The sequence below is a fragment of the Lolium perenne genome, chromosome 5, assembly GCF_019359855.2.
Source record: "Lolium perenne isolate Kyuss_39 chromosome 5, Kyuss_2.0, whole genome shotgun sequence".
In the NCBI taxonomy this organism is placed as follows: Eukaryota; Viridiplantae; Streptophyta; class Magnoliopsida; order Poales; family Poaceae; genus Lolium; species Lolium perenne.
Window position 1 is genome coordinate 158,321,293 of NC_067248.2, and position 72,089 is coordinate 158,393,381.

A 72,089-nucleotide genomic window follows, 5' to 3' on the forward strand; every position below is an offset into this window, starting at 1 on the left:
TCATAATTAACTTGATTAGTGTAATTTTGTCTATCTTTTTCCATCTTTTCAAGGGTACTAGCAAAGTTGGTATAAGAGCCAAGCATATTATATTTAGCAAAGACTTTTCTAGCTTCTCTTGCTACGCCACCAAATTCTTTAAGAAGGGTTTCTAACACAAAATCTTTCTTTTCTCCTTCTTCCATATCACTGAGTGTGAGAAACATATGTTGAATCACAGGATTGAGATTAACAAATCTAGCTTCTAACGCGTGTACTAAAGAAGCAACAGCAATTTCATAAGTAGGAGCAAGTTCTACAAAATGTCTATCTTCAAAATCTTCAACCGTACTAATATGAGTGAAAAAATCTTCTATATTATCTTTCCCAAGGATAGACCCTCGGCCTACCGGTACATCTTTAAGAATAAACTTAGGAGGAAACATGATGAAATAAAATAAAGTAAATGCAAGTAACTAATTTTTTTGGTGTTTTTAATATAGAGAACGCGATAGTAAATAAAGTATAGCTAGCAACTAATTTTTTTGTGTTTTGTTTTAGTGCAGCAAACAAAGTAGTAAAAATAAAAAGTAAAGCAAGACAAAAACAAAGTAAAGAGATTGGAAGTGGAGACTCCCCTTGCAGCGTGTCTTGATCTCCCCGGCAACGGCGCCAGAAAAAGCTTTGTTGCTTGTGACGGTAAAGCACACGTCCGTTGGGAACCCCAAGAGGAAGGTATGATGCGTACAGCGGCAAGTTTTCCCCCCAGTAAGAAACCAAGGTTATCGAACCAGTAGGAGTCAAGAAGCACGTTGAAGGTTGATGTCGGCGGAGTGTAGTGCGGCGCAACACCAGGGATTCCGGCGCCAACGTGGAACCTGCACAACACAACCAAGATACTTTACCCCAACTTAACAGTGAGGTTATCAATCTCATCGGCTTGCTGTAACAAAGGATTAGATGTATAGTGTGGATGATGATGTTTGCAGAAAACAGTAGAACGAGTATTGCAGTAGATTGTATTCAATGTAAAAGAATGGACCGGGGTCCACAGTTCACTAGTGGTGTCTCTCCCATAAGAAATAGCATGTTGGGTGAACAAATTACAGTTGGGCAATTGACAAATAAAGAGGGCATGACCATGCACATACATGTTATGATGAGTAGTGTGAGATTTAATTGGGCATTACGACAAAGTACATAGACCGCTATCCAGCATGCATCTATGCCTAAAAAGTCCACCTTCAGGTTATCATCCGAACCCCTTTCAGTATTAAGTTGCAAACAACAGACAATTGCATTAAGTATGGTGCGTAATGTAATCAACAAATACATCCTTAGACATAGCATTGATGTTTTATCCCTAGTGGCAACAGCACATCCACAACCTTAGAAATTTCACATGTCCTGCATTTAATGGAGGCATGAACCCACTATCGAGCATAAATACTCCCTCTTGGAGTTACAAGTAACGACTTGGCCAGAGCCTCTACTAATAACGGAGAGCATGCAAGATCATAAACAACACATAGATGATAGATTGATAATCAACATAACATAGCATTCATTATTCATCGGATCCCAATAAATGCAACATGTAGCATTACAAATAGATGATCTTGATCATGTTAGGCAGCTCACAAGATCCAACAATGATAGCACAATTAGAAGAAGACGACCATCTAGCTACTGCTATGGACCCATAGTCCAGGGGTGAACTACTCGCACATCACTCCGGAGGCGACCATGGCGGTGAAGAGTCCTCTAGGAGATGATTCCCCTCTCCGGCAGGGTGCCGGAGGCGATCTCCTGAATCCCCCGAGATGGGATTGGCGGCGGCGGCGTCTCTGGAAGGTTTTCCGTATCGTGGCTCTCGGTCCTGTAACTATTATCGACGAATGCTTCTTATAGGCGAAGAGGTCTGTCAGGGGGCGACGCGAGGGACCCACACAGTAGGGCCGCGCGGCCAGGTCCTGGGCCGCACCGCCCTAGCGTGGCATCGCCTCGTCGCCCCACTTCGTTTCTCTTTCGAACTTCTGGAAGCTTCGTGGAAAAATAAGATCCTGGGCATTGATTTCGTCCAATTCCGAGAATATTTCCTTACTAGGATTTCTGAAACCAAAAACAGCAGAAAACAGCAACTGGCTCTTCAGCATCTTGTTAATAGGTTAGTGCCGGAAAATGCATAAATATGACATAAAGTATGTATAAAATATGTGAGTATCATCAATAAAGTAGCATGAAACATAAGAAATTATAGATACGTTTGAGACGTATCAGTATGCGTAGCATAATAAATGATTTTACAACCAAAATCAGATGAATGTCTTTGTTGGTTATCCCAGAGAATAAATTGGGAATTATTTTCACTATGAAGTCAAAGACTAAAGTGTTTGTCGATGTTTCTTGCTTATTTCCAAGAAATTATTTCTCGCGAAATATTTGAGTGGAAGGACAATAGAACTCGATAAGGTTGATGAACCTGAGCATAATGAGCAGAGTAGCGCAACGTCGAAAATAGTTTCAGAAGCGGCCACGACACTCATGTCTCCCATGTCTACAAAGTGTTATAACCATGGAGATCGAAGTACCTATTCAACCTAGTAGGCATGGTTTACTTTATGATTAAATAAATGATTTGTGGACAAAGGATTGATTTTGAACAATGATAAACCAACTGCATACAAAGAAGCTATGATGAGCACTGACTCCGTTAAAATGATTAAGAGCCATGAAATCCAAGATAGTATCTATAATAAAGCTTGGATCTTGGTAAACCTTCTGAAGGAATAAATACTTTTTGAGAGTAAATAGATCTATAAAATTAGTAGACTTGGATACAATATCCTTGAAGAAGCTCGACTTGTCGAAAGATTGTTTACGGCTAAGTTAAAGGAGTTGACTGCAATAAGATTAGATCTTCCGTAGCGATCCTTATAGTCTATACAGATTATTCTAGTAATCACTACATATTTATTTTACGATATATGTTAGTAGGGTGGCAGAAACACATTCTTTTGCAGAAGTGTGTATTAAAGGTGTATACAAGATACAACCGAGAGTTTTGCTAGCCGTAGTATACTAGATAGGTATACAAACTTCACTGGATGAAGTGAGTATCACGGAGTTAGAATCTTCACCGGATGAAATAATCAAAGAGTTTTGATTTCATCGGAAATGATTAAGATGCTTGCATTTGCAAGAAATTAAGTGGGAGAGCTGAGATATATCTTCTATCTCTAAATAGTTGGTCCCATTTTCCTGGCTTCTCATGCAGCCATGTCACCCCTATTTCCCTCCTATGTTTTGCTGATATTCCTTCCTGTACGGGCCACTTCCTCATATGTGGGCTGGCCGAGATATGGGCGTTCCTTGAGAAAAAAAGAGGTTTGCCGTTTCTATTCCGCTCGATGCGATTTCTATTACTCTGCTGTTGTGACCTACCACCTCCTCACCACAAATGCTCCTGCCACGATTTGATAATGATGTCGCTGTAAAGGCGCAAGAAACTGCTCGGTTCAATGAACCTCCGGCGGCAGCTCTAGGTTAAAAACCTATATGTGACATCAGTTTCCTAATCAGTTCCCCAATCTGCAAGGTAGCGATCTGACTCAAAAACTGCTACACGTTCCGCCCCGCCAATGATTTGATTGGATTATGTGTGCTGCCGCTCAAGCCCTCCCGATTTCGCTGGATTTCGATCGGCGTACTGTTCTCACAAGGTAGGAGCAAGCACTGCTTCTCACTCTCCTTCTCCAGATCTTTTCTAGATATCGTACAGTGGTGGAAGCGGAACGCATGATTGAGAGGTCAACACCAAAGGCCTAGCCCCATGAAGATCAACGATGAATAGCAGGATCTGAACAAAGCAGGTTTCATGATCCCATTAACCTTCTTCACGTTTTTGTTCTTGCCTTTATACTTTCCGATTTTTAGTGCATATAAAACAGATATGGCTACATTTTGCGAAACAGAAACAAAAATCGGAAAGAACAATCTTATGTAGTTGTTTTCTATTACTGCTTTTGTATGTGCTATCTTTTTACTCTTGCCAATTCACTTTCCCTGGACGTGCCTCTAAATAAGTAGTACAAGGGTCCTAACTATTGGTGATGAAACAACTTTTTCAAACAATTTGCAGCAACTTATAATAACAATACAGATGAGTAGCACTGTACTAGGATTTGTACCATTTTTTCTTGATTCCGTTTTCTATTGGTTGTGCAATCCTCTTCTGACCAACTAATTTTGGCAATGGTGTCCCATGGTTACTACTGACCGAGTAAGTGCCCATGGACAACCAGCTCGCCTCCATGTGCTCGCAAAGACATCATCCATTGCTATCCAATTCCTCTACAGTGAGATCTATGTCGTCCAAGTAGAGTCAACCCTACCTTTTATCATGGAGTCTTTGTTTGGTCTAGGTGGTTTGCATTGGGTCCCTAAATGTTTGTTGCATTTTGAATATAGACTGGACAAGGTGCAGGCGTGCTGAGGCTTTAACGAAGAGCAGCAAAGCTGCAGTTGTGAGGAAATAATTCAAGGAAAAGATTGTATAACTTTTTTCGAAATGGAGGACAGTGCCCCGGCCTCTGCATCGATAGATGCATACGGCGTTTATTTAATTATTTTAAGTATTGTCTTACAATAGATTACATCATGGGTCGCCCAAAGTCGATACATGAATCAACCATCTAAAAACAAAAGACAACATGAAGCAACTCTGCACTAACATGTTAATCTACGATCAAAACGCCAACTGAACTGGCTGTATAAATCCCGTGCAACCCTCTCTAGGCGGCTGCACCCAATATCCATATCCTTGCGTTTCTCCATTGGTTGTAGGTAGGACCACATACGGATCCAATGAGTAGCCATTGGAACAACCTGCATAAAAGAAGAAGATTTTGCCTTGTTAAAAATATAATCGTTTCTCGTGTTCCAGATCGCCCATAATAAAGCGCACACACCAACTCTTATATGCGCTTTATTCACCTTTGCTACCCCGGATAACCAATTCCCAAACATATTTGTGATATTAGTAGGCGGGGTAATATTAAAGGCCATATAAACAATTTGCCACACAATTTTAGCTAATGGGCAGGATATGAAAAGATGTTGTATTGACTCATCTTCGTCACAAAAACAACATTTTTTACTCCCTTGCCAATTCCTTCTCGCTAGATTATCCTTAGTAAGCAACACTCTTTTAAGAAGGAACCACATAAAAATTCTAATTTTAAGTGGTACCTTAATCTTCCAAATATATTTATGAAGGAATTTAGTATGGTCATCCATATAGTCTAGATACATGGATTTGACCGAAAAAATGCCCGATTTAGTTAACTTCCAAACAAAAGTGTCGGGCTGTGTGGTTAAGTGAATATTAATAAGCCTGTTGCAAAGGTGAGTCCAACTAACCTCCCTATTGCCCGTGATCGTTTGCCTAAAACCTATGTTCAAAGGCAATTGACCCATAATAGTAGCCACTGAAGCTTGTTTAGCGTGCACTATGTTATAAAGGGAGGGATACTGTTGGGAAAGAGGCGTGTCTCCTAACCACGTGTCTTCCCAAAAACGGGTCTGTTCACCACTACCCACTTTGAAAGAGCCCCTACTAAAAAAATCCTCCTTATTTTTAACGAGACCTTTCCAAAAGGGAGAATCATTTGCCCTAGCCTTTACTTGGGATAATGACTTGGAGTGAAGATACTTATTAGTAACTAGTTCATGCCAAACACCACGTTCAGTTAACAACTTATAAAGCCATTTACTTAATAGGCATTTGTTTTTTAAGTCAAGCACTTCTATGCCCAAACCTCCCTGATCCTTGGGTCGGCAAATAATATTCCACTTAGTAAGTCTATACTTCTTTTTGTGGCCATCACTCTGCCAGAAAAATCTTGATCTAAAAAAGTCCAGTCTTTTTCTCACCCAAGATTGTATAACTAAAGCTTGCTTTATGTTTATACAGATTTCTCTTTTCATTTCCCTCTTGCTCTGTTTCGTGGTATCTCTTTGTGTAGTTGCCTTGGGTGGTGGGCTGGTGGCCTCAAGTCCTGCCACTTTAAGGATCGGTGCATCTTTTATTCATCTTCTTTATATGGAACATATTACAAAACTAGAGGCAGACCCCAAACTTTGATGGATACTATGTCTGAAATCTTAGATCCAATGATCTTCTTCATATGTGAATTCACCTCTGTGATATATCTGGCGAAACACGCATGTATTCAGGCTCGCCTAGATCTGTTATGCCTGGTAATTGTTTTTGTCAACTCAGTCCTATTATTGCGAGGCTAAATCATGTTTGTGGAAAAAAAATCAATATACATGTATAATGTGATAAACTCATTATGGTACATTTTTCTGTGAGTCAGTTTCTTAGTAGTTGATCCAATTCTTTAGCTTATGGTGAGGAGCTACTATCGTGATAACTTAAGTAAAACTTTGGTTGACTTGAAGTTGCGCAGATTGTATTTAATAAACCCAATATCTAAGTTTAAATGCAGCACATACATCCTTTAGTTATTTTGTGAATGTACGTGTGTCTAGCTGGAGTATAGAGCTTGGAGAGAAAAAAAACCCGCGATTGTAGTTTTTTTTTTCCGCTGACAGCTATTCTTACAGTTCCGCTTAGACGCTCATACTGATATTCGATCAATGGAGGTCCTTGGTGGACTTTTGGCCGCAAACTATGATGGATTCAGCAAACACGTTTTATACTTCTATTGCAATAATTTATGCTACTACTTAGAATTGTCATAGAGAAAATGTTGAACACTAAGTGTTAATGAATTACATTTTCAATGCACTCACGTGTCCCGCAGCAACCGCGCGGGGTTTTATCTAGTTTATAATACTTTATGTAGATGACATATCATTGATTAGAAATGATGTAATTATGAACTTGATGTGATTAAAACATTTCATAAAAAATTAACTTCAATGAAAGGATATGGACTAAAAACATATTTAGCGTCAAGATCTATGAAGATAGATTGAAGATCATAATAAGTGTAAGTCAAAGTACATAGAATAAATATTGAAGTAGTTCAATATGAAAACGTCAAGAATGTGTTCTTTTCATGTGAAGTTTTATCAAGACTTGAGTATTTGACACTAAATGAGTAAAAACACATGAGTGATTTTAGATCATGAATAATATGTACACAATCAGATGTCCTGTGCTTTAAGGTGTTACAAGCATATATCAGAATGATTCATATGATGATCATTGGACAACAGTAAAAAAATATCCCTGAGTGCTTTGTCAGAGCCAAGGATATATATATATATAATTTTATATGAGGTAATGACAAACAAATTTGTTGTAAGGTGTTGCACCGATATTAGTTTGGTCACATATAAAAATGAATTTCAATCTAAATTAGGCTGAGTGTTCATTAGAAGATAGCACAATGGGCTAGAAGAATTTTTTGCTAGATTTAGATGAGTTCCAGACGAATTCTACAAACGAAGGTAGAGTATATTATTGTTTCGACATACCGAGGGTTTTTGTGTGAAGGAGTTCTTTTAGAACTTGGTGTAGTTTCGGTAGTGTCAGAATTATGAAGCTATATTGTGTGTGACAATATTGGCAACATATTTCAGACCGCAGAATGAAGGTTCCACCAGAATATCAAACATATACATATACGATTAATGCCGACTCATTTGAAAAAAATGAGTGATGTGTGGAGACGCAAATGAATTGCAAAGTACATACATTTCTGAGCATGTCAGATTCGTTGACTGAAACCGTTCCCATGAGCAAACATGATAAGCACCAGAATGCCACAGAGTTAGATCTTTACAAATGTAAACTAGATTATTGACTCTAGTGCAAGTGGGAGACTGTTGGAGAGATATTCCCAAGACGCAATAATTAAAGTGTTTATTGTTATATCTTAGTGTTCATGATAAATGTTTACATCCCATGGTATAATTGTATTAACCGTAAACATTAATACTTGTGTGTTTTGTAAACATAAAAGAGTCCCTAGTAAGCCTCTTGTTAAACAAGTTTGTTGATTAGTAGATGATCATGAACATTGCATGTTATTAATAACAAGATCATATCATTAGGTGAATGATGTGATGGACATACACCCATAGTAAGCATAGCATATGATCAAGTCATTTAGTTCGTTTTGCTACAAGCTTTAAGATACATAGTAACCTAATCCTTCGACCATGAGATCATGTTAATTACCTACACCGGATGGATGCTTTGATGACATCAAACACTAGTTCGTAAATGGGTGGTTATAAAGGTGGAATTAAGTGTTCAGAAAGTATAGGTTGAAGCATGTGGATCAATAGTGGGATTTGTCCATCCAAATGACGGATAGATATACTCTGTGGCCTCTCGGTGGAATGTCATCCAAATAGCTTGCAAGCATGTGACTGGTTCACAAGGGATGTCATTTCACGGTACAAGTAAAGAGTACTTATCGGTAACGAGGTTGAACTAGGTATAGAGATACCGGGATCAAACTTCGGATAAGTAAAATATCGCGCGACAAAGGGAATCGGTATCGTATGTTAATGGTTCTTTCGATCACGAAGTCATCGTTGAATATGTGGGAGCCATTATGGATCTCTAGGTCCCACTATTGGTTATTTCTCGGAGAAGTGTCTTGATCATGTCTGCATAGTTCGCCAACCGTAGGGTGACACACTTAAGGTTCGATGTCATTTTAAGTAGATATGGAATATGAAATGGAGTTTGAATATTGTTCAGAGTTTTGGATGGGATCCAGGACATCACGAGGAGTGCCGGAATGGTCCGGAGAATATGATTCATATATGGGAAGTCATATTCCAAGTTTGGGAATGGTCCGGTGAAATTTATGGAAGGTTCCAGAAGGTTCTAGAATCATCCAGAACAATTCACTATGGTAGGTGTATTCCCGGAGGGACTCCACCAGCCCTAACCGACCCACCAAGTGGGAAGACTCCACCATCTTGGCCGGCCACATGAGAAGGAAAGGGAGAAATCCCTCTTCCTCTAGGTTTCCCAATTTGGTAAGTTTTGGAGTTGGACTCCAATGTGGTTTTTGGGTGAACCCTAGGTTTTTCACCTATTTAAATGGGAGAGGAGGGGAGGGGCTGGTCACTACTTGGCCGCACCACCAAGGGCACCAAGGGTCGGCGCCCTAGCCCCCTCCCTCTAAACACTAGCGACTCCCTCCTCCTCATATCTCCCGCACGGCTACGACGAAGCCCTACCGGAGTTCTCTGCCACCACTGATACGTCTCAAACGTATCTATAATTTTTTATGCTCCATGCTTGTTTTACACCAATTTATATATGTTTTGCTCATACTTTGTTGCACTTTTATACATTTTTCGGCAGTAACCTATTTACAAGATGCCACAGTGTCTGTTCCCTGTTTTCTGCTATTTTGTTTTTCAGAAAAGTTGTACGGGAAATATTCTCGGAATTGGATGAAACAAAAGCCGAAGTCAATATTTTTCCGTAACGAAGACAAAGTCCAGAGGAGAGTCGAAGAAATGGCGCAGGGCGGCTAGACCACACCTTGGTGCATCCTGGCCTAGGCCCGTGCCAAGGGGTGGTGTGGTCCCCGACGGAGAAGGTGGGCGACCGCGCGGGGACGAGGTCGTCGTCGCTGCTGTGCGCGACGGGGAGCCACGGTGCGCAGCTTGACTGGCCGGACGAGGAGCCCTCGCCGGCGTTGCCGTACTTGGCGAGCTTCCCTGGGGGCGTGAGCCCCCAGTTCGTCCACCGGCGGGCGCTGCGCTTGTGCGCGCCCTCTGACCGGTTCCATTTGCGCCGCTCCGTGTCGGTGCGGAAGACGGGCGGACGCGGCGGCGAGTCGCCGCCGCCCAATCCGGCGCCACGGCCTGCGGAGCCGCCTCGGGACGCCATCGCCCTCCGTCGGCCGGTGGATTGCTGCCTGGGGCTCGTTGGATTGCTCGCCGGAGATGGTGCTTAGCGGCGGCGGAGGGAGAGGAACGGCGGAGGGGAGTAGGGTTTGCGACCTGAACTCCCCTCCGCGAACCCTTTTAATAGGGGCCGTTCGGAGATTTGTTCGGGCCCTTGAACTTATTTTACGGGCCAGCCCATCTTTTCGGTCACTGATCTGCGACACATTCGGCCCGAACCCGTAAATCCGCCGGAAAAGTTCGGTTCCGGCGGGGTTTACGGGTTCTGTTGGAGACGCTCTAACAAGATACCACAATGCCAATTCCCTGTTTTTTGCTATTTTGTATTTCAGAAAAGTTGTACATGAAATATTCTCGGAATTGGACGAAACAAAAGCCGAAGTCAATATTTTTCCGTAACGAAGATACAGTCCAGAGGGGGGGTCGAAGAAGTAGCGCAGGGAAGGAAGACCACACCTTGGCGCGGCCTGGGCTGGGCCCGCGCCAAGGGGTGGTGTGGGCCCCCTGGCCTCCACCAACCTCGCCCTTCCGCCTAGGTATTCACGATCTCAGGAAAAACCTAAACACCCAAGCCTCCATCCACAAAAAGTTCCGTCGAGATCGCCATCGCAGACCCTAACTCGGGAGGGTTTTGAAGCTCTTCTCGGCACCTTGCCGGAGGGGGAAATCATCGTCGGTGGCATCTATATCGCCGTGCCCACCTCCGAAGTGATGCGTGAGTAGTTCATCCTTGGACTATGGGTCCATAATAGTAGCTAGATGGTTGTGTTCTCCAATTTGTGCCTCAAGTTTAGATCTTGTGAGCTGCCCTACATGATCAAGATCATCCTTATGTAATGCTACCTGTTGTGTTTGCTGGCTTCCGATGAATATATAATACTATGTTGAGATCGATTATATATTCTTGTCATATGTTATTTGTGATCTTGCATGCTCTCCGTTGCTAGTAGATACTCTGGCCAAATAGATGCTTATGACTCCAAGAGGGGGTATTTATGCTCGATAGTAGGTTCATGCCTCTAGTTTTCTGGAAGAGTGACAATAACTTCTAAGATTGTAGATGTGTTGTTGCTACTAGGGAGAAAACAACAATGTTTTATCCAAGGGTAATTCTATTGTTTACTTTACAGACATTGCTTAATGCGATAATCTGTTGCTTGCAACTTAATACTAGAAGGGGTTCGGACGATAACCAAAAGGTGGATTATTAGTCATAGACGCAGTTGGATTACGGTCTATGTATTATGTTGCAATGCCCAAAACGAATCTGACAGTAATCATCTTGTCATGTATGGTCTTTATTCTGTCAATTGCCTAGCTGTAATTTGTTCACCCAACATGTTATTTATCTTTATGGAGAGACACCTCTAATGAACTGTGGACCCCGGTCCTTTCCTTTACAGTGATAAATTTAACCACTGCAATCTTGTTCTATTTACTTACTGCAAGCATTGTTCTCTTTAATTACTGCAAACATCTCTTTTCACTCGATACATTTATTCCTTTGTGTTCAGCAAAACCGGTGAAATTGACAACCTCAATGTAAGTTGGGGCAAAGTACTTTGGTTGTGTTGTGTGCAGGTTTCAAGTTGTTGCTGATGCCGGTAGTGCGTCCTGCCAATAGTCAGCTAGCAACACCTTCAGAAGTCACGCCTTTCTCCTACTGGTCGATTAAACCTTGGTTTCTTACTGAGGGAAAACTTGCTGCTGTGCTCATCATACCTTCCTCTTGGGGTTCCCAACGGTGTGCAATCTGCGCTCATCAACCACCGTCACCATGCCAGGATTCCGAGGAGGATCTACTACTTCCACTGTCCGCTGGAATAAGGAGAAGGACGTCTTTATCGACACCGTACGTGTGACCGAGTGCGGAGGTGCTGCCCGATTGTGGCACCGTCAAGATCTTCTACGCTCTTTTGAAAGCGGCAAGTGATCGACTACATCATCCACGAGATTTTCTCGTTAACGCTTAGCGATCTTCGAGGGTATAACGATCTCATCTCGTTGGTAACACCTACTAGATTAGATCTTGGCTTGTTATTCGTTCTTGCGGTAGGAATTTTTTTTGTTTTCTATGCTACGAATCCCCACACAAACATCATGCCAAATTACTTAAGGCTATACTCTGTTGATTCTTAATTCAAGATTGCTTGAAGTTTTCCCTTTCTTAGGAGTATAAGAGAGATGTGTTGCATCATCTCTATGTTAGGACGTGATGCCCATATGAATGCTTATCAAACACATGTTGAAGTTCCACCAATATTATGTCTTTAATAAATTATTTGTGTCCACTATAACTTAAAAAGAGAGTACACATGTGAACCCATGAACGAAACACCGTTCCAACACAATTATCACTTTTTTATTTTCTGCTATTAATTAATCCGAAAAATACAAAAAAATATTTTCTTCACTTGTAAACACACAAAACCCAAAACAACTATCTCTTTATTGTTTTTTATCTTGCTTGCTTAGTTTACTTACTTTAATTTATTTTTGTTATATTTATATTTCCTCTTACTAATAGGAAACCTTGTGATTGACAAATACACGGTGGAGTTGGGGGCATAATACAAAAACTTCGTTTTGCAGGTTGCTAGAAGAGGAGAAGGAGAAATAATTTCTTTGCCAATTCCCCGAGAGTTCGATATAAACCCTCGAGTCACTCTTGTGGGGGAAAAGACGCTTCCTACAACACTCTACACTTGGAGTCCCAGTGAGTTAGTAGACATAGAATTGTTGCCATCAATCGCTCATACACAATTCGTCATATCTACCTTGACACGTTGTCACCTCCGCGACAAAAGGAGAAGAAACTCACAAGCAAGTTACTCTGCCCTCATCTCAGAGAAAAGGAACCTCTTCTTGTTCATAGCTAGGTCAAGGACATCGTCTATCTTCGTCTTCGGACGGTGCTGCAGAGATCACGCAGTGCGAACATACAAGTCTAGTTTTGTAAGAGAATGAATAGTGAGAAAGACCAACGAGTTTGTGTAGACACGATTATTGGGAGGTGGTTATTTGTTGGGTGGATTTTATACGTGGCATTATAAAACCTTCCATTTCAACCTAGTGCACGTAAACATGTACCTCACACTCGTGGAATCTATCTAGCATGTCCACGGATGTTTAATGACACTGTTAAGCAATTCAAAATTGCAGCTCTCATAAGGCTTAATCAATTGGAATCGATAGAGTGCATGTGCGATCATGTTTATAGTGTTCTGATGCATGATCAATTATGAACCACTACGACATGGTAGGGCTGACACGCGGTTATATACACCAAATGGCTAACCATGGGGGAAATCTTTATAAAAAAATGCCAGAAAAAGTATTTTTGACGCTCTTTGGCAACCTCGGCAATTAGCTATCCTTCGTGGATATTTTTCACTTCACTTATGGAATGTGTCATCGTGGTAGGTATAGTAGGCTAGTAACCGAACACTAATTTGGTACCATGAATGTATGACCTAGCACACCAAACATTAATGCATCAATAATCTTTGTCGGCTAGAAGTTAAGAGGTAGATACGAAGAAGGAGCTTCCACAACCTAATAGACCAGATAAGGTAGGGTGGGTAGAAGATCTCGAATACTCAAATTTACATTTGGTTCTTTTTTACATAAGGCTATTAAGTTCTTATATATTAGATCTTTAGTTCTTTATTGGTTTCATTGAAATAGATCCTTCTAAGCAACATGTGCTAACCTCTAATCCACGGAGGTTTACCACTAGTTGCGTCTGATATGGTGCTATGCATGAATTGGTCGAATGATATATTGAGGAGCATGAAGGTGAATTGGAATGAGAAATACATATCTTTAGGAAAGGTAGCAACTCATATTAAACCGCCCAAACTTCTTCTCTTTAAAGCAACTCATATTAAACCAGCGCCTCCAAATTGCTCCCCAAATTTTGTTAGTCTAAATTGATTATTTATTATAATAATTTCAAGAAAATAATTTAGTATCTTACACAACAAATCAAATAGTTCATTATAATAGTTAAAACGAATAAAATTAGGCGATTAAATAGTGCAAGAGACACATCAAGCTATGTTTTCTTTCCTCGCCCACAAATGCTCCACCATATCATCGCGAAGTTGGAGATGAACTTGTTTGTCACAAATTTCTTGATGCATGGCGATGAAAGCCCCAAACTCGGCCGACACCTCATGATCAACTTAAGCAAGAGGCCCCTGATTCTCGAAGGTCATGTCTTTAGCATCCGGATTAGCATGCTCACTACTCTCTATGATCATCTTGTGCATGACCACGCATGCATTCATCACCTCACACATATAAGAATTGGACCATGTTAGAGAAGGGTACTTGATAATAGCAAAACGAGCTTGCAACACACCAAATACCTGCTCGTCATCCTTCCTGACACTGTGAATACCATGTCATTTTCTCAGTAAAGGGGGTGGACATTTTCTTTACAAATGTTGCCCAGGGAGGATAAATGACATAGGCCAGGTAAGATCCTTTATTGTATGTGTGGCCATTGATCTCATAGTTGATTGCAGAGGCATGGCCTTCAGTAATTCTACCAAAGACCAGTGAGCGCTGGAGCACATTGATGTCATTTTGGATTTAGCGATGCCAAAAAAAGCAGGCCAAATCCATCGATCATAGTCAGCCACAACTTCAAGCACGACATTGCACTCTCTAGTTTGACCCTTGTACATATCCTGCCAACCAGAAAGACAATTCTTTTAACTCCAATGCATCCAGCCGATCCTTCCAATCATTCCTGAAAATCCCCTCACTGCATTTTGAGCCAATATCCGAGCGGTGCCCTCTTTATTGGGTGCCCCGAGATAGTGCGGCTCAAACACTTCCAGCACCACCCGACAATCTAAATATAGCACATGTGCTATTCTATTTTGCATCGGCACCCCACTTCAGCACTGTCTACTCGAGACCTCATAAACCAACAATAAAGTAAATCTGCTACAAAGTTCATAAAGTAATAAAGTGTAAAGCCTGAACTTACATCGATAGAATGTGGTTTGTACATAATGAAATTACACATGACAAGGCATTACCGTTGATAGAAGGCTCCAAACGGTTCTTAATGAGCTACCTGGACTCACTCTTGCCGATCAAGCAACATCCCATAGCGGATTTGGAGAATGGGAAGATGATGATTTCATAGGCAAGGTTTCAGCCTGACAAAGATATTAGCATGGGAGAAAAGAAGGGTGAGCAGAAGTGGACGTCTCCCGCTAGGGGTTTACGGAAACTCAATGTTGATGGATCCTGTGCAAATGACAACTCGGTTGGAGGAGGTATAGTAATTAGAGACCGCAATTGAAATGTGATCCTTACTGCCACTACATAGATGGAACAGAGCCAGAGATATCAGCAATGGAACTGGGTATAGCAGAAGCCATGACGGTTGCCACTGGCAGGTTTGTGACTGAGTCAGGCTGTGCGGAAGCAATTACGTACACTGATCAATGATGGTACCCTGAACTTGACTAAGTATACTTCAAGAGTTCAAGTAAATTAGGGCGATGATCCGGGAAAAGGGAAATTCAAGTCGCTAAAATTGATCGTACCTGTAACTATGTTAGTCATCTGTTAGTGAATTTAGGTAGAATTCATGGCTCCGATACTTCCCCAGGAAGTAGCAGGTGATTTAGACACTGATTGTCATTCTATCTAAAGTTAATAAAATTTGATTTCCCTCGCAAAAAAAGTCTGAACTTACGTGTTTTGACTGCCAAATCGCACCTCCATGGACCTACTTCCCAGATCATCAACAAATATATTTTTTAAAATTCACATGTGTACGAAGACCCTACAATATTCATAGATATGGGCCAATTTCAAGGATCTCGCGGGGTAAACAAGAGAGCCTACAGATGGCTGGTCGCTGGTCGCAGTAGCTTCAGGTCAGTACCAGCGACAAGATGACTTGGATGATTTGTATGCAACTTAAGAACTTCATTCAGGCCCTCTGGCCATGTGACAGGGGAGAAAAAATATACCATCAAAAGCAAAGCATCTGGAAGCACCATGGATCTGAAAACAATGCATGAAGAACTCAGAATAACGTCATTCTTACGCAATTAGGCAGCAGAGTTCACAAAGCTCGCAACGGCATCCATGCGGAATCCGCCACTCTAGGAGCACCAAGTTCGGCTGAAACGCTTCCACTCTGAGTGTATCTTGCCGCGCCGCCCTGCAACATTCTCAGGAGTCCGCCGCGTCAAGCTGTGGCACAACAACATCGCCACAGACGGGAGGGATCGCCTACTCGGCATCTCGGCGGTGCCTCGGTGGCTTATATGGAATCGACCGAGTCGGTGTTTGTATCGATCTAGGTGACTAGCTCCTCTCAGAGCGTGGTTCTGCTCTGATGGAATCGTGTCCCTCGCAGCCTCTCGCGGTCGAGGACCAGGTATGTTAAGCTGGCAACAATGCGACCAGGTTACGCTGGGTCGGTGTTTTTTTATAGGGCTAGGCGGCGGCTGCTGGGGCTGCTGCGGCGGCTGCGAGTATACTCGTAGACGGCAAAGCCTGAATCACCCCCGACAAAACTAGGGAGACAGACCGAGCATCTTTGAGGGAGATGGAGATCTACTACAAGGATCAGCAGTCTGAGTCCTCTATCGTGCTAAAGGAGATCCTTTCCCTGCGCAGGGAGCGCAGGGAGCTGCTCTCCTCCCTCACCCCCGGGGTCTCCTCATGGAAGCGGCTAGGGCAACCAGAGACCTTACTCGCAGCAAATAATTTCACGACGGGGCCCGTCCAGGAGATCGAGAGGGAGTCGGCCTCGACAGACGAACAACTCGATTGGTACCTTGATTCTATCTTGCAGGATATGGATGACCTGGTCCACAGGATGCTGTCTATGGCCTATGTTGTGGCCAAACCCGATGGTGCCGCCATCTCCTCGTACATGGCCGATGAGCTGCTTAACTCGACATCCGGATTAAAGGACGCCTGCGAGAAGTTTTGCATAGATACCATGTGTGTTCCTAATAAACCGGAGGAGAGGGTGCATGAGTTCGCATTATTGGATTTCTGCCACAAGTTCCTTTCATCCCCCTTGGGTTTCGAGAACAAGTTGACCTTGGTAATTACCAAGAAGATGGAGGAGGACTACAGGGATGAGGTAGAGAGGGAGACGAAACGGGTATGGGAGGCTAGGAAGCGGGCCATAGCACAATTTAAGCAATGGGAGAAGAGGCAAAAGGAGATGAAGAAGTATGATGATGATGATGATGATGATGAGGAGGAGGAGGAGGAGGAGGAGGAGGAGGAGGAGGGAAATAAGTGGAAGAAGTTTTTGTTCAATGATGGTGGCCCGGAATACCAGGACCAGGACCAGGAGCAGGACCAGGACCACGAGAACCTTGACCTTGACCCAGACACAAGGGAGTATCTCGTGGAGGGGATGAAGGTCGAGAGGAAATTCTTCATGGATGATCGGGATGGTTGGAATAGCATATGGGGCAGCAAGAGCGTAAGGTGCGGTGACTTCAAAGACAAAAGTAAGAAAACATGCTACTTGAATTGTTTCATCTCTCTGCTTGTCTTGAAATTCTTGCATGTCACCAGCAATAGAACTTAAATTTGTATTTTTAATTAGTGCGGGATGTTTTTGTTCCTCTCGAGCTGGTTGTTGTGCTCTGTTGTTTGGGGGCTCATTAATTTAGATGATTTTTCTTTGATATGGCCCCTATTGATGAGAGTTCGAGTAAGCCTTGTTTGCTATTGTCATTTTGGTCCAAATCTAAGTGAAAAGTATGATGTTGATCTTTTCAGTTTAGAGAAACCACAGTTATATTATGCAACACACTTGTTTTACAGCTTCCGAAATGATGTGGATATTTTTTTTATCACTAGGATTTGAGTGTTTGCTAGGCTATTTTCATGAGTTAGAACCATTATTTTTTTTTTCTTATAGGTGCAATGTATAGAGTTTTCTTTAAGAACCAATTTCTATTGTAAATTTGGAGTAATACTTTCCCCTTATGAGGCCTAATGTATGTTGGGGGGTCACGGTATTCCCTCCAATGCTACAATATGATGTGATTTGAAGTGATGTATTTTTTTGTTCTTAACTTGGCAGCAAACTTGTGTTCTACAAAAAAATTAGTCCTCATGTTCATGAATTGAAATTTTCATTTTTCTTGAATTTAAGATTTTAGAGTAAAAAATGCAAAAGGGCAGTCAAAATGCATATGGCCAACCCTTTTTAGAACTTGCTTTTCTGTCTTGATCAAGTGCATATGAGTTTCAGTTTTTAGAACTTCCCTACGGTTCAGATGATGAGTACCAGCCGCTCCTGTCATTGTGTTTTTTGGTTCAATAAGTCCACTTTCAGTTCATGTGTTAACTTCAAGATCTTACAGTGTTTCTGTCTGAACTTCTTACAGTTGAAATGTTCACTATTTCTGTTGTGTAGGCAGTTGTAATTTTGGTTGAATTATAAGTCCAAAGCGATCATTTTATCTCTGAACTTTTCTTTTAGTTTAGACAAACATCAGATATAGGATTATAGCATTTTGGACTTGTTTTGTAGCTTGGTACTATTCATTAGACTGTTTGTACATGAATTACTGTGCTTCTTAAGCTATTTTTGCTGTCTAGTTGTACATGATTTACAGTGTTGAGTAAATGTGTTTTCTGTGGTATTATTCTGAACGCATCACAAGTAACAATGTTTTCAGGGCTTGTATATATCGTTTTGCTTCATGATTTAGGGTAGAGTTTATTTCAATATATATGTTCGCAAGCATGACTTGACTTTTAGCTTCTTTATTTACGGTGATCATTTCTATAATTTATTACTGTTTTTTCTACTTGTACTTCTGCTTTATAGGGTAGTGTTGTTTCTGCTGCTCTTTTTTTTTGCTTGTATTTGTTTCATGATCATTTATGAAGTTTAAAATTTCTTTGCTTCTACTTGTAAGCACTTTTATCATTCACTTCTATATTTAAACACTTTTTACAGTTCCAATGTTCATGATTTACACAGTGGAGTATTCATATTTTTGCTTGAAATATTAGTGCGATAAGTCTGGTTGCTAACTGAACTTAGAGTATTCATGTGGAATATGCTTTGTTGGGTCTCCGTTAAGTTCGTAGAAAAAGGGTTCAGATGTGTCAAAAGCGAAACCCTACTGGAATATCTTGCAGGGCTGTTAGTCTTGACATACAAGCAAAAATAAGGGACAGCATGTAAAATTCGAATGAAGATCGATTGGTCTTTTCGGTCCCTTTGTTTATTGATCTCTTTTCTTGTGTACAGATTGTAGCAGATCACTAGTTTCCTTTCTCCTTGTATAAGAAAGGGAGTGTATTTTGCAGGATTTGGTTGTTCATATTTATGTTTCTGATGGCATCTTGGCTTTATTTTTTGCTGCAGCCACCTTGAGCCCTATGCACTTTACGCATACCATCCAATCCTCTTGTGGTGTGATCGGGAGCACCTTGGAGATCTATTACATAAAAATTCTTGAACTAAAAGGAGAACTGAAATGGCCACTCAAACTGTATGGAATGGTCTCTGCTCGAGACACTGTGGATCGCAACCGCAACCTTGTCTTTTTTCAGTCAAGCCTTGACCACCAAGAACTCGATGAAAATGTATGGCACTGTATTCAATTTTCTCTTGGTTTCTTTTTTCTTCTTCATGCTTTTGTAGCCTATGGCAATTAAGTAAAGCATTTTTTATGAAAACATTACAGCTAGGTATTAACCGTTATGATGCTTGCAGGGTTCTTTATGTTTGACTGGTCCGTCTCGTGCAATTGTAGCTCTGGACTATGTTGATTTTGAGGTTGAACTCAAAATAAAAGAGGGAGAGAAGTCTCAGGGTAAAGAATTGATCACTCTTAGCAAGCGTTATGACGGTACAGGTACCTCTCTCATGTTCGAGAACAGCTTGTGTAAAGCGGTGTTAAAACTTCATCAGCTTTCTAGAGCAGTCCAGGCCACTATCGTGGGTGTTTGCGTTGTTGAAGGGGAATGGCCTTTTGAATATGGATGCCGAGTTGCTTGCTCCTTGGAAGCTGCCGCAGATCAAGTTGGTGGATCCTTGGATGTTACTGCAGATGAAGTTGTGTTGCTTGATTGTTGTGGTGGACCTGGTGGTGGTAGTAAAAATAAAGAAGTGCGTGTCGGTGTCGGTTCACATGGTTACCTTCATCTGTCAAGGAATGTTGTCTCAGTTCCATCAGGAGGAGGATTGAAAGTTAGCATATACTCCTACTCCAAATCAGGCCCTGTCGATCGTGAATGGAATATTGTCTTCCCTGCCCAGAAATGCCAAACAATTGAGAAGGAATGGTCAGTTCGCACCTGTAAGATAAAGGTCGTTGTTGCTTGGTCCCTCCTTGTCAAGCAGAAGCTGGACCTCTTGGTGGATTGCCCAGCGGTAGAGACTTGAAGATTTCTGTATCATCTATCCAGCTATTTGTGTACCGAACTCTTGGTGTTCTGTTAAAATATATTTGTGTACTGACTATTTAACCCTTGAATTGTTAAAATGTTGAAATATGTGTATATCGATCTTCATGGCTCGCCTCAGGTTGTCTTTTTTCTTTTTTGAACAGGGAAGGCCCCGAAGGGCCGAGAAGCTCTATTAATCGGTGGGCACAATTACATAAAAGACCCTGGCTTGAACAAAGCAAGCACAGTAGTCCTGTAAAATTACAAGAAGGACCCCAGAAAGATAAATTAAAAGCAATCAAGTCCTTCTCCACCGCGTCGTTGACAGGATCTCGAGCCACGGTCGCTGGTGGCGACGCCAGGGACTACACCACTTGGTTCGCCGTCAGGATGGGTCACCGTGCCGAGATTGTAGATCCTCCACAATGGCATAAAAGCCTGGAGGAAGTAGAATCTCCCGGAGCAAATTCTTTCGAGGTGCGGAGAGGCCCCCTTGGCCAAGGATAATGGCGGCTGGATTCGCCGATGCTTGGGATCTGCCGCAGATTGAGCTTCTTGGCATCCCACTACCGTTGAAGCTCCACTTCCTGCATCACCTCCCTACTGGTTCTCCCCTCGCCACCACGACCGTCCAGAGGAAGAAGAAAGAAGGGATGCAACAAATTGGAAGCAGGAACGACCAACTCTCTTGCAGCACCGCCTCCCCTCGCCACCATGGACGGCCAGAGAGAAAGTTGCGACCCGAGGCGCCCTCGCCGGTACAGAAGATGCTGCACATGCCCAAATCCCCCCGCCACCATGGCCGGCCAGAGAGGACAGCGCAGCAAAATCGAACTGTACTTTCAAGAGAACACTCGCAGCGATCTTATTTGACGGTGCAGTGGCCTGCACCACCAATTCCAACTCCGGCCAGAGGAGCTCGAACAAGGCGAGGAAAAACCCTAGCTTCCAGATCTCGCTAGACCAACCTGGACCTACACCTACTCTAAACCAACTACCGGCATCTTGCCGAAACCTAACCCTAGTATTTACAGAGTGAACTTCGGCGCCTCCCCTCCGCCTCCCTCAACCGGCATCGTCGACGAGTTCGGCTTCGGTTTGGCCCGGCGAGGAGAAAACCTCACTCAGATACTGTAGCAAGGAGAGAGAAGAAGAGGGGGGATGAGGTTAGAACATTTTTTCTACTAAGGTTGTCATTCCATCTTTTGTCTTCCTTTTCACTTCTTTATATTTCACATTTAGTTGATCAAAGTAATGGTAGAAGATTTTTATGGTAGGGACAAACAAATGACAGCCGTCCAAGACAATAGATTAGACAATTCAGATATATCAATACTTGTTGACTCAAGTAGTAGTATATTTTCATCAAAGGATAAATTGGGTACATGAAAAAAAAAATCCGGCACGAATGGTGGAACAGATGTCGCTTCCATATCTGGATTGTAATCTCTTAATCTTTCTCTTAATAACTTTCTTATTTTAACCTTTCCATGTAGTATTTCATGATACATTGCTAACAAAACTAACATGACCAATATGTATGATATAACTTGTACGGAAAAGAAAAAAACCGTGACTTGCAAATAGCTTTCTTATCTCTAGAGATAAGAAAGCTAGCCTGATCTCCTCCTCCCGGTGTCCTCTCCGATCGCCACGACCAGATCCGGCTGTCCCCGAGCCTCCTCTTTCCAACGGTCCTTGAGACAGTTGAAACGGTTGAGTTGATGGCGGTCTTCAAACTCGATGCCGAGCGAAACGGGTGTGGTTTCAACCGGTAGTGCATCCTGTGCAGCCACAACGCACGTGCGGCTCAAAAAAAAATTAACTAAAAATAAAAATCTGATCCAATAAAAATAGACATATGATCATCCTCTACACATCTTATAAAATAATCTCCTCTAAAATTGCGATCTAGCATGCTCATTAAGGTGATGAAGTTGATAATATGACCTAAGTCTAGATTGATAATGACAAAAGTTAGAACATGCATTCGCGAATAAAAAGTTTGGAATCGGAGGAGAAATGTACCATACTTTCGATGGAGTGCAAGGAATCGAATCAAGAACGAACGAATTTGAAGATCCAATGGAGTAAGTTTTGAGTTTGAAGGAGGAAGAGAGAGAGAATATGAAATTTTGGGTTGGGCCCTGCCTGTTTCAGTCGTCCGACCGCGATACGGGCGCACGGTACGGGCGCAGGTGCAGCCGCCTTGAAATAAGTCGGTCGACGCGGTATATCCCCTCGTACCGATGCTCGGTAAACTTACAGAATGTTTTCGAAGAATTGATGTTTTCATCGTCGAAGCGGTACGGGCGCACGGTACGGTCGGGTCTGACCGTACCGATGATCGCCAAACTTACGGTCTGTTTCGACGAAATCTTCAACTTTTCTCTTTCGTGGTCGTGGATGCGGTACGGGCGCGTTCACATACCGATGGCCGCCAAAGTTATTGTAGCCTGCGAACCTCAAACAGTTCTGTGCAATTTTCACGTGCCTTTATGCATCAACACTACCTCGAAAACGGCTAAGGAAAAAACAACATTTATATTAAGAATGGCAACTGTTAGCATGAAAAATGAAAAAATGCGTTGTTGTTTAATTTCTTCTCCTCTTTTCCAAGGATCTCATGAATAGTCTTTATTAAAATCAAAACAAAACAAACAAACAAATAAAACTAAACATTAAACTTGAACAAAAACTAGATTTTTTTTATTGAGCATGAGTTACCTCCCATGAAGCGCTTCTAGTTAAGTTAAATTAGCTTGACCAAGATGGTCATCACTTAAGAGTTGGAAGTGGAAGACCCACTCCAAAATAGTTAGCTTTAAAAGTAATGATCCCATCATCCTTAGTTTTGGCCTTCTTCTTTCTAGCGAAATGCACTACAAATGGGTCTTTGGATGGTAATCCAATCCTCACGTTCTCTTCATGCAAATTGATCAGCGCTTTAAAATAATCAGCGCTTTAATAGTTCTAAGAAATGGCCTTCCTAAGATTATAGGAGCTACATGATCTTCAGGCATGTCCACAATAATAAGATCAATAAGAGCAGTACATCCTTTAATCTCGACTACAATATTATCTATTATCCCTACAACTTGTATATATGTTGAATCAACTAAGTGCAGTCTTAACTCAGTTGTTCTAAATGGCCCCATTTATAACTTACGTCTTTGAAATTACGGAGACCCTTGCACCAAGATCATAAAGTGCAGCCACCTCATTCTTTCCAAAATGGATTTTAATAGTGTGCTTAAATATAGTATCAAGCTTAGCTGAAAGTTTTGTAGCTAGCTTGTTATACTGTTGTTCTAAATCACAGACTTTGCATGCTACCTCATGTATAAATTGATGTTACCTTTCATCATTACCTTTATTGATTAAGGGGTGTTACCGTGGCCATTTTAATGAGATCTTCCATGGAATACTCAGTGTTGGAGCATTGCTATAGTCCAGTTCTTCAAGTGCTTCTCCATTTCTTTCAATCCTGATCATCTTGAGGTCTTCAATGGGGTTTGATTCTGGTTTACCTATAAATCTTGCAAGTATAATAGTTTGGATTTCAGATATCTTCCCCATTTGTGTCTCAACGGTCTTCGTCCTCTCTTGTAGAGCTTGAACATCATTCTTAAGAGAAATGGTTTGGTTAGAAAAATTCCCTAACATAGTGTTGTGATTTTCAGTGAGCTTTGTAAGGGTAATATTTTGTTCAGCTTGAGCATGCATAAAATTCTTGAAAGTACTTTCAATTGAAGTATTACCATTGCTTGCTCCATTACCGTTGGTGAAGATATTATTAGGAACTCCTGCATTATTATTATATTGTCTAGAAAAATTAGAGCCATAGTTTTGACTCTTCCATGCAGGGTTATAAGGTTTTCTTGCTATGAAGTCTATTTCATCAACTTTAGTATTGGTGATGGCATTAACTTGGGTAGTTTCTTTACCCTTTAGAATATTTAAAAGCGCATCTACCTTCGAAGTAAGTTTTTTCATTGTTACCTTCGATGTTTGCATTCACCTTTCTTGAGGAGGATCTTTCTATATGCCATTGGGCATGGTTGCATTGTATATCATCAAGAAGTCTCCTTGCTAGCTCAACTGGCTTGCTCATGAATGTTCCTCCTGCTGCAGTATCAAGCATAGACTTTGACATTGGGTTAAGGGCATTATAAAATAAATGTAGGATTAACCAATCCTCCATTCCATGACTTGGACAGTTCATGGTGGCCTCCTTCATCCTTTCCCATGCAAGAGCTAGTGGCTCGCGGTCATCTTGTCTAAAACCAGTAATATTAGAACGCAGTTGCATAGTCTTTGCTGGTGGAAAAAACTTAGTCATAAAAATATTAGTGCATTCATCCCATGAAGTTATATCGCCCTTAGGAAAAGCTAGCAACCAGTTCTTTTCGTTTCCTCTTAATGAAAAGGGAAACAAGCATAATTTAATAGCATTTGGATCAACATCTTTAATGCGCATCATATCACATATTTCAGTGAATGTATTTAAGTGCATACCTGAATCCTCAGCGGTTAAGCCTCCAAATTCGTTCTGCTAAACCGAACTTAAAAGATTAGGCTTAATTTCATAGTTCTCCACTTCAACAGCGAGTTAATTTATGGGTGCACGAATAAAATTATCATTGGGGATAGGATATTCCTGAAGCTTCTTTTTTGCCATAGTGATTATATTTTTGGATTTTTCTTCTATGGTTGAAAAAGAACAAGTAACTATTTTTTGATTTTTCAAGTAAAAGTAAAACAGTAAATAAAAAATTTAAACTAAAAATAAGATAACTAACAAGGTCTTTAGTAAAATTACCGGAATACGAAATTGCTTCCCCGGCAACGGCGCCAGAAAAAGGGTTGATACATCCGATCCGGATTACGGACTGTAGTATGGTAAGTTTTTTCCCTATAAAACCTAAGTTTAATCGAACTTTGGGAAGCACTGCTAAATGATTTATGAAGGAAACGTCTACAAGACTTGCTAGTGTATTTCATCTTCAGTTTACGAGACATATCTAGTTTACTTTTAAGGGGGTTGTGTTCAATGATGGAAATAGGTGATGTTGTGCAGGGCACACTGTTGGGGAACCCCAAGAGGAAGGTATGATGAGCACAGTAGCAAATTTTTCCTCGGTAAGAAACCATTTAATCGACCAGTAGAAAAAATAAATCACTTTTGAAGGTGTTGCTAGCTGACTTTTGGTAGGACGCACTATCGGCGGCAGCAACAACGTGGAACCTGCACACAACACAACCAAAATACTTTGCCCCAACTTACAGTGAGGTTGTCAATCTCACTGGTTTTGCTGAAAACAAAGGATTAACCATCTAGTGTGAAAAGAGATGTTTGTTTTTTGATTTAAAGAGACCAGTGTTTGTAGTAAGTAAACAGAACAGGTGTTTGCAATAGATGATTTTATCAGTGTAAAAGTAAGGACCGGGGTCCACAGTTCACTAGAGGTGTCTCTCCATAAAGATAAATAACATACTGGGTGAATAAATTATAGCTGGGCAATTGACAGAATAGAGTCAATACATGACAAAATGATTACTATGAGTTTCATTTGGGCATTACAACATGATACGTAGACTGTAATCCAACTGCATCTATGACTAATAATCCACCTTCTGGTTAGCATCCGCACCCCTTTCAGTATTAAGTTGCAAGCAACTGATTATTGCATTAAGCAAAGTGTGTAAAGTAAACAATAGAATTACCCTTAGATAAAGCATTGTTGTTTTCTCCCTAGTAGCAACAACACATCTATAACCTTAGAAATTATTGTCACTTCCCAGATTACTAGATGCATGAATCCACTATCGAGCATAAATACTCCCTCTTGGAGTCACAAGCACATACTTGGCCAGAGCATCTACTAGCAACAGAGAGCATGCAAGATCACAAATAACATATGATAAGTATATAATCAATCTCAACCATAGTATTCAATATTCATTGGATCCCAGCAAACACAACATGTAGTATTATATAAAGATGATCTTGATCATGATAGGCAACTCACAAGTTTTAAACATGAAGCATAAGTTGGAGAAGACAACCATCTAGCTACTGCTATTTTGCCAATTTTTTAAGATTTAAAGCTAGCACACAAGCAATTAACTTTGAAGTGGCGGTGAAATACCACATATAGGTAGGTATGGTGGACACAATTGGCAAAATTTGGTTTTGAGGAGTTGGATGCATGGGTAGAGCACATACTCAGTACAGGCGAATGCTAGCAAAAGACTGGGAGCGACCAACTAAAAGAGCAATAATGACCTTAATCATGCATAGCGACAAAATATTATTAATCAAAGCATAAAGTGATGTTACAAGTCAAAAACAACAAAATGATGATATAGGCTTTAGGTGACTGGTTTGTAGTCATAACATGAAGTAAACATGTGCCAAGTCAACCCAATAAATCATCAAAGGAGAATACCACAATATTATGCTTTTATGATGGAAACAACACATGATTCTTTCAATGGAACATTTTGCACTCTCAGCTATTTGAGACAAATCATGCTACAACAATAACAACTAAGCATATGATTAAAATAATATCCAACATGACATGCTAAAGTCTAAGCCACAGTATAAACAAGCTTCCTTTTGCATCACTATATGCATGAAACATTTTACTTGTCTCCAACACCAATCAATTTATTTGAAACAACTCTCATAGATAATAATCAATAAAGATCAGAGAGCTAATCATACCTAACTAAAGAAAGCTAAAAATCTCTGAACAAAATACGAGTGGAAAACCAGAGCTAAACGCAGTACTACCAAAAGAGAACACTCGCAGAACTATATGAGTGAAAACTAGAGTGTTCTATGCAATTAAAATGGAGTGTGTCATTCTAGAAAACAAATATGCTAGGGTCCAACCATATGCTACAACAAACAAAACAAAAGAAAACTAAAAGCTAAAATAAAGACGCTCCAAGAACAACACATAGCATATCATGCAATAAAAATATAGCGTCTAGAAAGATGACATGATACTTTGTTGATGAAGAAGGGGATTCCTTGGGCATCCCCAAGCTTTGACGTTTGTACCTCTTGGATATTTTTTGGGGTGACATGGGCATCCCCAAGATTGAGCTTTTGTCCATAGTTCATCTCATTACATCATTCTTCTCTCCCTACACTTGAAAACTTCCTTCATACAAAACTTCACACAATTTTCATTAGCAGCATTAGTGCAATCAAAATAACAAATCCACTTGGATTCAGTTATAACATATGTCAAACATACATTAAAATATAAGATACTGTAGAAACTTCGTCAAAAAGCTCTTTCTCTCAAGAGAACTCAAAAAGAAAGAGATTAAGAGGCAAATGCAAATAGTGGCAGAAATCTGTCAAAACAGAACAACATGTAAAGATCGATTTTTTCGAAAATCCTCTGTTGCTCAAATAGAAAAGTGAAAAACTAACTGAAGTTATATAATAACCTGGCGCATATGCTCAAAAATTATCAGCTCAAAATTACGTTCTGGATAGGAATAGGAATTTTTTGTGACAGCACAGAATCTTTTCAGGACAGCAACTTCCCCAAATTTTACTTTCTTCCAATTAGAGGCTACTTTTGGCAGAAAAACGAAATAAAAATGATAAGGAGAGGTTATTACAGAGGTAATAACATCCAAGACTCAACAAAATAAAAATTACAGAAATAAAACATGAGTTATCTTCCAAGAGTGCTTTTCTTTAACGCCTTTCCGCTAGACGCAGAAAAAGAGCTCGCATCAAGTATTTTCAAGCGAGGAAGCATCAATATCATAACTTGCCCTAATAATAGATTCAAAAGTTGTCTTATTTATTTTTCTAGGAAAGTGTTCCATACCTTTCTTGAGTGGGAATTGATATTTAATAATCTCATCTCTCATATCAATAGCTAACAGCACCAACAGTTCTAAGAAAAGGTCTTCCCCAAATATAGGATAAGAAGCATTGCATTCAATATTCCAAACAACAAAATCAACGGGAACAAAGTTATTATTAACCATAATAAGAACATTATTAACTCTCCCCAAAGGTTTATTTTTAGCAATATCAGTAAGATGAACATCCAAATAACATTTTTCCAACGGTGGCAAATCAAGCATATCATAGATTTTTCTAGGCATAACAGAGATGCTCGCACCAAAATTACATAAAGCATTGCAATCAAAGTCATCCACTTTCATATTAATGATGGGCTACCAACCATCTTCTAACTTCCTAGGAATAGAAGCTTCATGTTTTAATTTCTCTTCTCTAATTTGCATGAGAGCATTTGTAATATGTTTTGTAAAAGCCATATTTATAGCACTAGCATTAGGAATTTTAGCAAGATTTTGTAAGAACTTAATTACTTCAGAGATATTGCAATTATAAAAATCAAAGCCATTATTATCAAAGGTAAAAGGACTATTGTCTCCAACACTTCGGAAAATTTCAGCACTCTTATCAGAAACAATTTCAGTGGTTCTAGGCAATTTTGTAGAAGGAGTGGGGACTTTTCATACACGAGTTATTTTACCATTAATAGTTGGAGGTTTTATAGCATTTGAGACTTCAGCACTACTAGTGGTGGTAATGGTACAAACTTTAGTCAAATTATTATTTCTAGCAATTTCATCCTCTCTTTCCCACCTAGCATGCAAATCCTCCAACATCCTAACATTGTCATCAATTCTAACTTCAATGGCATTCAAAGTTTTAATTTCTTTAACATCATGAGCATAAACTTTAATTTAAGAAGTTCAACATCAAGAGCAAGGCTATCAACTTTAGAAGCAAGAACATCAATTTTACCAAACTTTTCCTCAACAGATTTATTAAAAGCAGTTTGTTTACTAATAAAGTCCTTAAGCATGAATTCAAGATCAGAGGGTGCATTTTTATTGTTGTTGTAGGAATTACCATAAGAATTTCCATAAGCATTACCATTATTAGAATGATATGGCCTATAATTGTTACTACCAAAATTATTCCTATAATCATTGTTGTTAAAATTATTGCTTTTAATGAAGTTGACATCAACATGCTCTTCTTGAGCAACCAAAGAAGCTAAAGGAATATTATTGAGATCAACATGAGCTTTACCATTAACAAGCATAGACAAAATTGTATCAATCTTATCACTCAAGGAGGTGGTTTCTTCAACAGAATTTACCTTCTTACCTTGTGGAGCCCTCTCGGTGTGCCATTCAGAATAATTTATCATCATATCATCAAGGAGTTTTGTTGCAGACTCCAAAGTAATGGAGATAAAGGTACCTCCATCAGCTTAATCCAGAAGGTTTCTTGAAGAAAAATCCAGTCCTGCATAAAAAGTTTGGATGATGATCCAAGTAGTCAGTCCATGAGTGGTACAATTCCTTACCAAATATTTCATTCTTTCCCAAGCTTGAGAAACATGTTCATTATCAAATTGTCTAAATTTCATTATGTCACTTCTCAAGGATATAATCTTAGCAGGAGGATAATACTTTCCAATAAAAGCATCTTTGCATTTAACCCAAGAATCAATATTATTTCTAGGCAAAGATAGCAACCAATCTTTAGCTCTTCCTCTCAAAGAGAAAGGAAACAATTTCAGTTTAATAATATCACCATCTACATCCTTATACTTTTGCTTCTCACAAAGTTCAACAAAATTATTAAGGTGAGATGCAGCATCATCGGTACTAACTGTAGGGATTCGTTGCATAGAAAACAAAAAATTTCCTACCGCGAGAACGCAATCCAAGCCAAGATGCAATCTAGAAGATGGGAGCAACGAGGGGATGAACGAGACTAACCCTTGAAGATTTCCAAAGCCTATAAGAGTAGGCTCTTATTGCTGCGGTAGACGATCACTTGCCGCTTGCAAAAGCGCGTAGAAGATCTTGATCACGGTGCCACGATCGGGCAGCACCTCCGTACTCGGTCACACGTTCGGTGTTGATGAAGACGACGTCCTTCTCCCCGTTCCAGCGGGCAGCGGAAGTAGTAGATCCTCCTCGGAATCCCGGCAGCACGACGGCGTGGTGGCGGTGGTGGTGGAGATCTCCGACAGAGCTTCGCCTAAGCTATGTGGGAGAGAGAGGTAGGAGGGAACCGCTAGGGTTTGGGAGAGGGGGCGCCGGCTAGGGCAGCCTTGAGGGGTGCGGCCATGGTGGTGTTGTGGTGTTGTGGTGGCCGGCCAGCCCCTCTCCTCCCCTCTTTATATAGGTGGAAGCCCCAAGGTTTAGGTCAAAGTGTCCGAATAAGACCCCAACAAAAACCTTCCATGTGACCAAACCTAGGGGGAGTGGGACTCCCCCCTTTCCTTGGTGGGGTGGCCGGCCACCATGGTGGGGAGTCCACTTGGGACTCCTCCTCCCTTAGGCTGGCCGGCCAAGGTGGGTGGAGTCCCTCTGGGACTCCACCTTCCATCCTTATTTCTTCCGGACTCTTCTAGAACCTTCCAGAGAAAATACCGGATCATTTTCAAACCTAGAAAATGACTTCCTATATATGAATCTTATTCTCCGGACCATTCCGGAACTCCTCGTGATGTCCTGGATCCCATCCGAGACTCCGAACAAAACTTCGAACTCCATTCCATATTCCATATCTACTTAAACGACATCAAACCTTAAGTGTGTCACCCTACGGTTCGTGAACTATGTAGACATGGTTGAGACTTCTCTCCGACCAATAACCAATAGCGGGATCTGGAGATCCATAATGGCTCCCACATATTCAACGATGACTTAGTGATCGAATGAACCATTCACATACGATACCAATTCCCTTTGTCACGCGATATTTTACTTGTCCGAGGTTTGATCATCGGTATCACTCTATACCTTGTTCAACCTCGTCTCCTGACAAGTACTCTTTACTCGTACCGTGGTATGTGGTCTCTTATGAACTTATTCATATGCTTGCAAGACATTAGACGACATTCCACCGAGAGGGCCCAGAGTATATCTATCCGTCATCGGGATGGACAAATCCCACTGTTGATCCATATGCCTCAACTCATACTTTCCGGATACTTAATCCCACCTTTATAACCACCCATTTACGCAGTGGCATTTGATGTAATCAAAGTACCTTTCCGGTATAAGTGATTTACATGATCTCATGGTCATAAGGACTAGGTAACTATGTATCGAAAGCTTATAGCAAATAACTTAATGACGTGATCTTATGCTACGCTTAATTGGGTGTGTCCATTACATCATTCATATAATGACATAACCTTGTTATTAATAACATCCAATGTTCATGATCACGAAACCATGATCATCTATTAATCAACAAGCTAGTTATACAAGAGGCTTACTAGGGACTCCTTGTTGTTCACATAACACACATGTATCAATGATTCGGTTAATACAATTATAGCATGGTATGTAAACATTATCATAAACACAAAGATATATAATAACCACTTTTATTATTGCCTCTTGGGCATATCTCCTTCAGTCTCCCACTTGCACTAGACTCAATAATCTAGATTAATGTACCTAACACCCATGGCATTCTGGTGTTGATCATGCTTTTCCCTAGGGAGAGCTTTAGTCAACGGATCTGACACGCTCAGAAACGTATGTATTTTGTAATTCATTTGTGTCTTAACGCATCACTCATTTCCAAATGAGTCGGCATTAAATATGTTTGGTCTTCTGGTGGAACCTTAATTTCGCGGTCTGAAATATGTCACTAATATTGTCATACACAATATAGCTTCAAAGTTCTGACACTATCGGAACTACACCAAGTTTTCAAAGAACCTTTTGACGTAACATCCTCAGTCATTGTCAAAACAATGACATACTCTGCCTTTCGTTTTTAGAATCCGTCACAATATTTAGAACTCTTCTAAATCTAACATAGATAACTTCTAGCTCATTGTGCTACCTTTTAAACAACACTTTGTCAAATTTGAGATTGAAATTGTATTTTATATGTGACAAAACCAATATCGGTGCAACACCTTACAGCGATTTGTTTGCCATTTCTCCATACAAAATTATATATATATATATATCCTTGGTTCTTCTAAAGTACTCAAGGATATTCTTACTGTTGTTCAATACTCATCACATGAATCATTCTGGTATATGCTCATAACTTTTTAGAGCACAAGATATCTGATTTTGTACATATTATTCATGATCTAAAATCACTCATGCGTTTTTACTCATCGAGTGTCAGATACACTCAAGTCTTGTTAAACCTTCACATGACAAGAACATTTTCTTAATATTTCTATATTGAACTACTTCAATATCCATTCTATGTACTTTGACTTAAACTTATTATGTATTTCAATCTATCTTCATAGATCTTGACACTAAATATGTTTCAGTCCATATCCTTTCATTGAAGTTAATTTTCAATGAAACCTTTTAATCAAGTATATAATTACATCATTTATAACCAACTATATGTCATCTACATAAGTATTATAAATATGTCTCAGTGCTCCCACTTAATTTCTTGCAAATGCAAGCCTCTTCATCGTCTCTAATGAAATCAAAAACTCTTTGACTATTTCATCCGGTGAAGATTCCAACTTCGTAATACTCACTTCATCCAATTGAAGTTCGTATACCTATCTAGTATTCCACGGACTAGCAAAACAATTTGTTGTATCTTGTATACACCTTTAATACACACTTCTGTTAAGTAGTGTATTTTGCCATCCTACTAGCATATTTCATAAAAGAAATATATAGTGATTACTAGAATAATCCACATAGACTATAAGCATTGCTACGGAAGATCTAATCTTATCGTAGTCAACTCTTTGAATTTTGTCGTAAACAACTTTTCGACAAGTTGAGCTTCTTCAAGGATATTTCATCCAAGTCCATAGATCCATTTACTTTCAAGAAAGTATTCATCTATCTTGGATTTCATGGCGTACTGCCATTTTAATGGAGTCAGGGCCCATCATAACTTCTTTGTTTGTAGTTGGTTTATCATTGTTCAAAATCAATCCTTTGTCCACAAATCATTTATTTGATCACAAAGTAAACCATACCTACAAGGTTCAATAAGTACTTCGATCTCCATGGCTAAAACACTTTGTAGTCATGGGAGCCATGATCGTCGTGGCCGCTTCCGGAACCAATTCCGATGCTGCACTACTCTGATCATTATGCTCAGGTTCATAAACCTTATCAAGTTCTATTGTTCTCCCACTCAAATACTTCGCTAGAAACAATTTCTTGGAAATAAGAAACATTGACAAACACTTTTGTCTTTGTCTACATAGTGGGAAGAATTCCCAATCAATTCTCTGGGATAACCAACAAAGACATTCATCCGATTTTGGTTGTAAACTTATTTACTTATGCTATGCATACCAAAATTTTAAGAAAAGACTATTAGGATTCATACCCATGCCATAACTCGTATGGTATCATTTCAACGGATCATGATGATGCTCTATCTATACCTAATAATAAAGGGAGGATTGTTTCCGTTGTCCGTCGGGCATTTTTCACTTTAGCCCTTCAGATTTTTCTAATTCAACCCGCAGTCCATCCTACGTCTAATACAAAGTCATCGTCTGTTGGTATGAAGTATCGCGCTGCCCTGTGGTCCAGCCTAATTGTCGTCCAACCGTCTTGGGCCGGCCCAGCTGATCACGATCCAGCTTCTCGCTAGGAACCGAACCCTCGACGCTTGAGTCAGCGACATGCACGTCTAATGCACGAGTCTGTCTAGGTCACGAATCTGTCGGGCATAGGGTCTCTAGGTCTCTAGGTCGATGTTCAGGTAAGATTGGGTACGTATCAGGTTAGGTCTCTAGGTCGACATCCAGGTACGATTACTCCAGCTACATAAACGCTTACATATACACCGTCCGGCCTAGGTATCCATCAAACCACTCATGAAAATCTTCGCCGGCGAGTTGGCAACCGATCAACTTTTGTAAGGATTTTTCGTCGACGATCCGGTCTACTAGATGAATTTTGGAAGGCACCGTCCAGGAACGCGAGGGCCACCAAGGAGGACGTCCGCAAGATCTCTGATTCCGTTCGGGATGATTCCTACTCCAAGGATGATCGGAGACGAACAAGCAAACTGTTCGATGTACATACACAGATGTACCGATCGATGCCAAATTGCTAACATATGTGCTGTAGCCGGACGAAGCAAATCAAGCCAGGCGAGACGAGGGGTGGAAGTGAGGCAAGCTCATGTTAAGCACCATCTTCGCCCCGCATCCGAGGCTCCTAGCAGCATCAGGAACATGGCCCCGTCCTTGAACCTGCTCTCGATGATGATGCAGCCGGTGACGAAACTCCGCTGAGTTTAGCCGCAGCTGGGCCGCCGACGCCGCTTCCTCCACCGCCCGAAGCAGCTGCCTGGAAGGAGTGCACGCGCCAGGAGCAGTTCAATGGTCGACGATCCGGTGGCCATGGCGCCAGGCAGAGCATGCGGGTGATGGGCCGTGTGTCGCGAAGTCATGTTACCGGAACACCATGACCTCGCACGATGAGTCGGCAGAGGTGCGGGGAGCCCGCCAATGCGGCACGTCGACTGTGGCACAGCGACCCTGTACGTCGTCGTCTGCTGAGGTAGGGGAACAAGACGATGGCTAGGACAGCGAGTAAGGAGCACATAAGACAGAGCCAGCGACGGCCATGGCCTCCTTTCTCTAGCGCGCACTTCCCGTTTACTACGTACTGACCTACCACAATGTTGTCAGAGATGTAGTTGCGTGCTTTCCGAAGCTTTTAAGACATACATTGAGTGGATGAACAACAGCAACTACAAACAGGTTTTTCGATAGCTGAAAGAATGTGCAACATCTCAGGCTCATTCTTGTGGTACGTACTACTTTCTTTCACAAGTTTTTCGATTAATTACCACCGCCACGTACGGTGGCCACCGGCGTCACTTGCCTACTCTCAGACCCAGGCCGAGAACGCGCCGGCAGCATCACTGGCCTACTCCCAGACCGTCAAAGCCGTCGTTCCCGATCTACATTGGAAACACTGAGTCGTCAAGAGCCAAGGCCCGTGATACCATGAATAGGGAAAACTATAGTAATTATTATCATCATGAATAGGAAAAAATATGACCACCATTGACGATGGTGATAAAAAAGATAAGTGTCAACACAAAGTGTTTGATGAAGCTTAGAGTATTTGTTCATCCCGATGCAACGCACGGGCACTTTTGCTAGTTAAGTGTAAAAGTGGTAGTCACTAAAGCATAATCCACAAAAAAATATAATGGCATCAATATTTTATCTCATCATTGATCCAACAAGGTTTGGATACATCTCTCGGATACTATATCATCATTATGATACTCCAAGAAATGTGAGTTGTAGAACAATTTCATGACTCTCTTAGATGTTCGCTAAAACTCGTAATTCAAATATTTTCCCAATGATCCAATCATAGATATTTGATATTTCTATTACGATGATTTCCACTTCATGCTGAAATTTATTTGAATCCATTCAAATGTTTCAAACTTCTTCCTTATCGAATATATCCACATATATATACTCAATTTATTGTTGGAAGTTTTCATGAAGTAGAAGAATCTCCCGCACATAACTATGCCCAGTGAACCACATATATCATCATGTATGTTTTCACTAAGTTAGTTGCTCGTTCAACTCTTGGCCTATGAACGGTATTTTAATCATTCTCTTTAGAAAAGATTTGCAAGCACCAAATGATTCAAAAATCAAATGACTCCAAAAATCCATTTGCATGGAGTTCCTTCATGCGTTCCTTTCTAACATGACCTAAATGGCGGTTCCACAAATAAGTGGAATTCAAATCATTTGCCTTATGGCATTTTAGCGTCAGTGTTATGTATGTGTGTTTCACCATTTATAATAACTTATCCATCGTATATGGAGTAATGTCATAATTTGAACAACTCATTGTTTTCATTTGACCAGAGCAAAATAACAATTATTAAGTTCTTTATTATAAATTCTAAGGGCTAGATAGAATGCTAACGACGAACATAATAACACTTTATTTTGTTCCAGTCGTGCATTCCTATCATATTCCTTGTCAGTCACTTAGGCCATTGTATTCTTGTATTGCGTTGTTTTGTATGACACTTCATAACAACCAATATGGTACAAATACCCAAGAATTTCATTGTGTGACCTAACTAGGAATATAACCATAACATGTATATCATTTATATACACCTGAGCTAGACATTCTAGTCTTTTCTTTCTTTCTGCCAATAATCGTTTGTAGTTTCTCTTTTAGCTTTCCTCATTATTCAGAAAAACACATCAACTTCAATAACTTCTCGGTTTGTTGGTCAAATACCAATAACCTTGAGGTTCTTACTTTGAAGTTGATCATCATATGACAAGTGTTCCGGATTTCACTATTAGTAACCTTGTAAGATGATGAACAATTTCACTCATAATTTTATCCATTGTATCATGATGACTTTCTGAGACCATGTCTGTACATGCTAGGCTCATAAAATTTTAACCTTGGTATTCGCATGTGCAAATCTGGCTTGCACCCGTTGTATGCACACGTAGAATATATAACACCCGATCATCACGTGATGCTTCGATACGACGAGTCTTAGCAACGGTGCATACTAAGGATGATAACTTCATGGATATGCGAATATTGTTAGTGCCCCAATAGTTGGAGGATTGGGACGCCTTGCGTCTTCAACCTTCGTACATTCCCATAAAACTTATGAGTTTATGTAGTCTCACCAAATTATATTCTATCATCTTGCAATAAGGTCTTAGATATCACATATATCTCATACCTTGATTATTTATGAAAACTAAATTTTCAGCTCCTTACTTTTCAAACAGATTTGAACTTCGATTTTCACGGAGACAAGATAACTTTATGTACTAATTGAAACCATAGCTCTTTGAATCAACAATGTGAGGTTTACTAAAAGTTTGCTATAGGACTTAATCACTTCTTGATTCTTTAACAATACGGTACCAGTTCATAAAGTTTCTTGTCAGATTTTAACAGTATTTCTATCTCAATAACAAGACTAGCGCATGGTAGAAAAACGGATGCCAATACTACAAAATTAATTCAAAATACTACTCAGACTATGTTTATGATAATTAGTTCATGTTTTAATCTAATTACTAATGAACTCCCACTTAATACAACATCCCTCATAGTTGTTAAGTGGTACACGATCCAAATCCACTACACCAAAACTGATCATCACGTGAGATGATGTAGCTTCAATGGTGAACATCAACATGTTCATCATATCATCCATATGACTCGTGTTCAACCTTTCGGTTTTTGTTGTCCCGAGGCCATGTCTATACATGCTAGGCTCGTCAAGCAAACCCAAGTATTCCGCGTGTGCAACATGGCTTACACCCGTTGTATATGAACGTTGAATCTATCACATCCGATCATCACGAGATGCTTTGAAACGACGAACTTTGGCAACGGTGCATACGAGGGGAGAACACTTTATTATCTTGATATTAATGTGAGGGATCATCTTATAATGCTACCGTCGCGTTCTAAGCAAAATAAGATGCATAAAGGATTAACATCACATGCAATTCATATGTGATATGATATGGCCCTTTTGTCTTTGCGCCTTTGATCTTCATCTCCAAAGCACGGACATGATCTCCATCATGAACGGGCATGATCTCCATCATCGTCGGCGTAGCGTCAAGGTCCATGGCGCCGTCTTCATGGTTGTTCACCTCATGTAGCAACTATTACAACTATTTTGAAATACTACTCAACATGAAAATTAAAGACAACCATAAGGCTCCTGCCGGTTGCCACAATACAATAATGATCATCTCATACATATTCATCATCACATTATGGCCATATCACATCACCAAACCCTGCAAAAACAAGTTAGACGTCTCTAATTTGGTTTGCATATTTTACGTGGTTTAGGGTTTTCGAGAGAGATCTAATCTACCTACGAACATGAACCACAACGGTGATACTAGTGTTGTCAATAGAAGAGTAAATTGAATCTTCACTATAGTAGGAGAGACAGACACCCGCAAAGCCTCTTATGCAATACAAGTTGCATGTCGAACGAGGAACAAGTCTCATGAACGCGGTCATGTAAAGTTAGTCCGGGCCGCTTCATCCCACTATGCCACAAAGATGCAAAGTACTCAAACTAAAAAAAACAAGAGCATCAACACCCACAAAACCATTGTGTTCTACTCGTGCAACCATCTATGCATAGACACGGCTCTGATACCACTGTAGGGATTCGTTGCATCGAAAACAAAAAATTTCCTACCGCGAGAACGCAATCCAAGCCAAGATGCAATCTAGAAGATGGGAGCAACGAGGGGATGAACGAGACTAACCCTTGAAGATTTCCAAAGCCTATAAGAGTAGGCTCTTATTGCTGCGGTAGACGATCACTTGCCGCTTGCAAAAGCGCGTAGAAGATCTTGATCACGGTGCCACGATCGGGCAGCACCTCCGTACTCGGTCACACGTTCGGTGTTGATGAAGACGACGTCCTTCTCCCCGTTCCAGCGGGCAGCGGAAGTAGTAGATCCTCCTCGGAATCCCGGCAGCACGACGGCGTGGTGGCGGTGGTGGTGGAGATCTCCGACAGAGCTTCGCCTAAGCTATGTGGGAGAGAGAGGTAGGAGGGAACCGCTAGGGTTTGGGAGAGGGGGCGCCGGCTAGGGCAGCCTTGAGGGGTGCGGCCATGGTGGTGTTGTGGTGTTGTGGTGGCCGGCCAGCCCCTCTCCTCCCCTCTTTATATAGGTGGAAGCCCCAAGGTTTAGGTCAAAGTGTCCGAATAAGACCCCAACAAAAACCTTCCATGTGACCAAACCTAGGGGGAGTGGGACTCCCCCCTTTCCTTGGTGGGGTGGCCGGCCACCATGGTGGGGAGTCCACTTGGGACTCCTCCTCCCTTAGGCTGGCCGGCCAAGGTGGGTGGAGTCCCTCTGGGACTCCACCTTCCATCCTTATTTCTTCCGGACTCTTCTAGAACCTTCCAGAGAAAATACCGGATCATTTTCAAACCTAGAAAATGACTTCCTATATATGAATCTTATTCTCCGGACCATTCCGGAACTCCTCGTGATGTCCTGGATCCCATCCGAGACTCCGAACAAAACTTCGAACTCCATTCCATATTCCATATCTACTTAAACGACATCAAACCTTAAGTGTGTCACCCTACGGTTCGTGAACTATGTAGACATGGTTGAGACTTCTCTCCGACCAATAACCAATAGCGGGATCTGGAGATCCATAATGGCTCCCACATATTCAACGATGACTTAGTGATCGAATGAACCATTCACATACGATACCAATTCCCTTTGTCACGCGATATTTTACTTGTCCGAGGTTTGATCATCGGTATCACTCTATACCTTGTTCAACCTCGTCTCCTGACAAGTACTCTTTACTCGTACCGTGGTATGTGGTCTCTTATGAACTTATTCATATGCTTGCAAGACATTAGACGACATTCCACCGAGAGGGCCCAGAGTATATCTATCCGTCATCAGGATGGACAAATCCCACTGTTGATCCATATGCCTCAACTCATACTTTCCGGATACTTAATCCCACCTTTATAACCACCCATTTACGCAGTGGCGTTTGATGTAATCAGAGTACCTTTCCGGTATAAGTGATTTACATGATCTCATGGTCATAAGGACTAGGTAACTATGTATCGAAAGCTTATAGCAAATAACTTAATGACGTGATCTTATGCTACGCTTAATTGGGTGTGTCCATTACATCATTCATATAATGACATAACCTTGTTATTAATAACATCCAATGTTCATGATCATGAAACCATGATCATCTATTAATCAACAAGCTAGTTATACAAGAGGCTTACTAGGGACTCCTTGTTGTTCACATAACACACATGTATCAATGATTCGGTTAATACAATTATAGCATGGTATGTAAACATTATCATAAACACAAAGATATATAATAACCACTTTTATTATTGCCTCTTGGGCATATCTCCTTCACTAACACCAGAAAATTGCTCTTTCATGACAAGATTTAACAAATCATGTTTAATTTCATAGAAGGCTGCTTCAGGAGCAGACGAAGCAATAAGTGTACAAATAAAATCATTGTTTATTGTGCTAGTAAAGTCACACAACTTAGTGTTCTCAGGAGTACCCATTTTAGCAAGATTGAAACAGCGCAACCGAAATAAAAGCTATAATTGAAACTATTTTTTGTGTTTTTGATATAAAGAAGCAAACAAGACAAAGTAAAATAAACTAAGCAAAACAATAACAAAGTAAAGAGACTGGATATGAGAGACCCCTCCTTGCAGAAATCCTCTTTCTCCCCGACAACAGCGCTAGAAAAACTTATAGTTGCCGTGGGAGTTGGAAATCTCTGTGGTGTAACCTTTTTTTAGTTCCCCGGCAACGGTGCCAGAAAAAGCTTGGGGAACCCCAAGAGGAAGGTATGATGAGCATAGTAGCCAGTTTTCTCTTAGTAAGAACCAAGGTTTAATCGACCAGTAGGAGAAAGAAATCACTTCTGAAGGTGTTACTAGCTGACTTTTGGCAGGATGCACTATCGGCGTCAGCTAGAACATTGAACCTGCACACAACACAACCAAAATACTTTGCCCCAACTTACAGTGAGGTTGTCAATCGCACCGGTTTTGCTGAAAACAAAGGATTAACAGTATAGTGTGGAAAGAGATGTTTGTTTGGAGTGAAATAAAGAGAACATTGATTGCAATAAGTAAACAGAACAGGTGTTTGCAGTAGATGAATTTATAAGTGTAAAAGAAAGGATCGGGGTCCACAGTTCACTGGAGGTGTCTCTTGATGAGAGCACACCGTTGGGGAACCCCAAGAGGAAGGTATGATGAGCACAACGGCAAGTTTTCCCTCAGTAAGAAACCAAAGTTGAATCGATCAGTAGGAGAAGGAAATGAGTTCTGAAGGTGTTGCTGGCTGACATTTGGCAGGGAGCACTACCAGCGTCAGCAACAACGTGGAACCTACACACAATACAACCAAAATACTTTGCCCCAACTTACAGCGTGGTTGTCAATCTCACTGGTTTTACTGAAAACAAAGGATTGACCGTATAGTGTGGAAAGAGATGTTTGTTTGCAGTGGAATTAAAGAGAATAGTGTTTCCAGTATGTAAATAAAACATGTGTTTGCAGTAGATGATTTTATCAGTGTAAAAGAAAGGACCGGGAACCACAGTTCACTACAGGTGTCTCTCCATAAAGATAAATAACATGTTGGGTGAACAAATTACAGTTGGGCAATTGATAGAATAGAGACCATACGTGACAAGATGATTACTATGATATTCATTTGGGCATTACAACATGATACATAGACCGTAATCCAACTGCGTCTATGACTAATAATCCACCTCCCGGTTAGCGTTCGCACCCCTTTCAGTATTAAGTTGCGAGTAACAGATTGTCGCATTAAGCAAAGTGTGTAAAGTAAACAATAGAATTATCCTTAGACAAAGCATTGTTGTTTTCTGCCTAGTAGCAACATCACATCTACCACCTTATAGTTTACTGTCACTCTTCCAGATTACTAGAGGCATGAAACCACTATCGAGCATAAATACTCCCTCTTGGAGTCACAAGCACATACTTGTCCAGAGCATCTACTAGCAATGGAGATCATTGATGACGCGTAAAGCACACGCCCGTTGGGAACCCCAAGTGGAAGGTGTGATGCGTACAGCAGCAAGTTTCCCTCAGTAAGAAACCAAGGTTATCGAACCAGTAGGAGATGAAGGCCACGTGAAGGTTGTTGGTGACGGAGTGTAGTGCGGCGCAACACCAGGGATTCCGGCGCCAGCGTGGAACCTGCACAACACAATCAAAATACTTTGCCCCAACTTAACAGTGAGGTTGTCAATCTCACCGGCTTGTTGTAAACAAAGGATTGAACGTATGGTGTGGAAAATGATGTTTGTTTGCGAAGAACAGCAGAGAACAATGATTGCAGTAGATTGTATTAAGATGTAAAAGAATGGACCGGGGTCCACGGTTCACTAGTGGTGTCTCTCTAATAAGAAATAGCATGTTGGGTGAACAAATTACAGTTGGGAAATTGACAAATAGAGAGGGCATAACAATGCACATACATATCATGATGACTAGTATGAGATTTACTTAGGGCATTACGACAAATTACATAGACCGCTATCCAGCATGCATCTATGCCTAAAAAGTCCACTTTCGGGTTAGCATCCGCACCCCTTCCAGTATTAAGTTGCAAACAACAGACAATTGCATTAAGTATGGTGCGTAATGTAATCAACACAAATATCCTTAGACAAAGCATTGATGTTTTATCCCTAGTGGCAACAGCACATCCACAACCTTAGAACTTTCTGTCACCTTGTCCTGCATTCAATGGAGGCATGAACCCACTATCGAGCATAAATACTCCCTCTTGGAGTCACAAGTATCAACTTGGCCAGAGCCTCTACTAGCAACAGAGAGCATGCAAGATCATAAACAACACATATATGATAGATCAATAATCAACTTGACATAGTATTCCATATTCATCGGATCCCAACAAATACAACATGTAGCATTACAAATAGACGATCTTGATCATGATAGGCAGCTCACAAGATTTAACATGATAGCACAATGAGGAGAAGACAACCATCTACCTACTGCTATGGACCCATAGTCCAAGGATGAACTACTCACACATCAGTCCGGAGGCGATCATGGTGATGTAGAGTCCTCCGGGTGATGATTCCCCTCTCCGGCAGGGTGCCGGAGGCGATCTCCTTAATCCCCCGAGATGGGATTGGCGGCGGCGTCTCTGGAACTTTTTCCGTATCGTGGCTCTCGGTAATAGGGTTTTTGCGACGGAGAGTTTAAGTAGGCAGAAGGGCAGAGTCGGAGGAGGCACGGGGGGCCCACACCATAGGGCGGCGCGGTCCCCTTGGCCGCGCGGCCTTGTGGTGTCGGCTCCCCGTGGCCCCACTTCGTATCCTCTTCGGTCTTCTAGAAGCTCCGTGGAAAAATAAGACCCTGGGCGTTCGTTTCGTCCAATTCCGAGAATATTTCCTGTGTAGGATTTCTGAAACCAAAAACAGCACAAAACAGGAACTGGTGCTTCGGCATCTCGTTAATAGGTTAGTGCCGGAAAATGCATAATAATGACATAAAGTGTATATAAAACATGTGAGTATTGTCATAAAACTAGCATGGAACATAAGAAATTATAGATACGTTTAAGACGTATCAAGCATCCCCAAGCTTAGTTCCTACTCGCCCTCGAGTAGGTAAACGATAACAAGGATAATTTCTGAAGTGACATGCTATCATAATCTTGATCAATACTATTGTAAAGCATACGAGATGAATGAAGTGATTCGAAGCAATGGTAAAGACAATGACTAAACAACTGAATCATATTGCAAAGACTTTTCATGAATAGTACTTTCAAGACAAGCATCAATAAGACTTGCATAGGAGTTAACTCATTGATAACCCACAAGTATAGGGGATCGCAACAGTCTTCGAGGGAAGTAAAACCCAAATTTATTGATTCGACACAAGGGGAGGTAAAGAATACTTATAAGGCTTAACAACTGAGTTGTCAATTCAGCTGCACCTGGAAAAGCACTAGTAACAGGGGTGATGTGAAAGTAGCAGTAATATGAGAGCAATAGTAACAGTAACACAGCAGCGGTAGCAGTAACACAGAGGCAATGGCACCAGAAAATAGTTAATACTACTTCCAATGTCATATAGAAACGAGTATATGATGATGAGAGATGGACCGGGGTTCCCAGCGATCTACACTAGTGGTAACTCTCCAATAACAAGTGACAAGTGTTGGGTGAACAAATTACAGTTGGGCAATTGATAGGGATTGAAAGCATTAAGACAGAACATCAAGATTATTAATTATGTAGGCATGTTTTCCATATATAGTCATACGTGCTCGCAATGAGAAACTTGTACAACATCTTTTGTCCTACCAGCCGGTGGCAGCCGGGCCTCAAGGGAATCTACTGGCTATTAAGGTACTCCTTTTAATAGAGCACCGGAGCAAAGCATTAACACTTGGTGAAAACATGTGATCCTCATACCTACGCCTTCCCCTCCAGTTGTCCCAATTTCTGTCACTTTGGGGCATTTGGTTCCGGACATAGACATGTGCATACAACTTGTAGATACAATCTAAGCAATAAGTATAGAGCTTAAATCTAAGATCATGCCACTCGGGCCCTAGTGACAAGCATTAAGCATAACAAGATTGCAGCAACAATAACTTCACAAAATATATAGATAGACTAATCATAATGTATCATCCATCGGATCCCAACAAACACAACACCGATTACATCAGATGTATCTCAATCATGTAAGGCAGCTCATGAGATCATTGTATTGAAGTACATGGGATAGAGAGTACCAACTAGCTACTTCTAGAACCCGTAGTCCATGGGGGAACTACTCACGGAGCATGATGGAGGCGATGGCGTCGATGGAGATGGCTTCCGGGGGCACTTCCCCGTCCCGGCAGGGTGCCGGAACAGAGACTTCTGTCCCCCGAATTGGAGTTTCGCGATGGCGGTGGCGCCCCTGGAGTCTTTCTGGAGTTTCTTCAATTGGTATCGCGTTTTTAGGTCGAAAGGGCTTATATAGGCAAAGAGGCGGCGCAGGAGGGCGCCTGGGGCCTCCTCCCCATAGGCCGGCGCGGCCAGGGTGGAGCCCGCGCGGCCCTGGCGTGTGGTGGCCCCCTGGCCTGCCTCCGACTCCCCTTCGGTGTTCTGGGGTCTTCCGGGAAAAATAAGATACTGGGTCTTTGTTTCGTCGAATTCCGAGAATATTGCCCGAACAGCCTTTCTGGAACCAAAAACAGCAGAAAACAGGAACTGGCACTTCGGCATCTTGTTAATAGGTTAGTTCCGGAAAATGCATAAAAACATCATAAAGTATGAGCAAAACATGTAGGTATTATCATAAAACAAGCATGGAACATCAGAAATTATAGATACGTTGGAGACGTATCAGCATCCCCAAGCTTAGTTCCTACTCGTCCTCGAGTAGGTAAACGATAAAAAGAATAATTTATGTAGTGACATGCTACTTACATAACCTTGATCATACTATTACAAACCATATGAAATGAATGAAGTGACTCAAGGCAATGATTTATAGTTGCTAACAAATAGATAACATATAGCAAAACTTTTCATGAAGAGTACTTTCAGGACAAGCATCAAAAGCCTTGCATAAGAGTTAACTCATAAAGCAATAGATTCAAAGTAAAGGCATCGAAGCAACATAAAGGAAGATATAAGTTTCAGCAGTTGCTTTCAACTTTCAACATGCATATCTCATGGATAATTGTCAACATAAAGTAATATGATGAATGCAAATAAGCAAGTATGTAAGAATCAATGCACAGTTGACACAAGTGTTTGCTTCTAAGATGGAAGGAAGTAGGTAAACTGACTCAACATAAAGTAAAAGAATGGCCCTTCGCAGAGGGAAGCAGGGATAAAATCATGTGCTAGAGCTTTTCAAGTTTTGAAATCATATAGAGAGCATAAAAGTAAAATTTTGAGAGGTGTTTGTTGTTGTCAACGAATGGTAGTGGGCACTCTAACCCCCTTGCCGTATGCACCTTCAAAGAGCGGCTCCCATGATGTTTTCATTTTTGGGTGACACTCCTTCCAACCTTTGCTTTCACAAACCATGGCTAACCGAATCCTCGGGTGCCTTCCAACAATCACATACCATGAAGGAGTGTCTATTTTATTTTAGTTTTATTTAGTGATGACACTCCTCCCCACCTTTGCTTTCTCAAGCCATGGCTAACCGAATCCTCGGGTGCCTTCCAATCATTCACATACCATGGAGGAGTGTCTATTTGTGATTAATTGGGGCTGGGAACCCCATTGCCGGCTCTTTTTGCAAAATTATTGGATAAGCGGATGAAGCCACTAGTCCATTGGTGAAAGCTGCCCAACAAGATTGAAAGATAAAACACCACATACTTCCTCATGAGCTATAAAACATTGACACAAATTGAGAAGCATTTTGAATTGTTTAAAGGTAGCACATGAAGTATTTACTTGGAATGGCAGGAAATACCACATAGTAGGTAGGTATGGTGGACACACATGGCATAGGTTTTGGCTCAAGGTTTTGGATGCACGAGAAGCATTCCCTCTCAGTACAAGGCTTTGGGCTAGCAAGGTTATTTGAAGTAAACACAAGTATGAACCGGTACAGCAAAACTTACATAAGAACATATTGCGAGCATTACAATACTCTACACTGTCTTCCTTGTTGCTCAAACACTTTTACCAGAAAATATCTAGACCTTAAGAGAGACCAATCATGCAAACCAATTTTAACAAGCTCTACGGTAGTTCTCCACTAATAGGTTTAAACTACATGATGCAAGAACTTAATCATGATCTACTTGAGAGCTCAAAACAATTGCCAAGTATCAAATTATTCAAGACAATATGAGGCATTTTCTGTTTCCAACCAAATAACAATAAGTATTGTAGCTTCCAACTTTTATCATTGAACATTAAAAGTAAAACGAAGAACAAGTGTTCATATGAAAAAGCGGAGCGTGTCTCTCTCCCAAACAAGGATTGCTAGGATCCGATCTTATTCAAACAAAAACAAAAATAAAAGCACACAGACGCTCCAAGTAAAGCACATATGATGTGACCGAATAAAAATATAGTTTCAATAGAAGAAACCTGATAAGTTGATGAAGAAGGGGATGCCTTGGGCATCCCCAAGCTTAGACGCTTGAGTCTTCTTGAAATATGCAGGGATGAACCACGGGGGCATCCCCAAGCTTAGACTTTTCACTCTTCTTGATCATATATCATCCTCCTCTCTTGACCCTTGAAAACTTCCTTCACACCAAACTTCTCATAAACTTCATTAGAGGGGTTAGTACTCAAAAAAAACTTGAATCCACCTTGGTCCTGTAGTGACACATTGCAAGAACTCAATAAAACATTAGCTACAGCTCTCGACGTCTAGAAAGCCTCACTTAAAGTCCACAAGAGACAATGCAAAAAAACAGAGACAGAATCTGCCAAAACAGAACAGCCAGTAAAGACGAATTTTAAAGAGGTACTTCCGTTGCTCAAATCAGAAAACTCAAAACTAATGAAAGTTGCGTACATATCTGTGGAACACGCACGTAAAGTGGCAGATTTTTCTGAGTTACCTACCCAAATTCGTGACAGATAGAAATCTGTTTCTGCGCAGAAATCCAAATCTAGTATCAACCTTCGATTAGAGGCTTCACTTGGCACAACATTGCAATAAAATAAAGATAAGGAGAGGTTGCTACAGTAGTAACAACTTCCAAAACACAACAAAACAGTAGCAAAATAAAGACATGAGTTATCTCCCAAGAAGTGCTTTCTTTATAGCCATTAAGATGGGCTCAGTAATTTTAATGATGCACTCGCAAGAAATGAGAGTTGAAGCAAAAGAGAGCATCAAAAAGCAAATTCAAAACACATTTAAGTCTAACCCACTTCCTATGCATAGGAATCTTGTACACAAATAAATTCATGAAGAACAAAGTGGCAAGCATAGGAAGATAAAACAAGAGTAGCTTCAAAATTTTAAGCATATAGAGAGGTGTTTTAGTACTATGCAAATTTCTACTTGGATAATCGGAGGAGTCACATACCGGAGAGCAAATGTGCCAAATTTCAGACAGAAATCTGGGCTGAGCAAAGAGATCGAAAAATCCTGAGCTCTTGAGCAAAAACGCGAGTGAGAGAAAGCTGGTGTCGATTTTTCGGGAGAGAGAAGAGTCTGGGAGGAAGAGATGCTAAAGTGGGGCAAAGGGGGACCCACACGCCAGGGTGGCGCGCCCCCCTTGCTGGCCGCGCCGGCCTGTGGGGTGCCACCCTGGGGTGCCCCACTGATCATCCCCAGGTGCTTCCGGGTGCATTTTCGAAAAATAGGACCAACGGTATAATTTTTGTGAATTTTTGAAAACTTTGAAAAATGCACATTTCTGGGTATTAAGTTTATTATTACTGGCCAGGAATTTTTTTGAAATCTCTAATTAGCTAAGGAACTTTGCAAATTAAAAATTCTACAGCAAGTAAGACAAGTGGAGGAAGAAAGAGATGTTGTTTACCTCCTCTATGCATATAAAAAGTATTTGTTAACAAGGTTGATCAAGTCTTGCCACCAAATAAATTTTACATAGCATAAGAAGAAATAAACCTCAAATCAATCATGTTACCTTGAATTGTATTGATATGGATCCAATCATAAGACTTTGATATCCTTCTTTAGGCTCATATATAGGACAATCAATAGTTCCAATTTTGATAGTTCTCACATTAGAAATAGTATTGACTCCACATACTTTATCAATCCTCTTGGGGAAATAGACGGTATGCTCCTTATCATCAACATTGAAAGTAACCTTTCCTTTGTTGCAATCAATAACAGCCCCTGCGGTGTTAAGAAAAGGTCTCCCAAGAATAATAGACATATTATCATCTTCAGGCATTTCCAACACAGCAAAATCAGTTAATATCAAGCAGTTATTAGTAGCTTGAACAGGAACATCCTCACATATACGAACAGGAATAGCAGTAGATTTATCAGCCATTTGCAAAGATATATCAGTAGGTATCAACTGATCTAAATAAAGTCTCTTATAAAGAGAAAAAGGCATAACACTAACACCGGCTCCCAAGTCACATAGAGCAGTTTTAACATAATTATTCTTAATAGAACAAGGAATAGTAGGTATACCTGGGTCGCCCAACTTCTTTGGAACTTTGCCATTGAAAGAGTAATTAGCAAGCATAGTGGAAATTTCCTCATTGGGGATTTTCCTCTTGTTAGTAACAATATCTTTCATATACTTTGAATAAGGAGGCAATTTAATAGCATCAGTCAAAGGGATTTGCAAGAATAAAGGTTTCATCCAATCACAAAATTTATTATAGTGTTCTTCTTCCTTTGATTTTAGTTTCTTAGCAGGAAAAGGCATTTGCTTTTGCACCCAAGGTTCCCTTTCATTACCATGTTTCTTAGCAATAAAATCTTCTTTAGTATACTTTTTATTTTTAGCATGTTTTTCAGGTTCATCCTCAACCTCTTCTTTATCAGAAGCATCATTCTTATCATTATCATTACCATTTTCATGTTCATTACCACTTTCAGTTTCAGCATTAGAAATAGAAATACTATTAGGATCATTAACAGGTTCAGAGGGTTCTACAACCTTTTTATGTTTCTTCTTCTTTTTCTTAGAAGGAGCACTAGGTTCAATGCGTTGAGAATCTTGTTCAATTCTTTTGGGATGCCCTTCAGGATATAGAGGATCCTGGGTAGAGACACCACCTCTAGTTGTTACTTCATAAGCATGTTTTTTCTTTAGAATTATTTTTTAACAAGTCATTTTGCACTTTAGTGAGTTGATCAATTTGAGTTTGAACCATTTGAAAATGTTTAACAAGCATCTTAACATCATTGGAGGTTCTCTCCACAATATCATGCAAATTGCTAATAGCTTGAGAATTTTCCATTAGATGATTCTCTACTCTCATATTAAAATTTTCTTGCTTAACAATATAATTATCAAACTCATCTAAGCATTGAGCAGGAGGTTTTGAATACGGAATATCTTCCCTAGTAAAGCGTTGAAGGGAGTTTACCTCGGTCATGGATGAAGGGGGAATTATCTCACATATATCTTCTATGGGAGGTAGATTCTTCACATCTTCGGATTTAATACCTTTCTCCTTGAGAGACTTCTTAGCTTCCCTCATATCTTCATCATTCAATTCTATTAAACCCCTCTTCTTCAATATTGGCATTGGAGTTGGTTCAGGTGTAGTCCAATCATCATGATTCCGACTTATTTTAGCCAATAATTCTTCAGCTTCGTCTGGAGTTCTTTTCCTGAAAACACAACCAGCACAACTATCCAAATATGCTCTAGACTCAATGGTTAGTCCACTATAAAATATATCAAGTAGATCATTCTTTTCTAAATCATGTCCAGGTCGAGCTCTGATAAGAGAACAAAATCTTGCCCAAGCCTCAGGCAATTTCTCTTCATCTCCCTGGTCAAATCTATAAATTTTCTGTAAAGCAATATGTTGAGCACTAGCAGGAAAGTACTTTCGAAAGAAAACATCACGCAGATCAGTTGGACTTTTAATAGAACCAGGAGGCAAATTATTATACCAAGTTTTAGCATCATCCTTTAATGAGAAAGGAAAAAATTTAGCGACAAAGTAAGTACGCATCTTGACATCATCAGAAAACAAGCTACTCATAGAAGAAAGTTCAATCATGTGTTCTACAGCACTTTCTTTTTCAGTACCACAAAAGGGTGTTTTCTCTACAATAGCTATATGAGATAGATCAAGAGAAAAATCATAATCTTTATCCTTAATGCATATAGGAGATGTGGCAAATTCAGGATCAGGAGATAGCTTATGTCTAACAGTATATTGTGCGAGAAACTTTTTAATTTTTCTTGCATCAGCAGTAGCATTGCATCTATTAATAAAATCATCATTAAGCTCCACATAATTTTCATCAGGATCATCACTAGAATAATCAAGTTCAGGTGAATTAACAGGTGTAGTAGCATTAGGAGTTTCAGTATTTTCAATTTGTCTAGACCTAGCAATTGTAGCATCTAGAAAGGATCCCAATGAACCACTATCATCAAGCACAGCAGAAACATTATCAATATTATTAGAGTTTTCAGATTCAGCAGAAGTACCAGCAAGTGAAGCTTGCGGCGGTGAAACAAGTTGACTTATCACAGATGGTGAATCAAGAGTAGCAGAGGTACTCAGAGTTGTACCTTTTCTTGTAGTGGATGGTAATATGGCGACTTTAGGATCGCGAGTTTTACCCATGATGGAGAATTTGCAGCGAACAATATCAATCCAAGTGAACTTCCAAATAAAGCTATGCTCCCCGGCAATGGCGCCAGAAAACAGTCTTGATAACCCACAAGTATAGGGGATCGCAACAGTCTTCGAGGGAAGTAAAACCCAAATTTATTGATTCAACACAAGGGGAGGTAAAGAATACTTATAAGCCTTAACAACTGAGTTGTCAATTCAGCTGCACCTGGAAAAGCACTAGTAACAGGGGTGATGTGAAAGTAGCAGTAATATGAGAGCAATAGTAACAAGAATACAAAGAAATGGTAGCAAAGAACACGCAGGCAATGACACCAGAAAATAGTTAATACTACTTCCAATGTCATATAGAAACGAGTATATGATGATGAGAGATGGACCGGGGTTCCCAGCGATCTACACTAGTGCTAACTCTCCAATAACAAGTGACAAGTGTTGGGTGAACAAATTACAGTTGGGCAATTGATAGGATTGAAAGCATTAAGACAGAACATCAAGATTATTAATTATGTAGGCATGTTTTCCATATATAGTCATACGTGCTCGCAATGAGAAACTTGTACAACATCTTTTGTCCTACCAGCCGGTGGCAGCCGGGCCTCAAGGGAATCTACTGGCTATTAAGGTACTCCTTTTAATAGAGCACCGGAGCAAAGCATTAACACTTGGTGAAAACATGTGATCCTCATACCTACGCCTTCCCCTCCAGTTGTCCCAATTTCTGTCACTTTGGGCCTTTGGTTCCGGACATAGACATGTGCATACAACTTGTAGATACAATCTAAGCAATAAGTATAGAGCTTAAATCTAAGATCATGCCACTCGGGCCCTAGTGACAAGCATTAAGCATAACAAGATTGCAGCAACAATAACTTCACAAACTTTATAGATAGACTAATCATAATGTATCATCCATCGGATCCCAACAAATACAACACCGATTACATCAGATGGATCTCAATCATGTAAGGCAGCTCATGAGATCATTGTATTGAAGTACATGGGATAGAGAGTACCAACTAGCTACTGCTAGAACCCGTAGTCCATGGGGGAACTACTCACGGAGCATGATGGAGGCGATGGCGTCGATGGAGATGGCTTCCGGGGGCACTTCCCCGTCCGGCAGGTGCCGAATGCAGACTTCGTCCCCGAATTGGAGTTTCGCGATGGCGGCGGCGCCCCTGGAGTCTTTCTGGAGTTTCTTCAATTGGTATCGCGTTTTTAGGTCGAAAGGGCTTATATAGGCGAAGAGGCAGCGCAGGAGGGCGCCTGGGGCCTCCTCCCCATAGGCCGGCGCGGCCAGGGTGGAGCCCACGCGGCCCTGGCGTGTGGTGGCCCCCTGGCCCGCCTCCGACTCTCCTTCGGTGTTCTGGGGTCTTCCGGGAAAAATAAGATACTGGGTCTTTGTTTCGTCGAATTCCGAGAATATTGCCCGAACAGCCTTTCTGGAACCAAAAACAGCAGAAAACAGGAACTGGCACTTCGGCATCTTGTTAATAGGTTAGTTCCGGAAAACGCATAAAAACATTATAAAGTATGAGCAAAACATGTAGGTATTATCATAAAACAAGCATGGAACATCAGAAATTATAGATACGTTGGAGACGTATCACTCATAAAGCAATAAATTCTTAGTAGAAAGTTTTGAAGCAACACAAAGGAAGATATAAGTTTCAGCAGTTGCTTTCAACTTCAACATGTATATCTCATGGATAATTATCAACACAAAGTAATATGATGAATGCAAATAAGCAAGTATGTAGGAATCAATGCACACAGTTGACACAAGTGTTTGCTTCTAAGATAGAAAGAAGTAGGTAAACTGACTCAACATAAAGTAAAAGAAAGGCCCTTCGCAGAGGGAAGCATGGATTACTATTTTTGTGCTAGAGCTTTTCATTTTGAAAACATAAAAAACAATTTTGTCAACGGTAGTAATAATTCATATGCGTTATGCATAAGACATCCTATAAGTTGCAAGCCTCATGCATAGAATACCAATAGTGCTCGCTGACATAGGCATCCCCAATGGGCCTGCCGAAGATAGTACCCGGGGTTTACTGAAGGCTCACGTCCCGAAGAATAAGAAGAATCGGAAGCCCAAGTTGATATTAAGGAAAGCTAGAGTTGTATTAGGAGATGATGTTTGTAATCTTGCGGGATGAGTTGGAAACCCTCCCGGACTCTGTAACTTGTACAATACGAATCCCTCGACTCCACCTCCTATATAAGGGGGAGTCGAGGGACAAAGAATGATCGAATCATTGTCTCTCAAACCCTAGTTTCCATAATCGTCGAGTACTTTTCGGCTGAAACCTTCGAGATCTACTTGCCCTCTACTTCCAACTAAACCCTAGCCTACAACCCGTAGGCATTGACAAGTTAATCCCTTGTCAATTGGCACCGTCTGTGGGAATTAGAGGCATCAAGGATCTGATCTCGATGGCACGTTCAAGATCGTCGACTTCATCAACTGCAAGCAACGCAATGGATCGAGGTAAACAGATCGCAACTGGTCCTGTCGATTTTGTTCCTCACCCGCCCTCCCGTTTGGATGCATATGCGTATCTGGAGGAGCCTATGGAGATGACGTTCGGAAGATTCCACTTTCGCGTCGAGAAAGAGGGAACGTATCGCCTCGAAATTCTGATCTCGTCGGGATTGTCGGCGGTCGATTCCGATTTTTCAAGCTCAACATCGTCAATCGAGTCAGGCGAAGAGGAGACTTCATCGCCACGCTTCATCAGCACCAGGGCAAGCGAAAAGCTCGCCAAGATCTTCAGTGACATGTCCTTCAAGTCATCCGCGGACTCCTATATAAGCGATGACTCGAGCAGTGTCGACAGCTTCAACTTCATCGACAAATCCATCACAGTGGGCAAGGTCTTCACCAATCTTTATGATGGTGTCACCAAACCCAGCACAGATCTGAATACAAAATACCATCAGATTTATATCATCGGAGAGCCAAGCCGCGATCAAGAGGAAACATCTGAGGCTTTCGACGATTTGGGAAATCCATACATTGATCCCTCTGATTTGCGACGAGGTCTAGGCAACAAATATGTTGGACCTGAGCCTCGCGATAGAGTTCAACTCCCACAAGCAGCATGGGATAGAGCTGCAAGAGCTATGGATGGTTCAGAACCAATGGCCACAACAGCCACGCCAGCAGAGTTGCAAGCATATCAATATAGGCTCGCACGAGCTGCAAGGGAATTGGAAAAACAGACAGCTGCTTTAAACAGAAGAAAGGAGGCAGCCTCTGCATCAAGCAGGCGAAGGGCAGAGCTGAGTCGACAATCTGGAACTTCGGGAGATAGCCACAGGGAAGCTCGGAATAGAGCAAGATCAAGGTTGCAACATATACCTGAAGGAGAAAGAGAGCACTTGGTTCAAAACCTCGACATGTCTTTTATGTCGATAGACACGAGAGGGAACATCATCCCCAAGACACCAGAAGCTGGGTATATGGCGACACAAGCTTTTATCCTTGCATCCAGGCCACCTCCAGGAGATCCAAGGGAGGCACTGTACAACATGACAATGGCAGGAGTTGGAGCCATGGGAACGGCGTTTGCATCAACACCCCCCGAAGGAACGGCAAGGCAAAACAGTCCACGTCCTGCGGCAGCAGCAACAACAGCTCCCGAAGGACCAAGTGGAGCAAGAGATACAGCAGCACAAGCAAGGGTGGACAGAGCACGACAAAGTAGAAGGGAACATCGGCATTCCCCAGAATTAAACGACGAGGATATGTGCGGTTTGCCATGCTTCACGAGGAGAGTCCGAAAAACTCGAGTCCCGAAGTTGCCTGATAACTTCAAGAAATTCGACGGCCTGCAAGATCCAGAGGATTGGCTAGTTGATTACCTCGATACGGTGAAGCTCACAGGAGGGACCAGAGCAACAGCTATGCAAAGCATTCAGGTGCATTTAAGTGGAGCCGCGCGATCTTGGATCAAGAAGCTTCCTCCAGGATCTATCGACAGCTGGGATAGCTTTGAGGACATATTCGTCAAGAATTTCCGGTCCACCTGCAAAAAACCCGCATCACAAGAGGAATTGAGGGCGTGTCGACAGAAGCCAGACGAATCAATGAGAAAGTACATCCAAAGGTGGAATATCATCAAAAATTCGGCAGAGAATATATCTGACGAGAGAGCGATAGATGCGTTTGTCGCAGGAATCAGGCGAGGAGATTTTGTTGAGGACTTGGGGAGAACCAATCCAAAGACAGTGTCCGCATTGATGGAGATAGCAAACAGATGGGCAGATGGAGAAGATGCTGTTCACAACAAACGGCATAGATCACCAGAGGAGGACCGCGGCCAAAATTATCAAAATAGGCGACGATTTCCTCAGCAGTACTCGGGCTATGATGCACCTGGGAAAATTTCGGCTAGCTTCCGAGCAAGCGCGGGAGGAAACAATAGAGATGATTACCAGAGGAGCAACGAGCAGCAAGGCGACAATAGAGATGACTCTCGAAACAACAGGCAAAATACTGGGTCGAGGTTTCAGAGGCCTTTCGTGTCTCCCGAGGAGATGATGAACGGGCCGTGTCAGATGCATTTTTGTCTTGACAACAACGGAAAAAGACAGTCGGGACACTTGCAAAAGGATTGCCGAAATTTCCAGGCAATGTTAAGGTGGGCAGGGCATGCCAATGCTCAGGCAGCGCCCAGAAATCCTCAAGGACCCAGGAGTGAGATTCACTTGCCACCTCCTCCCGCAATTACGGACAATAGTCGACATCAGCTCAGAACTGCGGCAGCACCTGCACCACCGCCTTATGTTGATCCCAATTCCAATGTAGCGGTCTCGATGATTCAGAAAGGAAGGCCATCCAATAGAGCTCAGAAAGTAATCTTGCGACAGGTGTTCATGGCAGAAAAGATGCCTCCACCAACAGTCGAGTATCTTAACTGGTCGGGGCAAGATATTGGCTTCACAATAGCGGATCATCCACAACAAGTTCCTTGACCAGGGCAATCAGCACTTATATTACCAGCAGTAATTGCAGGATTCGACATATCTCGAGTGTTCATAGATGGCGGCAACAGCTTAAACCTTATGTATGCAGATACACTAAGGAAGATGAACATATCCCTGGCAAACTTAAAACCAACGGACACGCGATTCCACGGTATCACACCGGAGAAGCCAAGTTATCCGCTGGGAAAGATTAATCTCGACGTTCAGTTTGGGACCCAAGAAAACTACAGAATAGAGAGGCTGGAATTCGAAGTCGTGGATTTCCCATCACAATACCACGCTTTGTTGGGACGCCCAGCATATGCTAGGTTTATGGCGGTACCACATTACACGTACCTATTGTGGAGGATGCCTGGACCTAAGGGACCAATTACAGTCAAAGGAAGCTTTGCGCTAGCCGATAAGTGCGATAAGGATTTTCATCGACTGTCAGAAACTTTCGGGATGCAAGCAGAGTACATGGCGTCAAGGCTCACGACTGACTACGATGTGCTGCCAGATGTAGGAAGGCCAAACAAAGAATCAACCTTTAACACTTAGAAAAATTCTAAGGAAGTGCAGATTCACCCGATAGACCCGAAAAAGACGATGTCCATCGCAAAAGACATGGACCTCGCATAGGAAAGCGCGCTCATCGAGTTCCTCCGTGAGCACTGGAAAATCTTCGCATGGTGTCCATCTGACATGCCAGGAGTACCCAGGGAACTTGCCGAGCATCACCTAAACTTGGATCCACTAGCGAGACCAATCAAACAACCTTTGCGGCGTTTTTTGGAGCCAAACCGCAAAGCTATGCTGTCAGAAATCGATCGACTAAGAGAAGCTGGTTTTATCAAAGAGCTGCATACAGAGGCCACATGGGTAGCAAATCCAGTGCTGGTGCCGAAGAAAAACACTAAAGTCCTTCGCATGTGCGTCGATTTTACGTGTCTCAATAAACATTGTCCAAAGGATCACTTTCCCCTCCCGAGGATCGATCAAATTATCGACTCCACGGCAGGATGTGAACGTCTTTCCTTCCTGGATGCATATTCTGGTTATAACCAGATCAGATTGAAAGAAGAAGATGAGGTCAAAACAGCGTTCATCACACCTTATGGCGTGTTTTGCTACAGAACAATGTCTTTTGGTTTGAAAAACGCGGGAGCAACATACCAGAGGATGATGCAGAAGTGTTTGGTGACACAGATTGGGAAAAACGTACAAGTATACATCGATGATGTCGTCATAACATCAAAGAAGGGGACAACGCTAATCGAGGATCTGAAGGAAACCTTCGATAACCTTGACAAATTCTGGCTCAAGTTGAACCCAACGAAGTATTCCTTTGGCGTCCCTGCAGGAGAACTTCTTGAGTTTCTAGTCTCAGCGAGAGGGATTGAAGCAAATCCCGACAAAATCCAAGCTATCGTAACAATGAGGAAACCAACAAAATTGAAGGAAATACAGCAGCTAACTGGGCGAGTCGCAGCTTTAAGCAGATTTGTTGCCAGGCTGGAAGAAAAAGCGTTACCGTTCTATGCTTTAATCAAGCAAGGAGAGAAATTCCAGTGGAACGAAGAGGCCGATAGAGCCTTCGAGGATTTGAAGCGCACAATTTCGACAACACCAATCTTGGTGGCGCCGAAAGAGAAGGAACCTCTCCTGCTATACATCGCAGCCACACCTCAGGTGGTTAGCACGGTGCTAGTCGTCGAAAGAGAAGAAGAAGGAAAACTCCATGGAGTGCAAAGGCCGGTATATTTCATCAGTGAAGTTTTATCGCCTTCCAAACAGCGGTACCCGCAGTACCAGAAGTTAGCATATGGAGTGATCACAACAGCAAGAAAATTGTGCCATTATTTTTCGGCACACCCGATAATAGTGGTCAATGAAGCACCTCTATCAAACATATTGAACAATCCAGAAGCTACAGGGCGTGTCTCCCTTTGGGGAATAGAATTTTCCCCTCGGGACATCACGTATGAAAAAAGAAAGGCAATCAAGTCGCAAGCTCTGCCAGATTTCATTGCAGAGTGGATGGAGCTGCAAAATACAGGACCCCCGGATTTATCGAGAACTTGGACCATGAACTTCGATGGATCCAAGAGAGTAGAAGGAGCTGGTGCAGGGGTGATACTCATATCACCTGAAGGCGACAAATTGAAATATGTCCTACGGATGACGTTCCCAAACGCATCTAACAATGAAGCAGAATATGAAGCCCTTATACACGGGATGAAGATGGCGAAAGCTTGCGGTGCAACTCGATTAAAAATCTTTGGCGACTCACAATTGGTAGCTCAGCAGGTTATGAACAATGTGATGCAGTCAATGATAACATGGTGGCATATAAGGAGGTGTACAACGAGCTTGAGAAGCTGTTTGATGGATGCGAAGTAAATCACATCAGTAGGCTGAGCAATGATGAAGCCGACGTTCTCGCAAACATCGGGTCGCAGTGCCTTCCAATCCCGCCAGGTGTGTTTTGGGAAGAGATAGCCGAGAGATCCACAAAAACAAAGAAGGCGCAGAAGAAGACGAAGGATGAGAAAACTTCGGCACCTCTCAAAGAAGTTCCGGACGAAGAAGAGGACCAGGAGCTAGTGTTGATGGTAGAAGTCCCATGGATGCAAGCGTACATATCGTATATCCTGAGAAAAGAACTACCCGACGATCCAGTTGAAGCAAGGCGAGTTATTCGACGATCCAAAGCCTTCACAGTGGTCAAAGGAGAGTTATACAAGCGAAGTATTTCGGGCGTGCTGCAAAGGTGCGTTACACCCGAAGAAGGAAGGATAATCTTAAAGGACGTACACGAGGGAATATGTGGCCACCACGCGAGCAGTCGAGCTATTGCGGCCAAGGTTTTTCGGGCTGGATTTTACTGGTTGACAGCAATAGAGGATGCAAAAGAGATAGTGCGAACCTGCGACGCGTGCCAAAGATTCGCCGCAAAACCACACTCTCCGGCAGCAGAGCTGATGCCAATACCATTGTCTTGGCCCTTTGCCCAATGGGGACTCGATATGGTGGGAAAGTTGCACAAAGCTTCGCCAGGTGGATATGAGTACATGTTGGTTGCTGTTGATAAATTCACCAAGTGGATAGAAGCGAAGCCGATAAATTCACCAGATGCAGCGTCAGCAATAAAATTCGTGAAGGGCACCGTTTTTTGGTTTGGAGTACCTCACAGCATTGTCACAGACAATGGTAGTAACTTTACGTCCAAGGAGTTCAAAGCATACTGCGCAGAAGTAGGCATCAAATTGCACTTCGCGTCCGTTGGGCACCCGCAAACCAACGGCCAAGTCGAGAAAGCCAATGGTATCATCTGCAACGGTATCAAAAAACGCCTGCTAGGACCGCTTGAAAAGGCTCGACATACCTGGCCAGAAGAATTGCCAAGTGTTTTGTGGAGTATCCGAACAACACCAAATACAACGACACAAGAAACTCCGTTCTTCCTCGTCCACGGAGCTGAGGTAGTACTACCAATCGAAATAGAGCATGACTCCCCAAGAGTGACAGAGTATGACGAGGAAACTTCAAGAAAAGCTTTGGAGGACGACGTAGATGCACTCGATGAAGCTCGAGATGAAGTACTATCACGGGTCACCAAGTACCAGCAGGACCTGAAAAACTACCACAGTCGACGATTGCGGCCAAGATCTTTCCAGGTCGGCGATTTGGTCCTACGACTCAATCAGCAAAGTACTGAAAATCTCGAGTCACCATGGCTGGGCCCTTACGTCGTCACGGAAGTAATTGAAGGAGGAGCATAAAGGATAAAGGACAAGAAGACAGGGGTTCCCGAGAAAAACCCCTGGAACGTGGCGCAGCTCAGGCGTTTCTACGCCTAGAGCCAAAATATAGTCCTCCTTTGTAAAAACACAATGTACTGAAACGCCCGCGAGTTTTCAGACGCACTCTTTTCCTTTTCAGGGCACCGAGTGGGGCTGGAAAGGTTTTTAATGAGGCGGGCTCGCGGTGCTGCAATATAGTAAAAGATAGTGATGAGATACATCTTTTTTTCTTCGACAGGCTCGGGGGCTCATAACCCACGACAGCAAAAAATACATATTCTCGCAAAAAAGTAAATTCTTCGATATAACAAAATAGTATAAGCTCCAGCCAAAGGCTCGGGGGCTTCGCAATATAGATTACACTTTACAATATAGACAACTTCATCAATACAGAAAATTCGACAAAAAATATATAGACATAACTTTTCGCAATATAGCACAACTCAGTCAAGGCCTAATATACTATCTATGGATAAACCTCTGGTCGTCTTGTGCTCAGCATAGGTCCCCTTGATGAAGAATTCAGAATCCATTCGAAGAAGTTCATCCATCATCGCCTCGGCCACAGGAGTCACGATATCATTGATTTCGTCAATGTTATTTTTCCGTCGCGATTTTTTGGCCAAACAGTCAGCAACAATCTTCGTCAGGTCCAATTTGGGATGGCAAATATGTATCATGATCATGGCGAATCTTGCTCCGGCAGTCAATTGAGCTCGCACAAAGTTATGAATACGAGGGACATCTCGGAATTTCTCCATCAATCCAAGAAGAGTTTCAGGAGCTTCATCTCGAGGGAACAGAGTCTTGTAAACAAGGGTCAAGGTTCTCGTGCAGAAGTTAAGAAATTCGCAAACCTGGCAGGCGCGATCTTGGAACCTGGCAATCTGTTGGGTTCGCTCGGGAGTGGCCCAGAACAAGCAGCCATGGTTAAGAGAAAGATTAACGAGGAGGTTCGTTCTCACATTCACCCTTTCATCTTCAGCAGCAGCGTCGAGAACAGAACCTATTGAGCGACAGGACAAGAAATTCAAAAAAAAAGAGGGGTACAGCAAAAAGCAGAGACAGCGCTAGGTTGAAAAACATACCTAACATATCCACACTAGCTTCAGTCATTAGCTCGAGCATATTATTTTCTCGAGCAGTTGCTTTTTTAGCTTCCGAAATAGCAGCGTCTTTGGCAGCTATGGCTTCTTTAGCTTGTTGAAGGGCAATCTTCTCTCTTTCGGATGCTTTACGAGATTGCTCCATCATCGCAAGAGTCTGCTTTTTCATGGATTGAAGTTGTTGGTGAAGTTCTTGCAAATCTTGCGAGAAGTGCTTACTCGAAGAACCTTCGATAAGGTTATCATCGACAAGGGTTTTCTTCGAGAAAGAAGAAGCAGGAGAAGTATCGGCAGGACAAGTTTTTGATCAAATGCTCGGGGGCTACTTTGGAAAAATGAAAAATTCGAAAAAGACAAAATAGAAATGGCGTGAGCCTATGATCAAATACAAATATTTGCTCATAGCCTCGGGGGCTACTCCCATCGGGAGCGCTGTTCGCGCACCCGAGAGATTTGATAATCTCGGCAGAGGGAAAAATATAGCGGCATAAGGCGTGGAGCCTACACCCAAGCACAAGTCCTTGGCTGTAGACTCGGGGGCTACTCCCATCGGGAACGCTGTTCGCGTGCCCGATGAAATTATAAAAAAGAAAGATAGAAGAACAAGAGAGTATATTTCGAGTTATAAATAACTCTACATATACTCCCATAGGGAGAGCAATATAAGTCATCCGTTGACTCAATAAAATGTGCCATTCCAACAGCCGAATAAGCACTCGACAATATATTCTCAGAACGCCAAAGTTGCGAACAATTTCTGAATGCCGCAAATTTGCGAAGGTAAGACCCCAGATCCGTTCTGTGTGGCGTGGCGCCGTCTCTGACATCGGTTTGCTACTTTTATCCGTATCAACAGATACGAAGAAAAATCCTAACGGACGCGTTAGGTACCCGATAAATATGACTGGGACTCGATAGAATGGTAAGACCTTAAGCGGCACCTGTCGAAGTTTACACCAGTATCCCGAGATCATGTCCAGGGACGTGATCTTGAAGTAGGTTTTTGCGGATTGCCACTAGAGCAGTTAACTAGTACCTGATCCGTCAGATGAACTAGCCCCAACTACCATTATCCCTGTGCAATATAGAAATTCATATGAAGAAATATAGAAAAGTTTAAAGTTGTCGAGTAAAAATAAACAGAGGAGATTTTCCCTGACTCTGCGATTCAAGCAAAATCTCGGGGGCTACTGACATAGGCATCCCCAATGGGCCTGCCGAAGATAGTACCCGGGGTTTACCGAAGGCCCACGACCCGAAGAATAAGAAGAATCGGAAGCCCAAGTTGATATTAAGGAAAGCTAGAGTTGTATTAGGAGATGATGTTTGTAATCTTGCGGGATGAGTTGGAAACCCTCCCGGACTCTGTAACTTGTACAATACGAATCCCTCGACTCCACCTCCTGTATAAGGGGGAGTCGAGGGACAAAGAATGATCAAATCATTGTCTCTCAAACCCTAGTTTCCATAATCGTCGAGTACTTTTCAGCTGAAACCTTCGAGATCTACTTGCGCTCTACTTCCAACTAAACCCTAGCCTACAACCCGTAGGCATTGACAAGTTAATCCCTTGTCACTCGCACCTTGTCCTAATTAGCTCGGATTTCCATGGATTATCAGTGCATTACATATGTTTCAACCAAGTCTCAGAAAGGGGTACCTCTATGCCGCCTGTACAAAGGTCCAAGGAGATAGATCGCATTTGATTTCTCATTTTTGATAGATCTCAACTAAGGACATCCATACCGGGACAACATAGAAAACAGATAATGGACTCCTCTTTAATGCATAAGCATTCAACAACAGATAATATTCTCATAAGAGATTGAGGATTAATGTCCAAATTGAAACTTCCACCATGATACATGGCTTTAGTTAGCGGCCCAATGTTCTTCTCTAACAATATGCATACTCAAACCATTTGATCATGATAAATCACCCTTACTTCAGACAAGACGAACATGCATAGCAACTCACATGATATTCAACAAAGGTGTAATAGTTGATGGCGTCCCCAGAAACATGGTTACCGCTCAACAAGCAACTTATAAGAAATAAGATACATAAGCTACATATTCTTTACCACAATAGTTTTTAAGGCTATTTTCCCATGAGCTATATATTGCAAAGACAAGGAATGAAATTTTAAAGGTAGCACTCAAGCAATTTACTTTGGAATGGCAGAGAAATACCACATAGTAGGTAGGTATGGTGGACACAAATGGAATGGGTTTTGGCTCAAGGTTTTGGATGCACGAGAAGAATTCCCTCTCAGTACAAGGCTTTGGCTAGCAAGGTTGTTTGAAGCAAACACAAGTATGAACCGGTACAGCAAAACTTACATAAGAACATATTGCAAGCATTATAAGACTCTACACTATCTTCCTTGTTGTTCAAACACTTCACCAGAAAATATCTAGACTTTAGAGAGACCAATCATGCAAACCAAATTTCAACAAGCTCTATGGTAGTTCTTCATTAATAGGTGCAAAGTACATGATGAAAGAGCTTAAACATGATCTATTTGAGCAAAACAATTTCCAAGTATCAAATTATTCAATACAATATACCAATTACCACATGAAGCATTTTCTGTTTTCAACCAAATAACAATGAACGAAGCAGTTTTCAACCTTCGCCATGAACATTAAAAGTAAAGCTAAGAACACCAGTGTTCATATGAACGAGCGGAGCGTGTCTTTCTGCCACACAAAGAATGCTAGGATCCGATTTTATTCAAACACAAACAAAAATAAAAACATACAGACGCTCCAAGTAAAGCACATAAGATGTGACGGAATAAAAATATAGTTTCACTAGAGGTGACCTGATAAGTTGTCGATGAAGAAGGGGATGCCTTGGGCATCCCCAAGCTTAGATGCTTGAGTCTTCTTGAAATATGCAGGGATGAACCACGGGGGCATCCCCAAGCTTAGACTTTTCACTCTTCTTGATCATATTGTATCATCCTCCTCTCTCGACCCTTGAAAACTTCCTCCACACCAAACTCAAAACAAACTCATTAGAGGGTTAGTGCATAATAAAAAATTCACATATTCAGAGGTGACACAATCATCCTTAACACTTCTGGACATTGCCCAAAGCTACTGAAAGTTAATGGAACAAAGAAATTCATTCAACATAGCAAAAGAGGCAATATGAAATAAAAGGCAGAATCTGTCAAAACAGAACAGTCCGTAAAGACGAATTTTTTAGAGGCACTTAACATGCTCAGATGAAAAAGCTCAAATTTAATGAAAGTTGCGTACATATCTGAGGATCACTCATGAAAATTGGCAGATTTTTCTGAGTTACCTACAGAGAGACCTACTCAAATTCGTGATAGCAAGAAATCTGTTTCTGCGCAGTAATCCAAATCTAGTATCATCCTTACTATCAAAGACTTTACTTGGCACAATAATGCAATAAAATAAAGATAAGGAGAGGTTGCTACAGTAGTAACAACTTCCAAGACTCAAATATAAAACAAAATTGCTGTAGTAAAATAATGGGTTGTCTCCCATAAGCGCTTTTCTTTAACGCCTTTCAGCTAGGCGCAGAAAGTGTGAATCAAGTATTATCAAGAGATGAAGCATCAACATCATAATTTTCACAACTTGTCACAATAGGTATCTTAGATGTTACATTATCTAAATTTCCCATAGTGGTGCTAAGGGCTTTATCAATTTCAGGCTTATAATAGTTCTTTGGCTTAGGCACCTTAGAGACATACATGAACTTTTGCTCCTTACCCACATAAGCTTTCTCCTTAAACTTAAGAGAAGAAAAAGTTGAACCCAAGGTTCCCATAGCTTCTTCAAGTTCACTAATCCTATGGGTTTGATTATCATGAGTAGCACAAGTTTCTAAGACGGCAATTCTCTCATTAATTCCACCTAGAGATTTATCAAGTTTATCAGTGTTATCAAGTAATATTCCCAATTTAGTCTCAACACTTGGAAGATTTTTCTCTATGGCCTCCAACTTTTTCATGACATCTTCAAGAGAGATTTCACTTTTAGCTTCATTAACAGGTGGTATTCCAACTAGACTCTCAATAATGCAACTAGCTTCTAAAGCAGGAGTGCCTAGGAAATTACCTCCCGCAAGAGTATCAAGAACATACCTATTCCAGCTAGAGATACCAACATAAAAATTCCTAAGTAGGATAATAGTGGAGTGTTTCTTAGTGCATCTATGATGAGCATCACTAATTCTATACCAAGCATCTTTAAAACATTCTCCCTCTTGTTACTTAAACGAACGAACTTCAACTTCAGGGTTACTCATTTTTAGCAGTAGTAAATAAGTAAAGTAAACTAAGTAAAGTAAAGTAAATGCAAGTAACTAATTTTTTTGTGTTTTTAATATGAAGAAAGCAAACAAGACAGTAAATAAAGTAAAGCAAGTAACTAATTTTTTTGTATTTTTGATATAGAGTAAGCAAACAAAACAGAAAATAAAGTAAAGTAAAGCAAGACAATAACAAAGTAAAGAGATTAGATGTGAGAGACTCCCCTTGCAGCGTGTCTTGATCTCCCCGACAACGGCACCAGAAATTTAGCTTGATGACGCGTAAAGCACACGCCCGTTGGGAACCCCAAGTGGAAGGTGTGATGCGTACAGCAGCAAATTTCCCTCAGTAAGAAACCAAGGTTATCGAACCAGTAGGAGATGAAGGCCACGTGAAGGTTGTTGGTGACGGAGTGTAGTGCGGCGCAACACCAGGGATTCCGGGGCTAACGTGGAACCTGCACAACACAATCAAAATACTTTGCCCCAACTTAACAGTGAGGTTGTCAATCTCACCGGCTTGCTGTAAACAAATGATTAAACGTATGGTGTGGAAAATGATGTTTGTTTGCGAAGAACAGCAGAGAACAATGATTGCAGTAGATTGTATTCAGATGTAAAAGAATGGACCGGGGTCCACAGTTCACTAGTGGTGTCTCTCCAATAAGAAATAGCATGTTGGGTGAACAAATTACAGTTGGGCAATTGACAAATAGAGAGGGCATAACAATGCACATACATATCATGATGACTAATATGAGATTTACTTAGGGCATTACGACAAATTACATAGACCGCTATCCAGCATGCATCTATGCCTAAAAATTCCACCTTAGGGTTAGCATCCGCACCCCTTCCAGTATTAAGTTGCAAACAACAGACAATTGCATTAAGTATGGTGCGTAATGTAATCAACACAAATATCCTTAGACAAAGCATTGATGTTTTATCCCTAGTGGCAATAGCACATCCACAACCTTAGAACTTTCTATCACTGTCCCAGATTCAATGGAGGCATGAACCCACTATCGAGCATAAATACTCCCTCTTGGAGTCACAAGTATCAACTTGGCCAGAGCCTCTACTAGCAACGGAGAGCATGCAAGATCATAAACAACACATATATGATAGATCAATAACCAACTTGACATATTATTCCATATTCATCGGATCCCAACAAACACAACATGTAGCATTACAAATAGACGATCTTGATCATGATAGGCAGCTCACAAGATCTAACATGATAGCACAATGAGGAGAAGACAACCATCTAGCTACTGCTATGGACCCATAGTCCAAGGATGAACTACTCACACATCAGTCCGGAGGCGATCATGGTGATGTAGAGTCCTCCGGGTGATGATTCCCCTCTCCGGCAGGGTGCCGGAGGCGATCTCCTAAATCCCCCGAGATGGAATTGGCGGCGGCGGCGTCTCTGGAACTTTTTCCGTATTGTGGCTCTCGGTAATAGGGTTTTTGCGATGGAGAGTTTAAGTAGGCGGAAGGGCAGAGTCGGAGGAGGCACGGGGGCCCCACACCATAGGGCGGCGCGGCCCCCCCTTGGCCGCGCGGCCTTGTGGTGTCGGCGCCCCGTGGCCCCACCTCGTATCCTCTTCGGTCTTCTGGAAGCTCCGTGGAAAAATAAGACCCTGGGCGTTCGTTTCGTCCAATTCCGAGAATATTTCCTGTGTAGGATTTCTGAAACCAAAAACAGCACAAAACAGGAACTGGCGCTTCGGCATCTCGTTAATAGTTTAGTGCCGGAAAATGCATAATAATGACATAAAGTGTATATAAAACATGTGAGTATTGTCATAAAACTAGCATGGAACATAAGAAATTATAGATACGTTTGAGACGTATCAAGCATGCAAGATCACAAATAACATATGACAAGTATATAATCAATCTCAACCATAGTATTCAACATTCATCGGATCCCAGCAAACACAACATGTAACATTACATAAAGATAATCTTGATCGTGATAAGAAGCTCACAAGATCTAAACATGAAGCATAAATTGGAGAAGACAACCATCTAACTACTGCTATGGACCCGTAGTCCAGAGATGTATAGGCCTCCGGTGATGATCTCCCTCTCCAGCAGGGTTCCGGGAAGAGCTTCAGAACCCTCCCGAGCTAGGGTCGGCGCTGGCGGCCACGACGAAACTTTTTGTGGATGGAGGCTCGTGTATTTAGGTTTTCCGATCAGATAAATAAATAGGCGGAAGGGCGAGGTCGGTGGGCGCCCGAGGGGCCCACACCACCCCTAGGTGTGGCCAGGGGGTGGCCCGCGCCTAGGCATGGCGTGGCTGCCTCCTAGCACCTCTTCGTGTATCCTATGGACTTTGTCTTCGTTACAGTATAATAGGAACTTTGGCTTTTGTTTCGTCCAATTTCGAGAATATTTCTTGTACAACTTTTCTTAAATACAAAGCAGCAGAAAACAGGGAACTTGCACTATGGCATCACATCTACCACCTTATAAGTTATTGTCACTCTTCGAGATTACTAGATGCATGAACCCACTATCGAGCATAAATACTCCCTCTTGGAGTCAAAAATACATACTTGGCCAGAGCATCTACTAGCAACGGAGAGCATGCAAGATCACAAATAATATATGACAAGTGTATAATCAATCTCAACCATAGTATTCAATATTCATCGGATCCCAGCAAACACAACATGTAGCATTACATAAAGATAATCTTGATCATGATAGGCAGCTCACAAGATCTAAACATGAAGCATAAATTGGAGAAGACAACCATCTAGCTACTGCTATGGACCCGTAGTCCAGAGACGAACTACTCACGCATCACTACGGAGCCGGGCATGGTGGTGTAGAGGCCTCCGGTGACGATCTTCCACTCCGGCAGGGTGCTGGGAAGAGCTTCAGAACCCTCCCAAGCTAAGGGTCAGCGATGGCGGTCGCGACGGAACTTTTCGTGGATGGAGGCTCGGGTATTTCGGTTTTCCCATACAGTTGAATAAATAGGCGGAAGGGCGAGGTCGGTGGGTGCCCGAGGGGCTCACACCACCCCTAGGTGTGGCCAGGGCCTGGGCCGCGCCCAGGGCAGGTGTGGCCGCCTCGTGGCGCTTCTTCGTCTCTCCTCCGAACACCGTCTTCGTTATAGTAAAATAGGAACTTCGGCTTTTGTTTCGTCCAATTCCAAGAATATTTCCTGTACAACTTTTCTGAAATACAAAACAGCAGAAAACAGGGAACTGACACTGTGGCATCTTGTTAATAGGTTAGTTCCGGAAAATGCATACAAGTGCAACGAAGTGTAAACAAAACATATATCAATTGGTGTAAAGCAAGCATGGAGCATCAAAAACTATAGATATGTTTGCAACGTACCAGCATCCCCAAGCTTAAACCCTGCTCGTCCTCGAGTAGGTAAGCGATAACAGAAATAATTTTTGAGATGACATGAAACCAACACAATCTTGACCAAGTTTATTGTAAAAGCATTGTGAGCTAGGATCAAAGTACTCTAAACATAGGCATGATAGATATAATTCTAACAATAGAACTTAGCAACTATGTTACAACATAAGAAGTAACTCAAAGAAAAAATCATGAATAATTGTGCACTGAAAGCAACTGTTTTTTAGCATAGAGAAAACATAGCAAAGTGGTACTCAGCTTGTCCTTTATGAAGTAGCAAAACATAAATGCTAGGACACCTTTAAAGTTGAAATGGTGACTAGATACAAATAATTTGAGAACAAGCAATAGCATAATCATGAATCAATCAATAATAAATTTTGGGACTATGCACATTATACTTAGAATGACAACTATACTTTCTTAATTGGTACATAAAGTAAGAAGATGAAGACTCAACATAAAAGTAAAAGAAAGGCCCTGCACAGAGGGAAGGAAGATTACTCATGTTCTAGAGCTTTTTATTTTGAATGCAATAGAGGTGTTGAGAATATATTTTGAGAGGTATGAATGTCTATGTCAACAAATGGAATCAAATGTTCTATCATCCTTTCATGTTTAATGGCTTCAAGAGCGGCCCCATAGAGAGAACAATAAATTCCTTTGTTTAAACAAGCTAAGTTCATAATTTCTCAAGTACATAGTGTTACGAGATTTAGATTATTGGTTCAATTTATATTTAGTCGGTGGGCACCCGCGCCTGCTCTTTTGCAAAATTAAGGATAGAACATTGTGCATGCTAGTCAAAGTGTGAAGCCATAATAAACATGAAACAGAAGATAAAGCATTCAACACTTTCTCATGAGCTAAAACAAAACACAAAACAGGTAATTATCTTTGAAGGTTAAAGGTAGCACACAAGCAATTCACTTTGGAGTGGCAGTGAAATACCAAATATAGATAGCTATTGTGGATACAATTGGCAAACTTTGGTTTTTGGTAGTTGGATGCACGAGTAGAGCTCATACTCAGTACAGGTGAAGGCTAGTAAAAGACTCGGAGCGACCAACTAATAGAGCAATAATGGCCGTAATGATGCATAGTGACAAAACATTATGAAGCAAAGCATAAAGTGATATTAAAAGTCAAAAAACTAAATGATCATAGAGGCTTTAGGTCACTAGTTTGTAGTCATAACATGATGTAAACATGTGCCAAGTCAACCCAATAAAGTATCAAAGGAGAATACCATAATATTACACTTTTTATGATGGAAACAACACACGATTCTTTCAATGGCACATTAAGCACTCTCAGCTATTTGAGACAAGTCATGCTACAACAATAACTACTAAGCATATGATTAAAATAACATCAAACATGACATTCCAAAGTCTATGCCACAGTCTAAACAAGCTTCTTTTTGCACCACTATAAGCATGAAACATTTTACTCGTCTCCAACACCAATCAACTTATTTGAAACAACTCTCATTGATAATAATCAATAATGATCAGAGAGCTAATCATACCTAACTAAAGAAACTAACAAGCTCTAAACAAAATACAAGTGGAAAAACCAGAGCTAAACGCAGAACTAGTAAAATAGAGCACTCGCAGAACAATAGGAGTGAAAACTAAAGTGTTCTATGCAATTAAAACGAAGTGTGTCATTCTCCAAAACAAATATGCTAGAATCCAACAATATTCTACAGCAAACAAAAGAAAAGAAAACTACAAAAAAAACGCTCCAAGAATAACACATAGCATATGAAACAATAAAAATATAGCGTCTAGAAAGATGACCTAATGCTTTGTTGATGAAGAAGGGGATGCCTAGGGAATCCCCAAGCTTTGACGCGTGTACCTCTTGGATATTTCTTGGGCTTAAATGGGCATCCCCAAGCTTACGCTTTTCACTAGTAGAAAAACGGTCATCTATACCGGTTCCAGAGGGCCATTCGTACCGGTTTTGCAACCGGTACAAATTATTCGGCACTAAAGCCCCCCCCCCTTTCGTACCGGTTGCTTACGAACCGGTATAAAACGGGCCTCCACGTGGGCCACCAGGAGAGCTCAGGGCTGAGGATCTTTGGTACCGGTTGGTAATACGAACCGGTACCAAAGGTTCCCCACGGCGAGGAATTTTCCCAAATCTTCGCCGCGCAGAATTGGCTTTTTAGGGTTTTGGAGAGGTTTAGGGATATCGGTTTGATTCATATCGCGTCGATGCACCAGAAACGCGTTTGGGTTTAGGTAGTACATGAAGATCAAGATGATGCATAGCAAGTTGGTGCATATAATATAACACACATGTTATTGCATGAGATCGCAAATTAAGTAGCACTATGCATGAAGATCGATCTTCATGCATAGTGGTGCTCTCCGAGGCGTACTCTATATATGTCTATTACATGTAGCATAGTGGTACTCTTCGAGTCAACGATATATGTAACATGTACATCTTCATTCATTGTGGTGCTCTGCGAGTGGTGGTATGACGTCCCGAAGGAAAAATCCCGCCAATTCCTCGCCTATTGCTATGAAGCGGTCATCGATTGAGAGCTTGTTCCGCTTTCTTGCCAACTATAAAAGAATAAGATACAAATGAATACATGAAACAACTATTACTGAAACTCGGCACAACTTATGATAACAAAACAAATTTGTGAAGATTGTTTTTGTACCTCTTTATTTCTCTCATTATTCGTTCTCTCGTTGACAATTCTGCGGATGAACTCGCAAACGAAGAATCCACAGAGATCGGTCCCCGGAGGTTGTTGCGGGCATTTCTTTACAAGAATATAATTCAATCAAACAATAGTCAAGTATGATAATTGAAAGGTGTGTGGACCTAGGTAGTACTACTTACTTTCGCACGCCATCGCAGCTTCGGTGGCCATTCACGGGACGTATCTTCCTTGATGAAAGTTTGCCATACGCTGCTCGACAAAAGAAAATGCATAAAAGAGTCATCAATTAGTTCAAAGCAGGAAATTAACGAAACAAACCGATAAGAATTCAAATTACCTTCGAGCATTAAAAAACAAGACACGTATAGATCCTTTTCTTTGGTTAGTGAGTCCAAGACTTCAACTTCTCCAATTTCCAAATTGATGACGAGAAGAATAAAGTGAAACCTACGCACGTTTCAATATGTAGTCATTAGTTAAAATTTTGACATACGGTGAGCAAAATATAATGTGTTATAAGACAGTAAGACTCACTCGAAGTTGTAAGGCCAAAGTATTAGCTTTTTGTCACGTTGTCGCTTCAAA

The 72,089-nt window shown here is 41.4% G+C and overlaps 1 protein-coding gene across 1 annotated transcript; it reads left to right on the forward strand.

Annotated features, from left to right (window-relative positions):
- Positions 1–16,477: 16,477 nt before the first annotated feature.
- On the forward strand, positions 16,478–20,330 carry LOC127303693 (uncharacterized). Its single transcript, XM_071820948.1, has 3 exons — positions 16,478–17,402; positions 19,283–19,503; positions 19,634–20,330. Exons 1-3 carry the CDS (start codon positions 16,478–16,480, stop codon positions 20,303–20,305), a joined length of 1,818 nt encoding a protein of 605 aa, XP_071677049.1. The 3' UTR covers positions 20,306–20,330.
- The last annotated feature ends 51,759 nt before the right edge of the window (positions 20,331–72,089 follow it).

Excerpts from the sequence above, each read along its gene's own strand:
- LOC127303693 (XM_071820948.1), top strand. The coding sequence starts at position 16,478 with ATGGAGATCTACTACAAGGATCAGCAGTCTGAGTCCTCTATCGTGCTA. Across the intron at positions 17,403-19,282 it reads CGGTGACTTCAAAGACAAAA|CCACCTTGAGCCCTATGCAC; the intron begins GTAAGAAAACAT and ends TTTTTGCTGCAG. Across the intron at positions 19,504-19,633 it reads ACCAAGAACTCGATGAAAAT|GGTTCTTTATGTTTGACTGG; the intron begins GTATGGCACTGT and ends TGATGCTTGCAG.